General features: G+C 39.1%; 1 protein-coding gene across 1 annotated transcript; it reads right to left on the minus strand.

Moving 5' to 3' along the window:
- Positions 1 to 37,175: 37,175 nt before the first annotated feature.
- Positions 37,176 to 52,268, minus strand: LOC109079410 (NACHT, LRR and PYD domains-containing protein 12-like). Its single transcript, XM_042721016.1, has 5 exons — positions 50,483 to 52,268; positions 49,748 to 49,921; positions 49,484 to 49,657; positions 38,028 to 38,074; positions 37,176 to 37,946 (listed from the first exon to the last, which is right to left on the minus strand). Exons 1-5 carry the CDS (start codon positions 52,216 to 52,218, stop codon positions 37,390 to 37,392), a joined length of 2,688 nt encoding a protein of 895 aa, XP_042576950.1. The 5' UTR covers positions 52,219 to 52,268; the 3' UTR covers positions 37,176 to 37,389.
- Between the last annotated feature and the right edge of the window lie 19,821 nt (positions 52,269 to 72,089).

The following is a 72,089-nucleotide window of genomic DNA, read 5'->3' on the forward strand; positions in this document are numbered from 1 at the left end:
ATGAACTGCTTCCAGAAATCACTATAACAGAGATGTTTTGGAGATAATAAATACAATAGCAAAGATCTGTGTTTTCAAGCTGGGGATTTTCATAATAATAGATGATATTTATAATGCAATGCTAATCAACATTACAAACACTTTACTTGCACTATAAAGTGAGTTTGGAGCAAAATATGGTTTTAATTTGAGAAAATGTGATGGTGTGCTAAGCTAACATGCTAGCTAGCCCCAAATAGGGGCAAATATGTAACACTTTATTAGTAACTCATTGGACTGTTTCAATTGAGACAGTTTCAAAGAAGGTGAAGGGAGTAGTTTGATCAAAGAAATTAGGGATTAAAACAGTGTGAATAGAAAGTCCTCAGTAACAATAGAAACAATACACAGAATGAATGCTTAGAAGATGGCAATAAAACATCAGTTAGCCCCCTGTTTCTTAACACGAGCAATTTGTAGCATTTAAGAGCCTTCCCAAAATAAAATGACTCATATTGCATAGGCATCAAAATATAAAATACATTTAGATCACGAAAATATGAACTGATAGATACCAAACATCATATAGATGAGGTTATATTATCTAGTGATCCATCATAAGCATGTATAGATTTGAAATATAACATGGTTAAACCTTTGGCTTTAGCTGCAGTGCTTTTCTAGATTAAAACAAGGCCAACGTCAACTTTGTCATACAGATTTTTAATTTAAAAAAATGTAATTACTTTACAAAAAATGCAGTTATCTATAGCATTTTTGTTTCATTATTAATTAACTCTGACTTTACAAAAAACTGCCAAGTGTCTGTTCCAAGCTCTGTCCTGGAGGGCTGCTGTCCTGCAGATTTTAGCTCAAACCAGCTCCAAAACACCTGCATGGAAGCTTTTAGCATGTCTAGTTATGCTGCATTCATGTCACCTCTTAATTCCTGAAATCTTGTAATGACAACACGTGACATTATACTGGGAGCTGTTTACGTCCTCAACTGGGAATTAACCATTTCAACTGCGTGCTGCATGTCTTTCGTTTATGTTCACATTACTTTTGTATTAAGAAATTAGTTTACATTGGCAAAAGTCAAGTAAACGTTTTTTAAAACATAAATATGAAATAACTGCTCATTACATTTACTACTGGAAGCACTGGCATTTCTGTCTGGTTTTGCATGAGGTGCAGCGGTCACATGTTACAAGCCATAACGCTCAGAGAACTCCCAGCCTACAAGCTGTAATAAGGAGCTGTAGGAGGACGTGAATGCTTTTTACAAGTTGGGATCTTGAAATTTTGCGAATTACGAGGTGACGTGAACGCACCTTTCGACCTCGATTAGCTAGTTCAGGTGTGATTAACTGGGATTGGAGCTAAACTCTGCAGGACCAAGGCTCCCATGGAATAAAAGAAGATTATAAGGCACTGTTTCCACCTAGAATTAAGATGCATTTTGTTCAATTGGATTGTAGCATTTGGACCAATCAGACACACAACTATTTGTTATATTTAACAAATAATATCTAATGCCTCCTCATCTAACCAAAGGGTCTATGGAACCTTCTCCCAAAATGTTACTATCACCCCAAAAAGGGCAGAACAGGCCTCTGGTTCCATAGCAACCAGAGGCACACTATCTGATAACACTAGGTTTACGACGCCCATGAATGTGACTAAGCCACACTTAACTTGAGTCTCTCTAAAACAGACACATAATGCATTTGAATTTGAATTAATTCACATATACTTTAGGGCATTGTGTATGCTGTTACTATTCTTGAATATTGTCTTTTGTGTATTGTATATGTTTTATACATGCTTATGATGGATCACTAGTTAATATAACCTCATCTATATGATGTTTGGTATCTATGAGTTCGTATTTTTGTGATCTAAATGAGAGTGTGTTTTATATTTTGATGCCTATGTGCAACACATAACTTTTATAAAAATCTTAAAGATTCTTCTCTTGAACCCCCAATCTAATTTCATATGCAAGACACCATACTAGAGTTGTAAAACTTCCCTCCAAAAGGTACCATTCCTCATTGGCTCACTCAAATCCTGAGGGTGTGACATCGTCCCCCTAATAGATCACTGATCACCAGATCAGGGCGGTTCTTTTAGATTCAGGAATTCCAGGAGAAGATGCTGAGCTAAGAGCCTTAAAACCACGCTAAGCTTGTGCCAGGCTTCGGCCTTGACTTTCCATTCATCAAGATCCTCTGATTCGAACTGGTCTGTTCATCAACTCACTTCAGCAGAGACCAGCTGGAGCCTCAAAGTGCATCAGGACTCTTTTTCAAATAGTCGAGTCGTGCAAGTATAAAACTTAGTCTTATTAACTGATACATTAAGTATCATATGCACCATTTACAAAGGTGTGTTTGAACTAAGAAACTGATGTTTCCTTCAGGCTGTAGATCTGCTGAATATCATATTGTACCATAGCTTCATGTCTTTATTTCTCATCTCTTTACTGCTTAAGCTTTAACCCTTTTCCCTATGCCCACTGTATGCGTGTGTGTGTGTATATGTATGTTAGACTAAGTGTTTATGTAGTTAATAAAGTCTTACTTGTATAACACTTGAGGTTGTTCATTGTTTGCTCATAACTGAAGTCCCTAATTATGCAGATTTTTGCTACATGCTCTGAGTAGTGTTGTACAGTAAGAAAGTTATTTTCCTTAAACAGGAAAGTAACGTTCTTAGAATTGACAGACAGTTGACACTGAGAGGTCAAGTAAATACTTACAGCTGATCTAAATATAATTTATCATAACTAGTTATGATTGATTATTCATATTTCCCCCTTTGAGCTGATTCGCTACAGATCACAAGTAGACGAGGGAGACCCATTCCCGTTTTCACCTGGTGTTTTAATCCATCTGTTTTGTCCACTTCAGACCACTTCTGTCCTGATTTTTTTTGAAGGGGGGGTCTCTGGACAGTCAAATTTATGGCCTTTCAACCTAATGGTATGTGAACATGACCAGAGAAATTCAGCCAAAAAAGTTTAAATCCCATCTGGTTAGCACGCTTCACATAATGTTCACTCGTTTGGTCAGTAGGCAAGAGAGTTGGCGGTCTTTTGTGGTCATTCGAATGCATTTGATCACATGAGTGGAAAGCAATACGGTTGACACTGTTTTCCACAACCTCTGGAGGTGGTTGAAAGTGTACAAGCTCTAAACTTTTTATACCAGTATTTAGCAACTTCCACTTGTGATCGGATTGATGAAAATGCTTCTTAAAGGGTTAGTTCAGCCAAAAATGAAAATTATGTCATTAATGACTCACCCTCATGTCGTTCGAAACCTGTAAGACCTCCGTCCTCCGATGAACGGCGGTCTTACGGGTTTGGAACAACATGAGGGTGAGTCATTAATGACATAATTTTCATTTTTGGCTGAACTAATCCTTTAATGCCAGCTGTAGACAGGGTCTAACTGTTTCTATGGCTCTTCTTTTTTTGGCTCTTTATCTGAGTTCTGCCTTCTTGGACAACTGTGTTAAAGGCCATTGAACAGACTCAAGTGCTCAAGGGCATCTTTCTTTCTCTCTATGCCTTCATGAACTTGCACACACTCTCTCTCTCTCAGGTAACATTCTACAAGTGTTTGGTAAAATTAACTGTAAATGTTAATCATCTTTTACAAGTAATTTGTTCCCATGTCAAGTGTAACTATAATTAAATTCTGTTCCTAAACTCTTAAGTTTTGATTTAGTATAAACATTGAAGTGCTACCTCTAGGAACACAATATAGTCAAAAACTAGCAATGCTCAGCCACATTTTGTTAATTGCTTTATTTCTGTCATTGGTAGCAGTGGGTGGTAATAGACAAAAATGCACCGTTTTATACCTGCATCCAGATAATGTTGCTTTAAGGATAAAGCACTACCTGAGGCAAAACATTTTGCAAGCAAATGAAGTCTCTAAGGAGAAACTGAAATATTATTTTTCCTTCCATCATAGTGCCTTTATTATGGGCTCTAAAGGTTTTGATCAAATTATTTTTGATTTGAAATAATGGATCAAAAATGATTATAATCTTGTATAACAGTTGTTTGAACACAACTCAATACTTCCTGCTATTACATCAGGATTTTATATATTATTTTATCACATATTTTTTCCTTTGATTGATTTGCTGAGCACTTTTTAAACTTTAATTTCAGACCTGATGGATGAGAATGAGGAGATGGAAGAAGTGAATGAAATGGAGAAAGAAAGAACATCTCAAAAATGTTTCAGTTGCTATCAGTGTGGAAAGAGTTTCACACACAAACAGAGTCTTGAGATTCACATGAGGATCCACACTGGAGAGAAACCGTTCACATGTGATCAGTGTGGGAAGAGTTTTAAACAAAAAGAACACCTTAAGAAACACATGAACGTCCACACTGGAGAGAAACCGTTCACATGTGATCAGTGTGGGAAGAGTTTCACACAACAAAGAACCTTGAAGAGACACACGATCATCCACACTGGAGAGAAACTGCATGAATGTGATCAATGTGGCAAAACATTTTGGGATAAACCACATTCATGTTCTTCATGTGGAAAGAGGTTTCCACTGCTGCAATATTTAAAAGTACATCAGAAAATACATACTGGTGTAAGAAATCATGTCTGCTTTGAGTATGGCAAGACATCAGGGGGCCCTCATGCTCTAAAAAAGATAACTGAATTTTAGTTGAATTTTTTAATTTGGCCAGTGGTTATGAAAACATGAATGATCATTTCTTTTAATGGGGTGCGCTGTCGCTCTTTCTGCATAAAAATCAGTTAAAGCATGTAATGTGAATGCCGTACAGTCTTGCTCGAGACAAAAAAAAAAACAAGTTAAAGCGTATCGAGTCGCGGAAGAGACACTGTTTCTCAAGCACTTTCCGCTAGTGCGATTTGAGATATAGTGAAACATACAAATGCGTTTCATTCATTTGTTCATAACCAATCATACCCATTTTCAATTTTGTGTAATTTTTTATGAAGGAAAGTAACACTTTTACAAACTGTTTTTGCTCAAGTAGCTGAAGAGGCTGATTTATTTTGAAGTTAATCTTCATTGTTGTTTTCAAATCAAATAGTTATTCTTCCACTTATGGTGCATTTCGAAAAAGCAGATGGAAGATTTAAAGTCATGTAGCTTTGCAACTGGCCTTCGCTTTTATTCTCTTGAGTTTCTTAGCTATCTTGTTAGTCAATAAAGACAGATCTGTCTCATTTTCTACTTTTACTTTTTGTTTTTGCTGCACCAAATATTAAACTTTTTTTGTCTGTTCCTTTGTGCATAAATTATAAATAATTACATTTAATTACATCTAAAAGTCATAAAATATTATTATTGCTTTTGGGGCTTTCAATGTGAGAAGACACCTAATTTATAAAAAATGCATACACAGAGATTTGATCTTAGAGCTTGCATATGCTTAAATCCACACCGGAGCTTATTTTTTTATAAGAATGGTCTTTGACATGAAAAGTGTCTAACGCAGAGTTCACACTGCATGATTTTAGCCCTGATTTTCACTCCACAACAGGTTTTGTGAAATTGCAGACAAATGCCTGAAATAGAAGTCAAATCTGTGCTCGTTCACACGAGTGACAATCACGTAGTGTGAATTATCAAAGACACAATCTGAGAGAATCACCGACACCCATAAAAAATATTTGTCATGTTAAAATATCTGGACCTGTCGGCGATTCAAACTCCTGCTGTGTGAAATGATTTGAGCTCTGAAAACTACATGATGTTTTATTAACAAATTTCGGGAGGAATTCACTATCAGTAATCACATCTATCCAACCACGAGAGAGAACCACTATAAATAATTATAGCAGCCTTACCTTCATTCTCTCTAGTCTTTAAGCATTCAGTTCGCTCCTTTTGCCATTTTACCACAGACCCAAATTCCCGTCCAATGAATATACCTATACTGGGTATTTTTTGCATCCTCAGCCTCAGTTTGCCGGCCCTAGGATCACTCCTTCTCTGCCACACACTGCCACCAAGCACCAGGCTTCATTGCAGCCGCCGCTCTGCTTGACCAGCCACACGCTCTCCACAACGCCGAAACTTAACCTCGCCTCCACTGGCGAGACTTCCAACTTCTCCAACATCCTCGTATTATTTGGCCGTGCCAACAATTCCTCCTATTGGAAAGTGGACAGTTTTTAAGCCTGAGGCAAACGCTGATTAATTTCGATACACCGTTCTCATGGAGGCTAAAGAAAGTGAATCTGTATGATCTATTTGTCAACCTGAAATCAGCCCCTTTCCCACGAAATCCGCTCCAGCAAGGTGGCCAATATTTCTAGCAAAGCTTGCAAGGAACAACACCACCACCACCCCACACAAGACCCGGCTCTCCTTAAGTGCTGGGTCACAGTGGCAGGCCTTCAAAGAGCCTGGGCTGCACCCCAGATCTCACCGCAGTAAAGCCTCTAGGGGTGGGCGATATCTCGATATTTAAAATATATTGAGATATTTTTTAAACACGATATGGATTTTGACATATCGTATATATAGATATATTGTTTATTTAATTCTGATTCCGCCACTTTGCTCGCCCCCACTCGCTCGTCCCCCGCCTCCTTGCTTTTGTTCCCCCTCCCCTCGTGTGTTGTCTCATTGAACATGGCGGCATCCGCAACCAGCCCGGAGGCTACAGAACTCGTCTCACAAAAAAGGACAACTGGCTCCATTATATGGAGATGCGTCGGACGAACAGCAGACAGATGTCTACTGCCGTGAATGCCGAAAGTTGATGCCAACCAAAGCTTCTAGCACCACGAACCTTTTCCACCATTTACAGACAAGGCACAAGCTCGCATACGAGGAGTGCACCAGACTAAGGATCCCGGCCACTAAACCCACTAGCTCTGGCAACACTCCACACACTACAAACACCACACAGATAACACTCCACAAATCTTTAACGCGGAGTGTAGAATATGAAAGAAAGAGCGCAAGGTGGTGTAGCATCACCGAGTCTGTGGCATTTCATATAGCGGTGGACATGGCACCCATCTCCGTCGTTGAACAACGTGGCTTTATACGCATGCTAAAAACACTTGATCCAAGATACAGTTTACCTAGTCGGCATTACTTTGCAAGACAAGAACTCCCGCGACTGTACACTACGGAGAGAGAGCGGCTTGCTGCTGAATTGGAGAAGGTTACTTACTATGCCCTGACTACATACATGTGGAGCAGCAGAACATGCAAGCCTTATATGTGCGTCACTATACATTATATTTTGGACTGGAAGATTAAAAGTGCATGCCTTCAAACTACTTATTTCCCACAAGATCACACTGGTGAAAATATCGCAGAGGCCCTCAGAGACGTAACAACAACCTGGATGTTAAATCCAAATGGACCCGTGGCCATTACCACTGACAATGGAGCGAATATCATCTGCGCAGTCCAAAACAACAACTGGCAGAGGATGCAATGTTTTGGTCACAGACTACATTGTGTGTGTGTGTGTGTTATGTATCCAACTATAACATGACCGTCTGTATGTATGTCTGTCTGTGTGCACATGTAGGGAAATGTTAGGCTGGGTGGAAGGGGGTGTGGCAAATAATCCGTTTTTTTTTTTAAAAACAGTGTATTGCAGAATAATTAAAAAGTACAATGTCAAAATAATCACTTTATTACAAATTAAAAATAAACTATACATATATACTTAAACAGTCACAAAATTAAGAGATAATTCACGGCTTGAGCTATTAAACTACATTTAAAAACAATTTATTTCATTTTTGCTCTTACTGTGTTACAGGTCATGGAATGCAAGACCCTCGTATCACACGGGCCATTTCTCTTTGCAAGAAAACTGTGAGCGCATTCTCCTACAGCTGGAAAAAGCGGAGGGAACTGGCCGAAGTTCAAGCACAGATGAATTTATCAGCTCAGTACGGAGTCGACCACACGGTGGGGATCACGTCTACAAATGGTAGAATGCGTCCTTGAGCAGGAAAGGGCTCTTGCCAAAGTCCTGTCTGCTGACAAGAAAACAAGACCTCTGGTTCTTACCTGGCAAGACATAGAGATGCTAGAGGCCATCCAAAGAGCACTGAAGCCCCTGCAGGACTTGACGCTTTGTCATGCGAGGAGTATGTGACACTCATACATAAGACCTGTGCTCCACCTACATAACACCACCCTCTCCTTACTAATGAGGAAGGTGAAAGTGAGCTAACAAAGTCCATCAAAAAAAACAACATCCTGACTTACTTAAATGAAAAGTATTCAGAGCCCTCTACCAGTGACTTGCTGGACATTGCTTCCTTTATAGACCCACGGTTTCAGGGGAAACATGTCAGTAGTGGGAAACTGATTGCATTGAAAGAGAGGGTCATCTGCGAAGGCTTTGCTAGGTGACAGGGGAGCTCTGCAGTGTTGACAAAGCTGTGCCTCAGTCCGCACAAGGAGAGTGCCATAGCAGATCCTGTGCCCCCCATTGCTAAGAAAAAAAACACTAGGCTTCTTTGTCCAAGATGCAACCCCCCGTACTTGCTTCTTCATTCACACCTCGTCTGTATTTGCTGGAGAGTGAGGCTGTAAATGGTGGCAGGAACATTGAGTTGCCTCTGGTTCTGCAGTAAATATAGTTACTTGTCAAAGGTGCACTTAAGCCTGACACAGTAGACAGATTGGTATTCCTTGCTCAAAATATTAAAATGTAAAAGAGTTACAAAAACTTGTTTTTTGGCTATTGTTGTTGATGGTTACAACAGAGTTAATGCAAAGATGAGCTTGAGTTGAGTTGTTTTATTTTGGAATGAAAAGAAGGCAATATGTATTATTGCGTTTATTTTACAGTTAAATTATTATTATTTATGTAATCAGGGATTTTTTTTTTTATCTTAAATGTTGCAGAAGCACTTTGTTCCTATATGCACTGCCTACCTTGAGTTGAGTTGTTTTATTTTTTAATGAAAAGAAGGTAAAATATGTATTATTTCTTCCTTTATTTTACAGTTAAATTATTATTTTTGTATACAGGGTTTTTTTTTTTAAATGTTGCAGAAGCATTTTGTTCCTACATGAACTGCCTACCTCTTTACACTTCAATAAAAAAAAGACTTTGTGGTATTTGGCATATTTGTTTTTGCAGTAGTTTTTGGGGAGTTATTTTTCCTGTAAAGATATCGAGATATATATCGTATATATCGAGATATAGCAAAATATATCGAGATATATTTTTTGCTCCATATCGCCCAGCCCTAAAAGCCTCACTAGCTTCCCACTTCTGATTATATTTTTTTTACCAATTCCAAACCACATCAATCTTAATAACTACTATTATGTTTGTATTTAATCATTTAGAAGTGATATGTAATTGTCCATGAAGGTTGGAAATGAAAAGCTCTTCATTAAGGTGTGCAGAATTATTAGGCAGGTTTTCTTTTATGGATGAAATGAGCCAAAAAAGAGATTTAACTCAGACTGAAAAGTCAAAAATTATTAAATCCCCATGAGAAATATTTAAAACTAATGCAATACAGAAATTTCAAAGTTAAGACATGACCATTGGTCAGCAAAATGCTCAATGGGTTAGCGGCGTCAGAAAAAAACAGGTGGAGAAGAAAAGACGCATGTTAACAGCAAAATAATTAAGATTTAAGGGCTGCCTCTGCAACTTTTGTAAAAACACAGAGAGACAGGGACAGCCCGAAGGGAAGGACTTTGTAATGATACATTTTTATCATGACAGTTTGATTACTGAAAAATCATCTCAAAATTATTTGTTTTCAGTTCTTATTTTTATTAAGCTTTATTATACATTCTAGATCATCTAATAACAAAATGTAAAACATGGCTTAGTGTGCTAAAACTATGGCTAGAAAACCTGCATATTTTACCACACTTCCCTTGTCTAATGCACATTTTATTACAAAAACAATGACTTAAGTTTAATAATCTTAAACTTTTTGTAATCAACAGAATAATAAACATTTACAAACTAGAGAGCCCACAAAAGCAATGAAATTAAATATACATTCAATTTAGTTTTAAAATAAACTTAAGTGTGAATATCCTGTGTTGCTGGCAGAGGCCATTTACACTAATAGAACAAAGAGTGCTGTAGCTGAACCGTGAAGCCTGTGTTATACTTTCCATGTCTGCGAGACCGCTAGTGTCAACTATGGTATGCATGACGTAAAAATCATCATTGGAGAGTGTGCGCGGAGGCTCTGAGCAGACATTCGGGTGCCTCCCATTTTTTGTGACCGTGCGGACAAGTATGTGCAGTCAGTCGGCTTCAAAAGCACCAATTGCACATGCGAAGGCTGTGTACAGAAGCCCGTTGCTACCCTAACCTGTACAATCCGTCGATAAAACAATATATAAAGACAGCCAGATGTGCAATAATTCTGGGCAATTTCTTGTTCAGATGTTTGTTGCGGAGCTAACCATCAGCGTACGCTTTTGGTAGTATAAATACAAGGAGAACGCGGCCGCACAGTCCGAGTACATGGCCGGATTGCTCATGCTGAAAGTATAACACAGGCTTGAGAGTGGCACAGTGATTAAGTACAGGTTATCGTAATGCTGAGCCTTGCGCCACTGATGTTAGGTCAAATCTGATTGATGAACAGAATGTGCTTTTGCTACAGGATGTGACCTAAATGATCTTTAAAAAAATGATGAAGCTGAAGATGGAGAAACAGAGGAAAACAGTTTGCATTTACAATGAGAAACAGAAACACTGTTTGAACAATAAATGTTTCATGTTTTGAAAGTAGGCTTGTTCCACTAAAAATTGCTGGATATTTATTATTAGGGGCCAAGCACTGAAGGTGCGATTGCACCTATTGTATCCATGGGCTCGGGTGCACAAGATGGCGCCGGTGAGCTTTAGCGACGTGAGTGTGTGCATACCTATTCCTGGTCTTGCGACATTCTCAATTACTGTCAGGGGAAACCTCATATGAAACTTGGCTAGATTTAAACAATTAATATTTTTCGGATTAAAAAGCGGATGGTGGTATATCAAAGAAAAGAGAAAACATCTTCCCTACATTAGTGTGTACCTCTTTGTGGAAATTAATTAAGACAAAACATTGAGATTGCTTCATTCTTTCTTCTGTTGATTGTGCGGTTCAGCGTTGGTGGTTATACAGTCCACGGGGATCTCTTCATTCAAACACAAACCAATCAAATCTGCAATACTGTACATTTTGGGAGTTGATTTTGTTCTTACTGCTATTTATAGGTTCATAAGGTTTGCGATTGTCAAATGAGACGCTCAGAGATTTCTGCATGTATGTTTTATTATTTGATAACTGTAACTACAATTTAACAGTGTAATTATGGTAGGTTATTGGCATTAATTGAAAGATCAGTGTTTGCATGACCTGTGTGTTTTTATTAATATTTATCTGTTTTGTGAAAGATCTGTTGCATAAATAATTATCTGTCTATAAGCAGCGCAATATTTGTATGATTTCTTCTGCATTAAAAAAGAATGCCAATACCATTCGTTTGGCTAAAAATCACAAAACTGGTCTCTTTAGATAAGGTGCATCATGCCGAGTCGAATGATACCCAATTTATACCCAATTTATGTTGCGCAGAACAGAACCATACCCCCAACCTAAAATGTATGCTAATTGTAAGTTACCTTTGACGATAGTGGTCCTGACAGAAATAGGCTGAAATGAGATACACAATATTTGCGGTAGTTTCACAAAGGAGAATTAAATTTGCAATCTAAAAAAATAAATTTGCATCGGCCTAATAATGTTTTTTATGTTACAAACACAACTCTGGCTGGTGTTCATTTGTGAATCACTTCTTGCACGTTTACCATTACCATAGTGGTCGGGTCTTAATATTTTCCTTAAAACAATAATGTAATGTTCTAAATGTGATATGGCTTTGTTTGGTATAAATAAAAAAGTTAGTTGTAAAAAATCACCAGTGTAGAAACTGATACAGAGAAAGAGAACAAAAAGGTTATTATTATTATTGTTATTATTATTATTCAATAAAGAAAAAAAAAAGTTTATTTTGTGGTGAAAGTGCATGTTATTCTAGGCTGCCCATGAAAGCTTTTGTTTTCCAGTGTACATATAACAGCCTATAGTTAATGTAGTTAATATAGCAATATCTACAGTATAATTTTTTCACCCCTGCAATACACCAAGCCCACAACAGGAAAAAATGCCCACCCAGGATATCTGCCAACCCACCCTTCTATAGCTGTCAAGAACCGGCCCTGCTGCCTGGTATTTTCAGCTGGCTACAAATGCTTTGGTGTACACGTGGCCTTAAAGTTTTCTGAAGATTCCAAAGGAAATCCACATTTTCTCCTCCAGTTCTTTTCTTAGTAATAATTAGTTTAATAATAATCACAATGTAACAAAGAACAAAGATGCAAATAAACAGTGGTTTAACTCCACTGGCACTGTTCTGGACATTTGCTGAATTAAAAAAAAATGTTCTCTCAATCTAAATGGCACGAAACCTTATAAAGCTGTGAACACTTTCTAGTTCTACAATTAAAAAAAATAAATAAAAATGTGAATAATATCTAGTTTTATGTTGGTGTGAAAAAAAAAGTCACACTTAAGCTGTTCGGGGTCTCTGGAGAACCCACTGAGAACAAAAACAACCAAAACACATATAGACAGAAATTCAATTCAATTCAATTCAAGTTTATTTGTATAGCGCTTTTTACGATACAAATCATTACAAAGCAACTTTACAGAAAATTAAGTTTCTACAATATTTAGTAGCAGCTTATCAGTGGTGACTGTCAGTTCATGTGCATATGTCAGAAATGTTCAGAAAAATCAATAAAAGACGTAAACAAACAGAAGATTAACACTATTAACAGCAATTATGCAATCAAACTTGTAGCAAAATGTGGTAGTTCTGTATGTTGTCTCTGGGTTAGCATCACCTGAGGTCCTCTGAGGGGTTGGCATCATCTCTTCTCAGGTGTTCTGGATCCAGACTGGAGCTTGTGTAGATCCTAGTTACCACGGGATGTAAATCCCGTGGCAAAGCAGAGAAACAAATAGAGACATAATTAGAGTAGCTGCTGTTCCAGCCAAGTAAAATTAATTAGTTTAACCCAAGCTAAAGAATAATAATGCACATTTGATCAGATATAACTGCAGTCCAGAATTATAAGATGCATTATTTGAATGCTTGGCCAAAAGAGGTGTGTTTTTAATCTAGATTTAAACAGAGGAAGTGAGTCTGAACCCCGAACATTATCAGGAAGGCTATTCCAGAGTTTGGGAGCCAAATGCAAAAAAGCTCTACTTCCTTTAGTGGACTTTGCTATCCTAGGTACTATCAAAAGTCCAGCGTTTGTGTGACCTTAGGTAGCGTGATGGGTTGTAGCGTGGTAGAAGACTAGTTAGATACGCAGGAGCTAAGCCATTAAGGGCCTTATAAGTAAGTAATAATATTTTGTAACTGATACGGAACTTAATAGGTAGCCAGTGCAGAGACTGTAAAATTGGGGTAATATGATCATATTTTCTTGACCTGGTAAGGACTCTAGCCGCTGCATTTTGGACTACCTGTAGCTTGTTTATTGAGGATGCAGGACAACCACCTAGCAATGCATTACAATAGTCCAGTCTAGAGGTCATGAATGCATGAACTAGCTTTTCTGCATCAGGAACAGGTAACATGTTTCGTAGCTTGGCAATGTTTCTAAGATGGAAGAATGCTGTTTTTGTAACATGGGAAATATGATTTTCAAAAGACAAGTTACTGTCTAATATAACACCCAGATTTTTTGACAGTAGAGGAAGTAACAGTACATCCGTCTAATTGCAAATTGTAATCTACGAGATTCTGTGTAATGTTTTTCTGGTCCAATAATTAATATCTCTGTCTTATCTGAATTTAATAGGAGAAAATTATTGGTAATCCAATCTTTTACATTTTTAACACACTCTGTTAGCTTAGATAATTTTGAAGTTTCACCTGGTCTTTGTTGAGATATATAGTTGAGTATCATCAGCATAACAGTGGAAAACTAATCCCGTATTTTCTAATGATATTACCAAGGGGCAACATGTATATTGAAAATAGCAGAGGACCTAGGACAGATCCTTGTGGCACTCCATATTTTACCGGTGCTATATGAGATGACTCCCCATTTAAATAAACAAAGTGGTAGCGATCGGACAGGTAGGATCTCAACCATCTTAAAGCCTGCCCTTGGATACCTGTATAGTTTTGTAATCTATCTATGAGTATGTCGTGATCTATGGTGTCGAACGCAACACTAAGATCAAGTAAAACTAGCAATGAGATGCAGCCCTTGGTCTGACACAAGAAGCAAGTCATTTGTAATTTTAACAAGTGCAGTTTCTGTGCTATGATGGGGCCTGAAACCCGATTGAAATTCTTCATAGAGATCATTTTTTTTGCAGATAGGAGCACAATTGAGCAGACACAACTTTTTCTAAAATTTTAGACATAAATGGAAGATTTGAAATGGGTCTGTAATTTGCCAGTTTCACTAGGATCTAGTTGTGGTTTCTTAATAAGAGGCTTAATAACCGCCAGCTTGAATGGTTTTGGGACGTGACCTAAAGATAACAACGAGTTAATAATATTGAGAAGCGGTTTTTCTGCTACAGATAACAACTCTTTCAGTAATTTAGTGGGTACAGGATCTAATAAACATGTTGTTGGTTTAGATGCAGTGATAAGTTTATTTAGCTCTTCCTGTCCTATAGTTGTAAAGCACTGCAGTTTATCTTTGGGTGCGATGGATAAAACTAAAGTATTAGACGCTGTAGAATCTACATTTGTTATTGTATTTCTGATGTTATCTATTTTATCAGTGAAGAAATTCATAAAGTCATTACTATTTAACTGTGAGGTAATATTTAGATCGGGTGGCGTCTGGTTATTTGTTAATCTAGCCACTGTGCTAAATAAAAACCTTGGATTGTTTTGGTTGTTTTCTATGAGTTTGTGGATATGCTCGGCCCTGGCAGTTTTTAGAGCCTGTCTATAGTTAGACATACTGTTTTTCCATGCAATTCTAAAAACTTCCAAGTTCGTTTTTCTCCATTTGCGCTCAAGACTACGAGTTTATTTCTTGAGAGCGTGGGTATTACTGTTATACCATGGCACAGTACGTTTTTCTCTAACCTTTTTCAATTTGATGGGGGCAACAGCTTCTAATGTATTAGAGAAGCTTCTAATGTATTAGTGCCCATGTTGCCAGTCATGTTGTCTAGTTCATGTGTATTTTTGGGTACACAGAGCAGTTGAGATAAATCAGGCAGGTTATTTGCGAATCTGTCTTTGGTGGCTGTAACAATAGTCTTGCCCGGACGATAACGCGAAGCTATATAGTTATCATCATCAATACGCAAAATGCACGATACAAGGAAATGGTCAGTAACATCATCACTTTGAGGTACGATATCTATGTCAGTAAAATCGATTCCATGCGATATAATTAAATCTAGCGTATGATTAAAACGATGAGTGGGCCCGCTGACATTAAAATTAACTCCAAAACAGCTTAAAAAAACAGTAAACACAAGAAATCTCCAAATTCTTTGTATTATCAATATGAATGTTAAAATCTCCGAAAATTAGCGCTTTATCAGCGGTAACCAACAGGGTCTGAGAGGAAATCTCCAAATTCTTTTAGGAATTCTGTATATGGCCCTGGTGGTCTATACACAGTAGCCAGAGAAAGAGATACAATAGATTTCTTTTGCATATCTGACAGTGTAACATTAAGCATAAGTATTTCAAATGATTTAAACCTTTATCCTGTTTTCTGGGTAACACTGAGAATATCACTATATATTGTTGCAACACCTCCCCCACGACCAGTCTGACGGGGGCTCATGTTTATAACAGTAGTTTGGTGGAGTAGACTCATTTAGACCAATATAATCATTTGGTTTTAGCCAGGTTTCAGTCAAGCAGAGTACATCAAAACTATTATCTGTGATCATTTCATTTACAATAACTGCTTTGGGTGTCAGTGATCTAATGTTTATGAGCCCAAACTTTAAAAATTGCTTTTGTTCATTTATTTTACGTTTTTCTGGTTTAATCACGATAAGATTTTTGCTAGATCCTACATTAAATTTATATTTTGACCTCACTATTCGGGGAACAGACACAGTCTTAATAGATTGGACAGCGCAAGTACTTCTAACATTTAAGCTGGTAGAACAAAAGCCATCATAGCAGTTATTTGAGAATTGGCTTACTAGTCAAATGGAGCGTAGAGTCCTGGAGATGTTGTCCGACAGGAGTTCAGCTCCGACTCTGCTGGGGTGCCGGCCATCAGCGTGAAAAAGCCTAGGATGCTCCCAGAAAAGATTCCAATTATTAACAAAGAGCAGTTTCTGTTCTTTACACCATGACAATAACCATTCATTTAGAGCAAAAAGTCTACTGAAGCTTTCGTGTCCTCGTCGATACGTGGGCAGTGGTCCTGACACGATGATCGTCGCCGCGGGCGTCGTGCTGCAAACCGTCTCGATCAGGATCCTGAAGTCCCACTTCAGCGTCTCCGTCTGCCGCTGCGTGGTGTCGTTAACCCCCGGCGTGAAGCACGGCCGCTCTGGGGCTCTCGTCGGCCTTCAGGATCGCGGGTATCTGCGCAGAAACATAGAGAACACGAGCACCTGGGAAACAGTGAGTGTGCACTTTACCTTCGGCTAACTTAGCACGGACGTGTCGGACGATGGAGTCTCCGACGATCACAGCATTGCGTTCCGTCTCGCGGAGGGGAGAGAAGCGGTTCTGTGTGGAGATCTCGAAGACCGGAGGGGGAGAAGTCGTCGCCCGGGGCCTGGCTCGCTTCCTCCGCTGTGGATGCACCCAGGGTCCGTGGTGTCCCGGCGCCGGCGTGAAGGACATCTGGGCAGATCGCGTCCTGGGTGCACCGGGCCTGTGCAGAGAAACATACGGGGTGGAGGTGGTGGGACTGTTAGTAGCACACTGCATACTTACCCTGGACTTGTGAGCGTCAGGCCGGGAGGTTTCCAGCGCGGCTCTCCGCTCTCTCAGCTCGGCCTGCCTCTGCTCCAGGACCCGAATCTGCACCGAATGCAGCTCGAACGTGTCGTCACCTGCACTCAAAGGTAGACAAACATCCACCATTAAAGCAAGTAATAGTGAGTAAAGCAATTGTAATGTGTGTGAATAGAGTATTAGCGATGCACGCGGGTTTAGCGAAACCCACGCTGGTGATGCTAATGGGCTATAAGCTACTAGCGGACTCGGGAAATCAAAATAAAACTAGTGATAACAAGGCGCGCTGATTGTTTTTGTTGTAGAAAACGATAGAGGATATATTCACACATTATAGAAACGAAAATGATGGTGCATAAAATAGATTTCAACAATAAAAAATAGACGATAGAGAAATAACGTGATGGAGCTCAAACTAGAGGCATACGACAGCAACAAACAGGAAGTCTGACGGCAGCACTTTAAAACATCCACAATGCAAAATGATCATGCTCACACATACACACACACCCACTCACTCACACACAGACACATACACAAATACAGAGGAATAAGTGAGACCAAAGATTGCTGTTATAATTTGCCAAATAAAATCAGCCCAAATGCAAAACCACCACAAAAATAAAGTAGTGACTTCAGGAATTAGGTTTTGCTGTAAACAAACTGACAAAATCTCTTCTTGGTCTTCTCGTAAATGAGGCCTTGAATCTCATTCACAGAATTAAAACAGTTACACAACATGTCAGTAACTACATTACAGCATTTCCATCATTAATCTAGGATTGCTGAAAGACCCAAATCAAATCGAGCTGCAGACAGAAGTGACACCGTATACATTGTCAATCCTCCTAGTCCCTGTATATAATCCCTATACCCCTCAGAATGAATGTGAAAGAACTTGATAGAATGGAGTCAACTGGAGTTATTTCAAAGGTGAGCAGTCCCACAGAATGGTGTGCTGTAATGGTAGCCATCACTACGTGAGGATGCCAAGGAATAATTCTGAATGTAAAAGTAAAGTCAAATAATTATTACAATAAGTTAGGCTCCATTGTATAACAAGCAAATTAAAATGATACACATTTATTATTCACAATATGGAAAGAGGAAATAAAACATAGTTTGTGCAGAGCATGACTCAAACATGCCATTAATGGGCTCATTTAACTCCTCTTTTATTTTTGAGTTATTTTTATCCATTCCACATCTCCCACATATGTGTGTTTTAGCAAGGTGGTCTGTGTTGCAAGTTGGTGAATGAAGATACTTGCCAGGTTGCGTGTCACTGCCCTGCTTTATTAATTTATCCAGTCTAAAACCCAGACACCGCCACACAAATGTGGCTTTTTGTTAACAGCTGTCCTACTACAGGATTTATCACTCACTACCAGTTACAAAAGACACTGTAACATTCTGTCACAGGCAATTCTAGTTGCATTTTTCTTTAATTTCTTAAATTATCCTTTGGCTATATCCTAGCCCACCATCTAGTGGCAAATAAATTTTTGGCCCAATGCCACACTTACTTGCCAAGCCCTGCTTTACACTAAGTGAAAATAGTGATATATTCTATTGCAATTAATTGGCGCAGCCATTTTGCATATGATAACCGGTAAATTATATTTAATTATACGGAGGGAAAAACATGCTCACTACTCGGTATTCTGATGACCGGAACTGCCTTTATTTGCATATGTCCCTTTTTGGAAGACCAAAAAGGGAACACCCATTACAAACGTTAACACCCTCACTTGCTCTCATACTGTATATCATTATAACATCATAACATATGAATACAGACTTGCATCTCCCTTGTGTTGGATTTACATACCAAACATAAAACTTTTGAATTTTTCTAGTTTAAACTTTGTCACTGGTTTAGTCAGGACATCAGCCACCATTTCTTCTGTGGGACAATACTCAACTGTCACTTTGCCATCACTGAGTGCTGATCGAATGAAATGATACCGTACATCGACATGCTTGCATCTTTGACGACCCACTGGGTTCTTTGAAGATAACCAAGGCGTCATTGCTCTATCAATGATTTGTACAGGCATATAGAGACAGTAATTTTCCATACTGTTCATCAACTGTACAAGATACATGCTTTCTTATGCAGTTACAGCTAGTGCCATATACTCTGCTTCACATGTGGATAAAGCAACTGTGGACTGTTTCTTTGACTTCCAAGAGATCAGAGGACCATCTCGAGTAAGACTAAAACAGTACCCTGTTGTACTCCTTTTCTCTTCTAGATCTGACGCCCAGTCAGCATCACTGTACACCACAAGTTTAAGTTTTTCGTCACTTTTCTTGTAACAGTTCATGATCAGTTGTACCTTTCAAGTACCTCATTAGATGTTTAACTGTAGACCAGTGTTGTTCGTTTGGGTTAGACAAATATTGAGACAGTTTACTAACAACTCAACTCAGATCAGGTTTAGTACATGTCATCAGATAGATCAAACTACCTACTGCCTCACGGTACTTCTTAGGATCAACAGGATCACTATCACTGTTGTAATCCAGCTTTTGCTCACAAGGTGTTGACCTTGGTTTACAATCTGACATACTGTACCCTTTCTGGTTCATTTTTACGACTCCTTCACTTTGAAGGAAATCAATTCCCAGGAAATGTTTGTGTTTTCCCAGATCTTTCATTTCGAATCTTGACGTCTTTTTCACATTATTCAGTAAAATCATTGTCACTGGCAGCAATAATCAGATCATCTACCCAGATTATTACTGTCACTCACACAGTGATCAGCTGAACTCTGAACAAAATCATTCTCACTGAGGTAATCATGTAACATTTTGTTCCAATTTCTCCCTGACTGCTTTAAACTATGGTCTTCCGGGACAGGTCAGACCAGTTGTCCTTTGCAGACGAATATCTGACTGAGAGGTACAGATTCTCAGGTGATGGCATCCAATATCTGTGTAGGGTGCTGGGTCCAATGATACAACACAGAACAGTGTGGAGCCATGCTCTCACTGTCCCACAGATGGTCTGTGTAGCGCTGCGATTCTTCGCAAGTGGTATGTTCCTTTATTCTGTTGGAGATGCTGAAAACCTCAATAAAAGGCATTATTTACCAGACGATAAGATATTCAGTCATTGTTTACTCACCACATCATCAGTGAGCCCAGAGCCAGCGAGAACATCTAGAGAAAGACCAAAATACATTGAGGATGTGATTTTGGTCAGGTTTGTCCTGCTGGTTTCTGTTCATACAACATCAGTCAATAGAGCCTGACTTTCAGAAGCTTCATGACATTATTTGATGCTTTTGAAACTTGGGCACTATTTACTGATGTTGTATGAACAAACCAGCAGGAAAAACCTGACCAAAAATCACATCCTCAGTGTCTTTTGGTCTTTCCCTAGATGCTCTCACTGGCTCTGGGCTCACTGAGGATGAAGAGACCACAGCAACATCCGGCTCTGATGAGGCAATAAGAGGTGGAGTTATGAGCGACTCATCCATGAAACTGGATCTTTTCCAGGAGGCTGCTGTGGACTTCTCCATCCTCACACTAGTCTGCAGACATTTTAGATCCTACAAAACATAATCAGTCATTTCAACAGCACAATGTCATTTGATTTCTGTATTAGAAGTAATAAAATGATCATACTTTATATTTTCGTTTCAGGGTTTCCCTTTTTTTCACAAATGCTGCTGTAACTTTGCATTGCAGGTCCTGCTCCATCACATACATGAAGATCAGAAAACACTTCAGTTACTTAACGTAAACTCAGTTCCCTGAGATAAGGGAATGAGCGTTATGCATGTGTGGCGAGGGAGCAGTCAGGAGTTTGAGAAAGTTATCAATAAGAGAAGAGAAATCCTATAGTCGACTACGCCACCCGGAATACACCGGGACATAACAGCCCTAAGCAAAGGACACAGGTTTGTTGCCAAAGGCAGGGTGAGCATAAAGATGGACAGATAGAAAACAAATCACTTTATTAATATACAATTAATAAAACACAAGGTCTCAAACATCACAAGTCTGTACCAGTAACATACAAAACAATAAGTACACTACAAAGGATAACAAATAAAGAGGGAGGTGACCAGCAAAGACCCCCAGATTTCTACCCCATACTCAATACCCATGACACACACTCTTGTGAAAAACCAAACATGTTAAACACAGCACTCCATGTGGACACGCAGTACAGAGTATTATGGCCAACCCCTCCCACCTAAATCCACACAAAACAGACAGACCCAGATGAGTTCAGGACAAAACAAGACAAGAGCAGAGCAGAGGTGCAGTCAATTACTTGATGTTCATTAGGCTTCAATTGAGATCATTGGAAACCCCTGGACGTGCAATCAAACCTGTTGAACAGTGAACAACAGTTACACAAAAACCTTGTTAAAAACCAAACTGAAAACTCCCCATACCTACCAAGGAACCAGAATTACAACTACTTGCAGGCCCATATCTAAAAACAAACAAGTTAATAAGTCTCTATTTAACAGGCAAAAGGTGACTTAAAACAGGGACCAACCTGAAAACTGGCCAACAGCCAGTGCACAACAAACAGGAGGATAACCCAACTGCTAGCACTCATTCAAAACGCCACATATCACAAAAGGGCGGTACCAAGGATGATGTATCCCAAGCAACCACTTCCCCCTTTTATATGCACACAAGCACTAATTGGCTCATGAATCTTACCCAAATGATCAATCATGATCAAGCACGAACACTGATAGGTTCACCTGTTTGGGTAATTTCGGCCAATCATACTGGGTCTATATCTCACTCTGCTACACGTGGGAAAAACTCCTTTTTTCCTTTCTGCTGAAGCCTGATTTGTTCACGTTTGTGTAGCTGCACAAACCAATGGTGCTTCAGCCTGGCAAAAGGGGCGGGGCCGACCACTATATAAGTTGGTCCGTAGCGCCATTCATCAGATTATTCGACTGAAGTAATGATCATTGATTCATGCAGCTTGTAGTGGGGCAAGCGACATAACACTTGTTCCCTTATCTCAGACTGGGGCTGGACCACGCCCATGAGGAGACCATTCCCCTTGTGGAGTGGGCTCTCACACCAATAGGGCATTCCAGTCCTTCTGATGCGTAAGCCAGAGCTATTGCATCAACAATCCAGCAAGACAGTCTTTGCTTGGCATTCTCCAAAGCAAACAAACAGTTGTTCAGACTGCCTAACAGTTTAGAACGTTCCACATAGACTCTCAGAGCCCTAACAGGGCAGACAGCGTTCGGTCCCTGCTCGCCGTCTGCACCAGGGAGCGCCAATAGGTATATTACTTGCGCTCTAAAGGGAGTAGAGAGCACTAAAAACATAGCCGTGTCTCGGTTTCAAAATGACCTTGCAGTCATTGAGCCCAAACTCAAGACACGAGGCGCTGACCGACAGCGCTTGTAAGTCACCCACACGCTTAACCGATGCCAAAGCAAAGAGAAGGGCCATTTTAAGCGATAAGGGCCGCAAGTCAGCCGAATTGAGCAACTCAAATGGGGGCCTTTTTAGGACCCCTAGGACCATGGATAAGTCCCAACACGGCACAGTCCGAGGGTGAGGAGGATTCATTCTCCTCAGCCCTTCAGAAATTTCTGCTTATTGAATGGCGGCCTCGAGAGAATGATTCACTGCGATGGCCGCCAAATATACTTTGAGTGTGGATGGGGGCGCGCCCCTTATCCAGCAGCTCTTGCAGAAAAGTCAGCACGCAGGACACGTCACATGAACCTAACAGACTCCCGTCGAGGCACCAGACATGTTGGCTCCACAACTCTGGGTGGGGATGCCAAATCATGCCTTTCGCCTGTGAAAGAAGGTCCCTCCACAACGGGATGGGCCACGGGGCCATCGTCACCAGCTGTATCAGCTCTGGAAACCAACCCTGGTTCTTCCAGAGCGGCGCTACTAGGAGGAGGGAGCATTTAGTTTCCTTGACTCGCCTGATGATCTGGGGAATCAGGGCGATAGGAGGAAATGCATACAGGCGAGCCCAGGGCCAGTTGTGGGCCAGGGCGTCTCACCGTATCAAGAAAAATATTGGGCAATGAGAGTTGTCTTCCGAGGCGAAGAGGTGACCTCTGCCTTCCCAAAGACAGCCCAAATTTGCTGTACCGTCTGAGGATGCAGCGCCAATTAGCCTGGGGCTACCTTGCCTCTAGACAGCATGTCCTCTCCCAGGTTCATCTTGCCCGGCACATGAACCGGCCTTAGCAAGAGGAGTTCTTTCTGTGCCCAGAGAAGGAGGCGACGAACCAATCTGTATAAGGCGTGAGACCTGCAACCGTCTTGGTGATTGATATAAGACACTAATGTCATGCTGTCTGAACGGACCAGGATGTGGTGACCTTTGATGGCCGGAAGTAAGGAATACAGGGCTAAGGAGACTGGCAACATTTCCAGGCAGTTGAAATGTAGGCATCGCTGCTGAGCTGTCCAGGAGGCGAATGCCAGATTGCCCTCCAACAGCGCGCCCCACCTGAAGTTCGATGCGTCTGTCGTGATCACTCTCCTTCTGGAGGCCACGCCCATCCTCACTCCTGTCTGAAACAGGCGAGTGGTCCTCCAGGGGGCCACAGCTTCGATACGGTGGCGGTTGACCCTGACCGGAAATCTCTTCAACCGCCAAGCGTGGGGCGGGACTCTGGCTTTTAGCCAAAATTGGAGGGGGCGCATGTGGAGCAGGCCCAGCGGAGTTACAGAGGCAGCAGCGGCCATGAGGCCAAGTAGCTTCTAAAAAACCCTCAGGGGGCGTGTCATCCCCAGTTTGAGGGAAGCCATCAATCACTGAATTGTCAGGGACCGATCCGGGGAGATCCACGCCTGCATTAGGGCGGATTCTAGAACCGTTCCCAGAAAGAGAGTTCGTCATCTGCGCAACAACTGGCTCTTGCGTGGGTTGATGACCAACCCGAGGCGCTCTGAGCAGCAGCTCTTTGTGAGCGTTTAGTTCCCATTCTGATCTGGCTAAAACCAGCCAATCGTCGAGGTAGTTCAATACACGGATACCCATCTGCCTGAGAGGAAACAGGGCCACGTCTATGCACTTCGTAAAAGTGAGTGGGGCCAGGGACAGTCCAATGGAAGGACTGCATACTGATAGGCCACTCCCTCAAACGCGAATCTCAAGAACGGTCTGTGACAGGGGGCTATGTGGACCACCTCTGAAGCGGGGCAGTCTGCGAGCGAACTGCAGCGAGTAGCCTCATCGAATTGTTTCTAAAACCCATCTCGAGATTCCTGGAATGGCTGCCCAAGCCATGTAATGGGAGGCGAGAGGTTTTATTTTCTCGAACGAGAGCTCACCTTGAGAAAGCGGGAAGTCTACATTTGTATAAGTGATTGAGAGAGGATGAGGAATTTTGCTCTTTAAAGCATGTGTGTCCGCTATCACAGTGGTAAAATATTCGGGCACGTGCTACACCTGCAGGACATGATCCACTGAAAATGAAACTCCGTCTCTCAAGTGTTCAAAGAGATGAGGAGTGAAGGTGAGTTGTTTTGGAGGGGCATTCCTGCAGGGCTTAGATGGATGCACTGCATGGCCCTTTAAGTTGAGGGCAGATGGTGGGCACAGATGTGCGGCAATCGCTTCCTCCAGGGGGGGAAGTTTGGTGTATCCCCTCTCGTCAGCGCCATCAATGGTGGTGAGAGCTGCTGCAGTAGAGGGGTTCACCTGTGACGAGTAGGGTGCTCGCCATGTCTTGGTGAGCTCGTCATGGACGGCTGGCAAGAACTGGGCTGAGCGCTGGTGGGGGGATTGCTGGCGGGTCAATTCATCCAATAAGCCATGCGCGGGCTCATCCGGATCCGACCACTTGATACCCAGATCCTCCACGGCTTTTGCGAGGACGCGGATTAGCTCGCCGTCTGGCTTTGGCCTCGGCACTTGAGGGGGAGGGGCTCCTCGCTGGAATCACCCCATTCCTCCGTTTCTGACACCGTCACCGTATGATGTCCTCCTCAGACACGCTGAATGAGACCAGCCCGCTCGCAGCTGAAGAGGGGCGCTGGTCCTCATGTGCGAAGCACACCGGCTTGAGAGGACGCAGGGAGGGTGGGGCACGAAGGCACTGAGCCTACGTGACACTGCCCGGGCCCGCTGGAAAAGATCCACTGCCCCGCTGTTTTTTCCTCTTAGGGGAGGAAAAAGACGGCAGGGCCTGGTGGGGGGGATCGCCTTGATGGAACAAGGCAACCCGCGAGCGTAGATGGGAAAGGCTCATGCTCTCGCAAAAAGAGCACGAGCCATCAGTGAGCGCAGCCGAGGCAGGTGGTGCACTCACTTTGCCTGTCTTCATCGTGCAATAGTTCCTTAGGTCGCTGCCTTCCATTTCTTCCACAGCAGTGAGCAGAGCTGGAGCTTCTTCTATGGCTTCTTTCTTGCAGAAGAGTTAGTGAAGAGATGATCCTCATTGCTGAAAGAGAATAATCTGATGAATGGTGCTACGGACTTATATAGCGGTCGGCCCCGCCCCTTTTGGCAGGCTGAAGCGCCATTGGTTTGTGCAGCTACACAAACGTGAACAAATCTGGCTTCAGCAGAAAGGAAAAAAGCAGTTTTTTCCAACCTGTATTATGGCCAAGGATATTATATTACTCTTGGACTGCTTTAATCTCTCTCAGTTTGTAAATGTTCCCACTCACTGTAAAGGCCATACATTGGATTTAGTCATTGCAAATGATTCTTTTCTCTCTAACTTTTCTGTTGTGGATGTTGGTCTTTCTGACCATTTAGCTATCTTCTTTAATATTGTGATATCACATTCTAGTAGAGAGATTTCACCGACTATTTAATTCCGTAAATGGCAATCAATTGATCACGCTGTTTTTGCAAATTTGATTGTTTCTTCCATAGATGTTATGTCCTCTGCTTCTCTTGAGGATAAAATGTTATTATTTAACAATGCCCTCACAGCCAACTTTGATATCTTTGCTCCTATAAAAACTCGTAATCTCTCATTTGTACAATCGGCCCCTTGGTATAATGATGATTTGCATTCACAGAAGGCTGCATGTCGGAAATTGGAGCGAAAGAGGCGTTGCTCTGGTTTAACTGGTTTTTCACCAAGCTTGGAAAAACAGCTTGACTCATTACAGAATAGATATTGAAACATCTACATACTTTTCTTGTATTATTGAAAATAATCAAAACAATCCTAGACAGCTTTTTCACACAATTAACAGACTACTTAATGTAGATGGTGCCAGTTCTTTAATATCATCTGATTGGTTATGCAATTTGTTTCTGAAATTTTTCAGTAAAAAAAAATTGACAATGTTCGCACAAATATCTTTAGTTCCTCTGGGTCTGCTGTTTTAACAGTCAAAAGTTTTTCTGCCACTTCATTTTACAAATTTACTCCATTACAATCTGAGTTACTCTGCAAGCAGGTTTCTCATATGAAAGCTTCCACTTGAATACTTAATCCTTTGCCATGTAGCCTATTAAAGTGATGTTTTATAAACAAATTTCGGGATGAGCACGCACGGATAAATTAATTCACCTATTAATTAATTCTACTATTAATTCACCATGGTTCTTCCGTGTGTTGCAAATTAATAAAGTTGCTAAATGCAGGTTTTTGTGGCTAAAGTTTGTTAAATGACGTTATGACCTAATTATGTCGGATGTTTACTTCATGGTTAAAAAAAATGGCCTCAACAAGGCATTTATCCAAAGTTTATCATCCACACTGAAATGTCTGAAAGCATTACATTTGCCTTAATGTGCATGTACAAACCTCACTGAGATGATGCAGACATACGTTTGATGCAATTCTTCTGGCAGGATCAATTCATTTATGGAAATATGTCACCATTCACTGGCCTGCTCACTCAGAATTGATCTAAAATGCAACTGCCTTTGTGTTTTGCTGCAGGCCAGCAATCGTGAGTAAATCGTGAGTTCTTTTTTAGGACTGTAATATGAAGAACGTGCAAGGTAAATAAAATAAACATGTCTATTGGTACAATTCGTTACAAGACTAAATATGCTTCATTGTTTTCAAAAGCCTCCATTTCCACAGTCCATACTACAACGTGAAAACAGCATTTTCAAATTTATCTACTCTGGAGAGCGTCTAAAAACGGCTGGAAGGCAAAGATGCATTTTCAAAGGAAACGTATTAATGTGGATAAGACTTGAGGAATTTCCAAATCTAGCAACAAATTGCTAAGTTGGCAACAACGTAGGGTACCCAGGCATTTTTTACCTTGTCCCGTTAATTGTCACTAACACTTCCACTTTCTCACGGCCTACAGCTACAGCAGCCGAAGCAAGCATGAAGCTGCTTCTACTTGCAACACAGTCCCGCACATCTCCGTATTTCCATCCTGTTACTTCTAACCCCCTTTTTTCCTTTCAGTGGCCTCCAGCTCCCGTAGCAAACGTTAGCATGAGGCTCCCTCTGCTAGCAGTGTAGGCTACACAAGCTCTTCAGGACATCACACACCCCACCCCCTTCCCGAAGCCCTATAGCAGCTGAAGCAAATGTGAGGCTGCCTACATTTGTAACACATGCCCACATCTCTTCCGTTCTCTCATGCTACTATTAACCATTTTTTTGTTCTGTGAACTCCAGCTCCCATAGCAAAAGCTAGCGTGAGGCTGCCTCCGTTAGCAGTGCAGGCTGCACACAGGCTCTTCAGGACTCCCTTCACATGCCCTATGGCATGTGAAGCAAACGCGAAGTTGCTTCCGCTTGCAACACAGGTCATCACACCTCAGACTTTCCTCCTGCTACTTCTTACCCCTTTTTCCTTTTCAGTGGCCTCCAGCTCCCGTAGCAGACGCTAGCGTGAGCATGCCTCCGGTAGTGGCGCAGACCCTTCCACGCCCCTTTTCTTACAACCCTCTCCCCTATTCATGGCCTGCAGCCCCACAGTGTGAGGCTGCCTCCGCTAATGGCACAAGCCCCGATGCCTGCCATTCCCCCTCTCTTTTCCCCTCTTTCTTTCACTCCCGGAGCTGTCCCAAGCGTGAGCACGCCTCCACAAGTGGTTCCGGCAGCTATCTTTCCTCTTTCTCTCATGCTCCCCCTTCCTTCTCTATCTTCCACAACACACCTACCCATCCCTCCCGCTCTCGCCTTGGAACCACCCCCCGTAGCCAGCAACATCAGGACACAGATTTTGTCAGAAGACAGAGGGCTCCAAGACCTATGGGTGGTCAGACCGATTCCATATCAAAGAAGCTTACCAAACCCTCATCAGCCAACCCCTTTAATGCCAGTCCATCCCTGTTCACTCGAACTCCTGACCCACCATAGCTATCCCCCTTTAAACATCCCCTAATCCATCTATAATGGCCCATCCTTACTCCAGCTGTCCCAGCAACATCCCGCTCCCACAGGAGCCTTATCTAATTCCCACACTGCTGCAACAACATGATCCCTTTCCTATTTCTCTACTACCTCACCACTGCATCAACACCCACAGCACCCACAATATCCTTTTCCCACATCCCCATAATACCCCACCACTGGCCTTTTCTGTATTTCTTTACTGGCGCAGCAGTGTCTGCTCCCGCAGGAGCCTTTTTCTATATTTCTCTACTGCCACAGCAGTGTCCGTGAAGGAGATGTCCGCTCCCGCAGGAGCTTTTCCATACTTCCCCAAAGCCCTAGCAGCTCCCCACTACCCCAGCAGCCACCGCTCCCCCAGGAGCCTTTCTGTATTTCCCTACTGCCGCAGCAGTAGCTGCTCCCGCAGGAACCTTTTCTATCTTCTCTACTGCGTGTCTCCAGCAGGAGCCGTTATCTCTCTCTTTCAAGTGGATGCTTCCACGGAAGTCAAATTCTCTTCCTAGATACTGCATCAACAATTGTATACCAAAGGATGTCCAGCACCCCTCTAACATTAAGGGGGGGCCAGGCTCGGGCTCGGGAGTCTTGCCGGGCTCGGAGCTCTCTCCCTGGACAGCATGCCAAATACGCATAATCTTTATTTAATTATAAGTAAGTGTGAACTCGTGAAAGGGGTCATATGACGCTGTTAAAAAGAACATTATTGTGTATTTGGTGTAATGCAATGTGTTTATGTGGTTTTGAGGTTAAAAAAACACATTATTTTCCATATAATGTACATTATAGTTTCTTCTCTATGCCCCGCCTTCTGAAACGCGTCGATTTTTACAAAGCTCAATGGTCTGAAAAGCGAAGTGTGCTCTGATTGGGCAGTTATTCAGTGCATTGTGATTGGCCGAATGCCTCAAGCATGTGACGGAAATGTTACGTCCCTTAACATACTATGCCGTCTCCCAGGCCAGCAGCAGCACAAGACTCAGTCCAGCTGCTCTGCTCGTGCATCCCATCATCATTCTCTTTTAGTAATTCAGTCAATGTACTGTTAGGAGTAACTGAATAACTCAGGATATTGGTTTATTTCGCGTCAGAGTGAGTGTAAGGCATGTTTATAAACTGAATAACTTAAGTTATTTGTGGATTAGTGTGTACTGGAGACGCAAACTGTTTCAAACGATTCAGATAGATTTGGTGAACTGATTCGACCGGTTCACCAAGAAGATCCAGTTAAAAAGAAAGATTTGTTTGCGAACCGGACATCACTTGACAAGACAAAACAAATAAAACCCCATTGCAAAAGAGAGATTTGTTGCATCCAGTTGGAACATAATTACTGATTATAATGACTTATACTGTCTTTTTACACGTTGTATCGCGCTGCGTAAACATAAAACCATGTCTGCATTTGTGATTTGAGAAACAACAAGCCTACTCTACTGCTCAAAACTTGCGTTTGAATCATCACTGGCAAATTATTACAATATCAAAAAGTACCTTTGAACTGCCCAACTTTATAGAAACAGCCTTTGTGCCACAGACGCATTGCAGGCTACTGGTTCAGGAAACAGTCCTCATTTTCCATAAAATGCGCCGCACACATCTGAACATTTGGGTTGAACTGTTCTGGAACAGTGTTGAAATACAACGTAACCACTGATTTCTAGTCATGTCCTCTTTTGGAAGGCCAAACAAAGTTTCACTTCAACGAAACACACAGCGACTCCACAACATGTTATGCAAATCTTCCCACATAGTGACGTAGAGATGTGGAGGTGTGGTAGAACAAGCCGTTTTAGGGGGGTGTGGTTGACCCTTAACCTTTTATAAAGAATATCTCTTTGGATTTGAGACTTTAGTCTTTGCAACTTTACAGATTTTCTTTATGCAACAATACACAATAACAAACCAAACACAAAAAAAAAAAACAAAAAGCATCATTTGACCCCTTTAAATCTTGCTTTGGTCCTTTATGTCCCTCAGTTCTTGCTATAATAAATGATTCTTTGTCATCTGGTGTGGTGCCAGCAGCACTTAAAACTGCTGCTGTCACTCCCATTTAAAAAAAGCAAAACTCTGATGTGAACGTTCTTTCAAATTTTCACCTGATCTCAAATCTTCCATTACTGGCTAAAATGTTAGAGGGTGTGGTTGCAGCCCAACTGAATAAACACTTAATTGAAAATAACTTATTTGAGCCCTATCAATCTGGGTTTCGGAAATTGCACAGCACTGAGACTGCGTTGGTTAAAGTCACTAATGACTTTGGCTCTCTATCTCGTCTCATTCTCTTGGATCTCAGTTCAGCCTTTGATACTATTGACCATGTGTTATCACTTAATCGTCTTGGAACTGTATTTGGTTTGTCAGAAACAGTTCTTGGCTGGTTTAGGTCCTATCTTACTGACCGCAGTCAATTTTTTTTTCTATAGGTGGCCATAGATCCAAGGTTGGTCCGGTTCATGCTGGTGTCCCACAGGGGTCAGTATTGGGTCCCTTACTTTTTAATATGTATATGCCGATGATACGCAAATTAATATTAATTCAAAACCAGGTCAACATGTGGACATTGTGCATCTTTCTAACTGTATCACCAAGATCAACATTTGGATGTCTAATAATTTTCTGGTTTTAAATAGCTCTAAAACGGACGTTATGCTTCTCGGCTCTTCCCATCCACTGCGAAATGCTGGGTCTCCTACTTTGACTGTTGATGGTGTTGCTTTGGAGTTTCAAAAATCTTGGTGTCATCTTTGATGCCACGCTGTCATTTCAGCCTTTTGTGCAGAATATGGTAAAGACCTCCTATTTTCACCTCAGAAATATAGCACGTTTACGTCTTATGTTGTCCTTCTCAGTTGCTGAGAGGTTGATAAACTCATTTGTCTTTTCACGTATTGACTATTGTAATGGTCTTCTAGCTGGAGTTTCTAAATCCCCCATTAACAAACTTCAATATTTGCAAAATTCAGCTGCTAGAATTCTGTCTGTGGTCAGGGCTGGTTATCATATTACCCATTTTGGAGTCTTTGCACTGGCTCCCTGTCAGGTACCATATTGATTTTAAAATCCTTATGTTAACATACAAGGCTTTGCATGATCTGGCTCCTCAGTACTTGACTGACCTTTTAATCCCTTGTATACCATGTCGTAATCTGCGTTCCTCTCAGAGTGGTCTTTTAGTTATTCCAAAGACACGGTTTCGTTTCTAGGGGTGATAGAGCATTTTCTACTTATGCTCCTAAACTTTGGAATTCTCTCCTGGCAGACATCAGGGAAGCAAATTCACTAGTGACTTTTAAATCTCTTCTAAAAACATTCTATTTTACGATTGCTTTTGCTTGATTATTCATTTTATGTTTGCACTGGTTTCAAGGTTTTTTTTTCTTTTTTTCCCTTGTCAATGTTTGCCTGTAAAGCACTCTGAGAAAGCAACTTTTAAAAACACTATATAAAATAAATGTATTATTATTATTATTATCATCACAAAAGACCTGCAGCAAAGGCACAGGAATCAAGACTCAAAAAAGTGCTGTAATAACTCTTTGAAAATACAATAATTAAAATAAACTACAACTTAACATTTTTAAAAAGATGTTTAATTCATTTCTGTTGTATACTCACTGAGAGCCTTTGATGGCAGCATTCCTTCATCAGTCACTCTGCAGCAGATAAACACACGTGTGTCTAATCTGTCCCTGTAACATCCAGACAAGATACAAGTCTCCTCTGTGATTTATCTGCTCAATACTGGATTTACATGATGTGTTAACTCACTTTTTATCAATCACAAGTGGTCAACAATTTATCAAAAATACTAATGGACAAATAAAATAGATAACTTGCATTTAGTTACTTTATGTAGATTTGTTTATTAACAATACTTACATTCATCTAAAGCATTGTTGACAACAGTGAATTCTACATAATAGCACACATACATCACTCACTCAGATGTCTGATTCATGTTATGATGTGCTCATCTGTAATACTATCAAAGATTTTCCTGTCACATATTAAATAGACATTTAGTAATCATACATTTACCTCAATTAACAGATTCCATGAGAGCTGAATTAGATAAACCTATCACAGAAGAAGAGATTTGGGAAGCAATTTCAAAACTTAAAAATAACAAAAGCCCAGAGCCGGGTGGCAATTCAAATGAATTTTACAAAACATTTAGAGAAATTATTTCCCCATTATTATTAAATGCAGTTCATACATTCCTGGAAACAGGTACTTTGGCTCCCTTGTGGAATGATGCAGCTATATCATTAGATGCGTACAAAGCTTTTGATCGAGTATCGTGGCAGTTTTTATTTCATACCATGGAGCATTTTAATTTTGGTTCTAATTTTCTTAAAAGGGTACTAACCTTATACTCCAACCCACAAGCCTCTACTAGATTTAATGGCTATAAATCAGCATCTTTCAAATTAGAGTGTGGTTGTAGACAGGGCTGTGCACTGTCCCCATTATTGTTTGCTATAAGCATAGAGCCTTTTGCTCAGCTCATGAGACAAAGTGCTGCCATAAATGGTATTGTTATAGGAAGAGAGGAATATAAAATCTTACTATACACAGCTGATGTTGTGCTCTATCAAACAAACCCTCAATCGACAATACCCCAACTCAAAAAATTAATTGTTGAGTTTTCTGAGAGGGTGATTACCTTGACTTCTTTACCCCTTTCAAATGTTGCCTGTTGAAATCCCTAAAGTTAAAACCAACATAGATAAAAATATACCAAAACTTAATTACTCATAACATACACCAAGATTTGACTCTACCAAATCTTAAGTACTCTTATTGTGCAGTGCAGCTAAAACCAGGTGAGACATGGCTGAAGGAAAACTCTGACACATGCTGGCTAAACATAGAGAAAAGCCTTTGTCAACAGCCCCTGACCTCACTTCTCTTTGTAAATATCAATAATGATAATATTGTAGTAGGCAAATAGACAAGAATTTCTTTAAAATATGGAAAAAGGTACAATCTTTACTAAATTTCATCATTCCATTTTCCCTTTATCTAGTATAAGTACTATAAACAAATTCTTACCATTGGAATTAGATATGGGATTCAAAAAAATGGCATATCATGGACTTATTAGTAAAGATCATTTTAAAGCATTTGAACAACTGCAAAGTGAATTTAAGCTCTCGAAAACAGACTTTTTCAGGGATTTACAGATAAGAGATTTTCTTAAAAAACAAAGTTTGGGAAGAGATTGTTAATCCAGACAAAGTAGAGAAATTAATTATTAATATACATATGGGAAATATAGTTAAAATGTTTCTCTCTAAAAACTATACCAGAGGCTGTTGTTACGTCATTCAAGTTACTCTTCTGCATATAAAGAACGATGGGTGGTAGAAATGCAGGAGGAGATTTCTCGAGAGGACTGGGCAGAAATTTGTTGTGAGGCTCATCAGATATGTGGAGACAATTTAAATGGAAAATTATCTTAAGATATTTCCAGACAACTTCGTAGACCAGCCTACATCTGTGGTGGTGATAGCCATAAAATGATACACCAATGGGTTTTCTGTATTACACTAGTTTGAAAATGGCACGCAATGAACTAAAGTAACAAGCCTAATTTGAAAATGTTTGTGTAAAAAATGTAAGGAGTGTGTAAGGTCCACACAATTGGCCCAAGGAAGGTATGCAATTGTGGCTGAAGGTTTCTTGCATGTTTGGTCTTTTCAGCGTGCAAAGTTATTTAATTTAAATTAAACTCTAATCTGACTCTATTTTATTATGAACTCAAAATTAAGGCTGAAATGCGAATCGGTTGTTTGTTCATCAATTATTATTATTATTCAGTCATTTGATTATTCTGTTTCTCTCTTTAATGTGTAAACACTTAATTAAAGTAAGACTATATCTAACCAGAGATCATGGCCATTACTATAGAACCAAGTTGACCAACTTAATTTGTTCTAAGTAACTTTATATAATCATGCCGTGATTTCTCATGTACACTTATTTAGAATAATGTTACAATAATCAGAGGTTGAGGCTGACCCGAATTTAGGTTAGTCAACAACACTGTTGTTCTAAATGGAAAAATAGCCTCTACAGTCTAAGGGTGTATTCACACCAGGAAAGTCCGCTAGTTCACTTGCTTTGGTCTGGACCAAATACAATGTTGATTTTTTTTTGTTTGGTGCGGTTCGCTTTCACACTGCCCTTTTTGCAAGTGAACCAAAAATTGTAAACAAAACCACACATGTGCTAAGGTCATCCATTCATTGGACAGAAATACTCAAGCAGGGAAAATCAGGAATTTCGAAAACAGGCTAATCATGGAGATTTTTCTTAGTGCAATTGTTATTATTTTACTGATTTTCTGTTATTAGCTACAAACGCAATATGAAGACACTTATGAACATCAGATGAGACAATGTCATCTATACGATGTTGTAACAATGATTTTCTGAAGACGAAGAAGTGATGCAAGACGGTTCCGGCGGAGAGAGCATGGCATACTGACCATGGCACTGCACAGAAGACCGATTAGGTATATATAAAATAAAAAAACAGCGCACATAGGAAAGCGATGGCAGGCTTTGGCAAGTGGGTACATTCTAAAACGCTTAACGTGGATTAACATACCTAAACACAGACCAGGGAAAACCAAATTTCTGTCAAACCTTACTTGTAATAAACACTAACTACCATCAAAAGAACGAGCCCTTATTCCACAGATAAAGTGAATAATATCACGTTAAGCGTTTTCTCCCCCATAGAAGTCCATTATAAGGAAACAGCTTAATGTGGTTTGACATAGCCTACCTTAACAACGAGCGTGGAAAACCAATCATCTGTCAAATTTTACTTTTAATAATCACTTGCTACTGTCATAAGAACAAGCTCTCAATCAGCGTATGAAGTGAATAATATCTCATTAAGTTAATATTAAGTTAATATAACTTTCTCCCCCACAAGTGTCCATTATATGGAAACAGCTTAATGTGGATGCAAAATGGTGTTTATTATAAGTAAAATCTGACAGAAGTTTGGTTTTCCCCGGTCATTGTTAAGGTACATTAAACCACGGGGAAGAAACCGCTCAATGTGATTTGTGGGATACCGCTCAAATCCCCTCTCCTTCATCCTTTCGCTGAACTTGCTGAACACATGCACATTTTTAATGCGTCTTCTCCAGACTGTTAACTCAAAAGGCGCAGTGCTTTCTGCAGTTGGGTCGGATCGAGGTCGGATCATATTCACACCTTAAACAAACCGTACCAGACTTCGTTTGGAACCAAACCGAGACCACCTCTTCAGCTGGGTCTTGGTTCGGTTGTTTGGTGCACACTAGAGTGCGATTGCTGTATTCACACCTGCCAAAAATATCCGCACCAAAGGGGGAAACAAACCAGAGTTCGTTTCAATCGAACCAAACAAGACAGGTGTGAATACACCCTAAGTATACATAACTAATGCTAATGCATTAGCTGGAGCTCTAAAAAAAATATTTTAGTCCGTTGCTAACCTGAGTGCAGATTTGCGGTGTTATAGACTTAACAATTAATTAGAGTCAATAATCTCAGAGCAAGTCAGAATAAATTAAAATGTGACAATTTGTTATTAGTTAGGTAAATATGTATTATGCCAATTTCAAAGATATCAAATCAATAAAACACACCTAATTCTCAAAGATGAATCTAAGAGTAAGATGCATACCTGACTTTAGAAAGATACATAACATAGTGTGTGAACACTCTATGCTATGGGCTTCTGACTACAGAATTGCCCCGATCCTCCTGCCACATTTCCTTAAGTAACCTCAGACCAAGACACACATCCTTCAAAATGGAGACCAGAACTAACAATTTAAAATTGTATTGATCAAGGCGAATTTACACCTTTTGGGACAGAAGGTGATTTGCATGAAAGGCACTGGGAAATGACACACCCTCTACAGTAATCAACTTATCTCTCAACTCTTAGGATCTGTATTACTTTGTATGGCTGTCTGTCCTATTGTTAAGAGAATGAGACCTTTTACCAGACACACAGAGACCATTCAAACAACATCAACCATGAACCGTTGCATTGTTATAAACTCTAACAATAGGAATAGTGGTTTCGGTGATCTCTGTAGTGTCCGGTGTTTAGATGGAAATGAGGGGAGATAGGGGGAGAGTGAGTGAAGGAAGTGGATGGGTGAGAAGGAAATTCACTCACATCTTCTCTCATTGAGATGTGAAAACAGATGTCTGTATTTGAATACACTGTGTGTGTATTGTTCATCTCAGAGGATAAAAGTGTCTGAGGTTCTGTAAATCTTACAAGTGAAAGTTAAACGTTGTCAGAAAAATAAATAGTGAATTAAAGCACTGATACCAGAAAAAAAATGAAAATTCTGTCATTAATTACTCACAAAGACCTTCATTCATCTTTGGAACAAAAATAAGATATTACTTTATGAAATTCGAGAGCTTCCTGACAGCAAGGGTCCTACCACGTTCAAGGTCCAGAAAGGTACCAAGAACATCAAAAAAATAGTCCATGTGACATCAGTGGTTCAACTGTAATTCTAAAAAGCTACAAGAATACTTTTTGTGCACAAAAAAACTAACATTTTACTCAACAATTCTTCTCCTTCCATTTTGGAGAGTATCACAACGCATGTGCATGCTTTGATCTGCACATAAACAACGCATGTGCTGCGCCTTGTTTAAGTCCAGATTAAAGCACGAATTTGATACTCTCCAAAATGGTGCTAGGGTGATACGGAGGAGAATAATTGTTGAGTAAAGTCGTTGTTTTAATTTTTTGCTCTCAGAAAGTATTCTTGTAGCTTCATAAAATTATGGTTGAACCCCTGATGTCACATGGACTATTTTGTCGATGTTCTTGGTACCTTTCTGGACCTTGAACGTTGTAGGCTCGCTGTCTATGGAGAGTCAGAAAGCTATTAGATTTAATCAAAAAGACCTTAATTTGTGTTCCAAAGACGAACGAAGGTCCTAGGGGGTTTGGAACAACATGAGGGTGAGTAATTAATGACAGAATTTTAATTTTTGGGTGAATTATCCCCTTAAGTATAAATTATCCCCCATATTTATACTTATCTGTGATTGTGTGTATGTTTTTGTTGCTTAATCTGACAAAGAGACACAGATGAGCAGTAAACCCCAAACCCAGCATAGAGGGGTTCAGTGAATGTGGTGTTGAATGTGTGTATGCGTGTGAGTGTGTGTGTGTCAGAGACACTGTAGAAGAACAGAGTGTTGGCCGACACATCCACATACACTCCTACTCTATTAGATGGTGAAGGCCCAGATATGTCAGTTCGCTTATTATTGTGCCAGACAGTGAATCCGTCATCAGAACAGTACAGACTCCAGGATTTATTATTGTATCCAAACCGACAGTCTTTCCCACCTTTCCTGCTGATTCCTTTATATGTCATGGCTATAACTGCCCCCATCCCAGTCCATTCAGCCTCCCAGTAACAGCGTCCAGTCAGACTCTCTCCACACAGAACCTGAGAAACCTCATCAAATCTCTCAGGATGATCAAGACACGACTGCTTTTCTTCCCCATATGTCACCCTCCTGTTTTCCTCAGACAGGACGAGTTGAGTATGTGCTGTGTTTGGATCCAGTGTGAGATCACAGGCATCTGAACACAAGAAGAAGGATTAGAAATGTGTTAATAGTTCACAACACCCTTACCCATAAGTGTGTGAGGAAAAGGACCTACATTTTCTCAGTCCTGGTGCAATCCTAAAATGGTCTCCATAATCCAGGCTACAGAGAGAAAAGTATATATATACACATAATTATTCAAAAAGTGCACAAGCAATGCCTAGAATATGACTAACAACCACTGATTTATAATAAAGAACTGGATTGTTCATGAAGTCATGAAGCCACCATAATGGGATTCACACACATTGCAAATGTCCTAATCATGTACATTTAATTTTTCTTTTTGGAAGTTGGAAATTTTCCATGTTTTCAAGTGTTAGTGAGTTGCGTTCATCTTCATTACAATAGTAAACATACACCTCAATATAAATATAAATACAAATAATACTTGCCTATGGCATTGCATATGATCATTGAATATCCACATTTATATAGAAACAATATAGACAATTTTAAGGTGATTTCATTGACCTATAAATATTTACAGTTTGTCATCAAACTTTCAAAACAATAGCAAAAGGTGCTTCGAATATTAACACAACTGTCACAACGTTTTTTTTTTTTTTTATCAACCTGGGGACCTTTTTGGATTCCCAGAATTGATGGAAATTAAAAGAGTAAAACAGGAAATGCGTTGTAAAACACTTGTATTAGATTGTTATCATTTACATCCTTCAAAATGGTCTAAAGATAAAGTACATTAGGTGGCCAACCAGAACATGCTTTTTACCGCCGTGAGTGCCACCACCGCCGCCGTGTCTGCAAAATGCATTTGCAGCATTTGACCGCTTTAACTACAAGTTATCAAATGAACGCTTCGAAGTGCATTTTCGCAAATAGCTATCAGCTTTGCCTCGCCAATGTTACATTTGATGTCTACAGTCAGGGTAAATTAAAAAATTCATTTATTTATATAATATAGATCATGTGTTATATTACTTTAAAGAAATGGTGGTTTACATTGCATCGGAACATTAAAAGCGGTAGCCTATTTCAGGCTACATACATGGATTCTAAATGTCAGTATTCTTACATAATATTTGTCACAAATACATTTTTAATTTATATATTAAAATTCCTTTAATAAAATAGCATGCATTTTTTCGTACATACTTTGATATTCGTTACCTGTCCCTTTATTTTGACAAAGAACTACCTGGGCAAAAGATATTTGTTCACTAATTAAGAAATTGTTGCGTATTGAATTGTTTTCATAATTTTAGTACAACGTGAGGCACTGTATAATTCACTCCCATTATTTAGCCCTAACTAAAACAAGAAACGGATCATTTAAACTTGGCACGATTTAGCTAAATCATTGAAAAGAAGGGACGGGATTAATAAAATGTTCTCTGTTTAAACTCAAGATATCTCATTATAATCATACTGATGACTGATAGCCTACTGTGTAGGTCTATATACTATTGTGATCTGTTTCAGGCTTTCCGTATCATAACATTTTAGAAATTAATTTATTCTAATAGCATTTTAGAAATTGCATTCTCAATGAGAACATCACGGAGAAAAAATAATAATTCACTTTGTTATGCATATGCAAAATGTGAAACGGCAATCTTCTTCGCAGTCTATAGCATTTTATAATTATTTTTACAATTTAACTCAACCTGCTTTGTATCTTTATTATGTAATGCATAATCTATTTTAAAAAAAAAATAATATTAGAGTAATTAAAACATGTTTATGACTGCAACAAGAACACTAAATGATTAACAAATAGGAGAAGCAGATCATTTTAAAATGTCTATATAACCTTCAATTTACAGGTTATAACTGCACCTGTCTCAGATTTAGACTGAAGATTTATTTTAATGCAGATCCCATACTGTAGCATTAACCTAAAATAAATGTGCTATATTACTGTTCATATTTAAGTGTTTGTGCAGAAAAGTATTAATGTGCATGCATGATAGTGAGGCATTCGCATGATCACTTGAATTTTTTCCTGATGGACGAAAAACTGGGGTACCTCACATACATAAAAAAAGTTTACTTATAAAGGAACCAATTCAAAACGAAAGCAAATACTTCCTGATTATATAATTTGAATGAATGTTGCATTTCTCTCTGAAGTCAAATCCAATAGGCTACTAGACATCTGTTAGTTTTTAAAGGATTTATATGCATTTGCATAAATTCTGCTTTCAGAACGGTCCATAACAGAGAGATGTCACATCCTTAACATTGATTTTTACTTTGAAACACAGAAATTTAAATTGAAATAAAATTGATATTTTATGTTTTGTGAATGGTCAACCCTTCTCTATTCTGCAGATATTGTTGCTTTTGGTTTGTCCACTGTAAATCACAGAAAGTCTACAAAATACATTGTCTCCCAAAAATGCTGGCCTTTTTTTTTTTTTTTTTGTCACGTTTGTAAAGCATGTGTATTTCCCAAATCCAAAATAGCCTATAAAACACGTTCATAGACGGATACTTTTCTGATGTCTGGACTAAGTTTGGGATTTAGAAAAACATAAAGTGATGGTTCAATATATTGGTAATGAATACGTTCTGTGAGAATTTATATTTCAGGTTTTGACTGTTAATACTGTTAATGTCCTTAATGCTGAAATTGCCCAATAATGAAACAAAGAATGATTAGGCCCACATGAAGTCTTGGGACAGTTTCTTATTACTGCACTATATTTTTACATTTGTACTGCCAAAACGAATGCAGCATTGCCGCATAAAAAAATTAGCAAAAATTGCAAAAGCCAAACCAAATGAGGCATTTGTCCTAAAACAGACACTTTGCCTAAACGTGGTCAGCAACTTTGAAACACTCATCAGAAACTCTCCATATGAAAGAGCAAGAGATTCACACCTTTATGTCAACCCCCCACGATGAAGCTAACTACCCCCAAACCCCAACCTCCTCCAGCTGGACTGAATTCATTCACACTACTGGTTGCTTAGTGTAAAATGGACATGATCTAAAATAAAAAATATGGTGTAACAAACTAGCGACCTGCAGAATACACACGTCTGTATTAAATTATTTTATATATTATTTTATTATTAAAAAAACTAAACGAAATCCTGAACCTGTGTAGTTGAAATCACTGACTAGCTTCTACCACTGGACGGATTAACTTGATAAACATTGCGCGTTTGCACACGCAAGACAGACGGACTCTTTATTCATCTCACTTCGCAATAATAAAAATAACAGTGTCACCATGCAGATAATTTTTGTGTTTATTATAGTGTTCAAATGCTGATCTTATATAGGCTTAATAACTATATATTAAGTTAAGTTTATTTATTCTATATATATATATATATATATATATATATATATATATATATATATTATATATATATATATATATATATATATATATACAAATTTTTGCTGTAGTAATACAAAATACAAACCTTGATCAACTCAGCTGTCTGCTGCTATTCTTAAAACAACAACAACTTGAATTTAACAAACAAAAATGTTCCAAATATTTTTCTCAAGCCAAATATATTTCTAAATTAATTAATTATGAAACAATAAGAAATATAACTTTGCAATTAAAAAAAGGACCTATTTTAATAGCTGCTGTAACAGCAGCTGTGTAATTAGGAGGCAAAAAAGTGAGAGAAAAAGGCACTGGCTCCAGTCGGATTCGGGTCGAGGATACTGATAAGCGGTCGGCCAAGGGCTGTTTTATGGCCTAGGTAAGAGGCCCGTGCAGGTCTGTACCAGATTTATGCATTTGAAAATTAATGTTGTAAAATCAGGGGTTATTTTCTAATTAAATGAGAAAATCCTTATAATGTATTTTGTTGTCTAATTCATTTTTTATTTATTTATTTATTTGTCACATTTTACAAATTCCCCTAATCTCTCGCACACCCAAACTCTGTAAGCTAAACCGTATTATTATCAGTATTATTATTACTATTTAAAAAATTTTTTAATTATTATTTAAACACATTTTAATTAATACAAAGGAACGATAAAAAGTGATAAATTTCTTAATTCAGGGACATATTTTTCAGCATGTCTTGGACTCTGTATACGGGAATAAATGTGTTAAAAAAAAGGCCAGATAACAAATAAGTATGTGTGACCTGCTGAAATACATCAGCGAATTATTAAATGTAAGTTTCAAGCCTTTTATAATTTGTGGCATTTAAGGGGTCATATGATGTGATTTAAATTTTTCCTTTCTCTTTGGAGTGTGGGAAGTCGTGGCCTAATGGTTAGAGAGTCGGACTCCCAATCGAAGGGTTGTGAGTTTGAGTCTCGGGCCGGCAGGAATTGTGGGTGTGGGGAGTGCATGTACAGTTCTCTCTCCACCTTCAATACCATGACTTAGGTGCCCTTGAGCAAGGCATCGAACCCCCAACTGCCCCCCCGGGCGCCGCAGCATAAAATGGCTGACCACTGCTCCGGGTGTGTGTTCACAGTGTGTGTGTGTGTGTTCACTGCTCTGTGTGTGTGCACTTCGGATGGGTTAAATGCAGAGCACGAATTCTGAGTATGGGTCACCATACTTAGCTGAATGTCACGTCACTTTCACTTTTTTTTTTTTACTAGCTCTTGGTGCATAAAGAAGATGCAAAGTAAAGTTGCAAAGACTAAAGTCTCAAATCCAAAGAGATATTCTTTATAAAAGTTAAGGATCAACCACACCCCCTAAAATGGCTCGTTTTACCACGCCCCCACATCTCTACGTCACTATGTGGGAAGATTTGCATAACGCTGCCCAAATGTTCACACAAAGAAAGGTGTAACGTTTATTCTCTCTGTTGCCGCTGCTGCCATGTTGTGGAGTCGCTGTGTGTTTCATTGAAGTGAAACTTTGGTCTTCCAAAAGAGGACATGATTAGAAATCAGTGGTTAAGTTGTATTTCAAGACTGTTCCAGAACAGTCCAACCCAAATGTTCAGATGTGTGCTGCACATTTTAAGGAGGATGAGGACTGTTTCCTGAACCAGTAGCCTGCAATGCGTCTGTGGCACAACGGCTGTTTCTATAATGTGGGGCAGTTCAAACTTTGCAAGGACAGTCTGGCGCTGTAGGTACGTTTTTTATATTTAAATAATTTGCCAATGATGATTCAAACGCGAGTTTTGAGCAGTAGAGTAGGCTTGTTTGTTGTTTCTCAGATCACAAATGCAGACATGGTTTTATGTTTACGCAGTGCGATACGCAATGCAATGCATAACAAGACTGTATAAGTCATTATAATCAGCAATAAGCCACATTTTCAGTCATTTTATTTTTTATGCACACCTCCTTATGTGTAATCTAATCATTCCAAGTTAATATTCTACTTTTTGTATGATTTCTAGGTGTTTTTATGTAGCAGTTTTAGCCTATTAATCTTGATTTTTTCACAACTTACTTTTTTATTGTATTTATTATTTTATTTTTATGGTGTGAGTCAGAGTAAATTGCGACATGAATAGAGTGTCATGAACGTGCAGCCTTGAACAGAGAGGACCAATGACCAAGGTCAGGATTTTTCATTCAAAAACTTAGATGGGGGATATAAGGGAATTGTGTAGTTTTTAATCATTTTCATAATGACTGTTTAATAACCATAACATGTATTAAGAGCCTTTATGTAAATTTAGTTTTTTTATTTTAAAATTTTTGAGTTAGGCTGCAGCCTACCACTAGCACATGTTTTGAAATTAACTTTCTAAAAAATTATTTTAAATAAATGTTCTGATTTTTAAGGATGTTATAATAATGTTAAAACTGACCTTTTGCTTCCTTTGGTACACGTGGTGTTAATAGGCATTTTGGTTGGTCACCTATTCTACATTAAATATTTAATATATAAATGATTTCTTTAATGGCATATTTTTTACTAAGTATTATGAATGAAGACCAGTATTACTGACACTAATTCTATTTCATCATTTTTAACATTGAATAGGCTTTAATTGGAAACACTCAGGGGTGCATTTCCCGTACAACGGCATAACTCGCTGATTAACCACCATGTAAAAGATTGGATGACCAATAATTTTCTCCTATTAAATTCAGATAAGACAGAGATATTACTTATTGGACCAGAAAACATCACACAGAATCTCATAGACTACAATTTGCAATTAGACGGATGTACTGTTACTTCCTCTACTGTCAAAAATCTGGGTGATATATTAGACAGTAACTTGTCTTTTGAAAATCATATTTCCCATGTTACAAAAACAGCATTCTTCCATCTTAGAAAACATTGCCAAGCTACGAAACATGTTACCTGTTCCTGATGCAGAAAAGCTAGTTCATGCGTTCATGACCTCTAGACTGGACTATTGTAATGCACTGCTAGGTGGTTGTCCTGCATCCTCAATAAAACAAACTACAGGTAGTCCAAAATGCAGCGGCTAGAGTCCTTACCAGGTCAAGAAAATATGATCATATTACCCCAATTTTACAGTCTCTGCACTGGCTACCTATTAATTTCCGTATCAGTTACAAAATATTATTACTTACTTATAAGGCCCTTAATGGCTTAGCTCCTGCGTACCTAACTAGTCTTCTACCACGCTACAACCCATCACGCTCCCTAAGGTCACAAAACGCTGGACTTTTGATAGTACCTAGGATAGCAAAGTCCACTAAAGGAGGTAGAGCTTTTTTCGCATTTGGCTCCCAAACTCTGGAATAGCCTTCCTGATAATGTTCGGGGTTCAGACACACTTCCTCTGTTTAAATCTAGATTAAAAAACACACCTCTTTGGCCAAGCATTCAAATAATGCATCTCATAATTTTGGACTGCAGTTATATCTGATAAAATGCGCATTATTATTCTTTAACTTGGGTTAAACTAATTAATTTTACTTGGCTGGAACAGCAGCTACGCTAATTATGTCTCTATTTGTTTCTCTGTTTTGCCAGGCGATTTACATCCCGTGGTAACTAGGATTTACACAAGCTCCAGTCTGGATCCAGAACACCTGAGAAGAGATGATGCCAACCCTTCAGAGGACCTCAGATGATGCTAACCCAGAGACAACATACAGAACTACCACATTTTGCTATAAGTTTGATTGCATAATTGCTGTTAATAGTGTTAATCGTCTGTTTGTTTACGTCTTTTATTGATTTTTCTGAACATTTCTGCCGTATACACATGAACTGACAGTCACCACTGATAAGCTACTACTAAATATTGTAGAAACTTAATTTTCTGTAAAGTTGCTTTGCAATGATCTGTATCGTAAAAAGCGCTATACAAATAAACTTGAATTGAATTGAATAGTACGATGCATCATTGTGGAAACGAACCAGCTAGTCACGACTGTTTCCCGAAACCATGGTACCTGTGTCGCAGATCCATCATTTAAACCACGTTGGTCTGAGCTGTCGTTATTCTTCCTCTTCGATCTAATTGCTGACTCGTGCCATGAGCACATACTGCCACCTACAGTAATTTGGTTTTATTTTCTCTTTTCTTCGACTCAAGCTTTTGAAATGACGTTACGTAGGAGTGAAATAATAATGCAACAATTTGTTCTGCAATAAATTATATAGCTGCATATACACACAGAGAGTTAAAAATGTGCTCTTTTCTGATCCCAATGTCTATAATTTCACAATTTCATATAAATAGGCCTACCATTTCTTATTTAACCCTCTGGAGTCTAAGGGTATTTTTAGGGCCTGGAGAAGTTTTGTCATGCCCTGACATTTGTGCTTTTTTCAGTTTCTTATGAATATCTAAATGGCTAAAGTCTAATCTCACTGTAATCAGCACAAACTAGGCTATAATAATATGTGAGCAGCATGTATGTACATGATTGTGTTTTTGAGAAAAAAAAATGTTATGCGTGGTTAGTGAAAAACTAAAAATGTTAAATCACTTGAATAAGGCAATAAAACACATACAGAACATTGGTTCCCGGGACTTTTGAGAACTGGAGCTTGTAGCCTAGAATTTTTTTTCTAAATGATGTGAAAATCATCTTGTTTACTCACTTACAGAAAACAATATATTGATTTAAATTTTCTAAGACACTTTTTGTTGGTAAAAGTCATATGCGAGTAGGCGTCAACTATCATGAATTCACACGTTAGAAGACAAAGGCCTGCATAATGAGCTGCATAATGAGCCATTCAGTCAGCTGTATCACTGAGAGGGATGAGTTAGAAGAAAGAATGTGAGGACAAAATAAATGTATATAATTTTATGTTTGTAGTTTATTTAGAATACATTTAATTATCCCACAACATAATTTAATATTCACTTGTGAGTGCAGTTAAACAGTTTATTAGGAACAATCAAAGCTGACTTTCAAACTGAATTTTTTGTATCATTACTCCAGTCAAACAATCCTTCAGAAATCCTTTTAACAATCTTATTTTCTACAAAAAAAAAAACATTTATTGTTATTATTATCATTATTATAATTATTATTATTATTAATGTTGAAAAGGGCTGAGAATATTTTTTTTTTTCAGTTTTTTTAGGGGGGATAACTCGAAAGAACAGCATTGTTTGTTACATTTGTTACAGTTACATTTATTGGTACATTTATATTATTTACATCAAGCTTTTGAATGGTATAGTAGTGTATATTGTTATTGAAACTTCATAATATTTCACTTGATTATACATTTAGTCAGGAATTATAGTTTGGAAAAAGTCTTTGGAAAAAGTCTAACTAGTAAAATGTTACACGTTATGTGAAAACTAATACAAGTATATAAATAAATAAAAAGAAACTTACTCATGTTTATGATCTCTGCTGAATAAAGTGCTTCATTCTTTTTTTCTGAGGAAATCCAAATCTCAAATCCTCAACCACATCACATCTTTTTGGGGTGAATTATGTCTTATTCCTCTCATCACGAAGCAAACAGTAAAATAAAAAAAACTTGAACAATCTCGCTGCGTTGTCTTCTGTTGTGTGGGCGTATTCAAAAGCCGCGCGCTTCAGTGAAACATTTGAATCTCAATAGCGCGTTCAGCGCGGGGGCGTTGTTTTCATATGGATTACTTTATCACAGAATATTTGTTTTCCGCAGCACTTGTTTAGTTTAAAAGTAGACATGTCAGGCTTTCTATAGATATCTCTCTCATGTCTCTGTGTTGAGTATTCACTGAGTTACAGTTCATTTTAATTACGCGTTTGTAACTGAAGATCAGCGCAGACAAAGGCTGCAGACAGCACTCCTTGTTTGTTATCTTTATTTTATAAGTGCACAAAGTTTTGTTGTTATTATGTCTGTATACAAAAACCAAGTAGACCCTTTACAGATTCGATTGATGTATTGCTCTTATCTGTACGATCAAAACTGAAAGTGTAATTTAAGTTCTTTTCGGGGTTATCAGGAGAAAATACCCCAAAACGCGTATACGTGTTAATCGACTCCAGAGGGTTAATATTGATACATAAGCACAGTCGAAAAAAGATTGCACTTCTTTTGGAGGAGGTGGAAAATAATAAAATCCAGCTATTTGCAAAGCTGAAAAACAGCATTACAAATGCTGACAAAAAAAATAAATAATCAGAAATCACTCAAAAAATAAATACTGCTGGCTATGAGTATGAACGAAGTCCAGAAGTCATCAGGATTAAGTGGAGGGACTTGGCAAGTGTGACAAAACAGAGGGCTGCGGCACGTAAGAGGGAAGCAAACAAGGCTAGTGGGGGTATCAGTTCAGTTTCTCCTCTCACTACAGAGGAAGAGAAAGTTTTGGCCATCCTGGGGCCTGAGGCATTGGAAGGATCCTTGGAGGTATAGATGAATGTGCATCAACCAGGCCTTTGCCTTCAAATTTCAGGCCTCCAACATCAGGCCTTCTCCAGTCTGGCCCTTCAACATCATGCCTTCTCTAGCCTGGGCCTTCAAAATCACCAAAGGGTCCTGGTCTATTGCTCTCTTCCCAATTCACCTCTGTCTAAGGCCTCCTCATGTGCTGAGTAACGTCCTCTGACACAGAAGGCGACACAAAAATCAGGCAGTGTATATAAATGCCTGCATAGGGACACATTTTACCCCCCTTGACTCCCTATCTGATGATTCCATAGAAAATTACTGCTTCCAAGGGCCAAGATCATTGAACTACTACAGGTTGTGAAACCTCATCTTCAGAGGGCAACAATAAGAAACTACGCCTTAAGTCCAGCGGTGCAGTTGTTAGCTACACTACATTATTATACTGTTGGAAGTTTTATGGAGGTGGTGGGTGATGGCCTGGGGCTCAGCAAATATTCAGTTAGCAAAACTGTGACAGCAGTAACACCTTTGCTGTTACAGATTATGAAGAACATCCTGATATTCCCTCAAACTTCTCAAGAAATCCAGCTGGCCAATCAACAGTTCTACAGTATTGACAACATCCCCAGAGTGATTGGCATCATCGATGGCACTCTTATCCCAGTGTCAATCCCTGTGGTAAGTGAGCCCTTGTACATTTGCAGGAAGGGCTATCCAGCCATTTATGTTCAAACAGTGTGTGATCACTAGGGTATGTTCAATGACATTGTGGCAAAATGGCCTGGAAGCACACATGATTCTTTTGTGTGGGCCAATTCTGCAGTTTGCCAGGTGGCTGAAGAAGGTGGCTTTGGTGATAGCTGGCTGCTGGGAGACAGTGGATTTTCTCTTCACCCATATGCCTACTGACACCTGTGTAGCTTCCAGCCACCATTGCCGTGTAAACCATTTGTTTAATCTGACATAACTTCTGTTAAATATTTGGTTTATTTGCTGATATGCCCCGTGTGTGTGTGTGTGTGTATGTGTATATATATATATATATATATATATATACACACTGTACATACACACACACACACACACATATATATATATATATATATATATATATATATATATATATATATATATATATATAATATTCTAATTCGTTAAAAACAACAAAATCACTCCCTTATTTATACATTTTTGTTACTTTTTTGGGTACATTACTATAAAAATACTGTGATTTGAGTGACAATATTGGTGAAACATACTGTTTTACTAATATTGTTATAAGAGAAAAATGTCTTTAGGAATGTTTTAACAAAGATACTCACTTGACAAACTCACCTTTTCTTCGCACAAACGAAAAGGCGGCTGCGTTCCAATCGCCATGATTAATGCTTTTGGGAAACACTGAATTGTTGAACTATGTTGGTAACGACGGAACTTCCGACCATAGTTGGCTAACGATGCTTTTGGGAAACGCACCCCAAGTTTGTTTGTACTTATAATTTATTAACAATTACAAAAAAAAAAATTTGTTAAGTGAACTCAAAACGATCTTTAAATAAACAATAATAAATTTCACATGTAGTTGTGCCTTTCATATAAAATAAAAACAAATTCTGTCTATTTTAATGAGAGCTATCATCTCAAAAGTATTATTATTAAATTATTAAAGAATTTGGTATTAATATTTTTCACACGAGGATCAATCCTCTTGATACAATGTCAGGTTTAGAAGTATTAACGCTTATTTCTGCACTTGCAGAATTTCACAGCAAAGACATATCAAGGTATCATCAATTGCTCCACATACTTGAGTATCTGCAGTGAGCAGTCTGGATCCTTCAGTTTGTGGTTTAGCAGCTGGACTTCTGATTGTCCTGGGTAATTGTAGCTCAGATCCAGCTCTCTCAGGTGTGAGGGGTTTAGTCTCAGAGCTAAAGACAAATATCCACAGCCTTCCTCTGTAACCATACAGCCGGACAACCTACAGACACAAATACAAACACAGTCAGATCATCTACAGACACACATCAACAAGCTGACTGCACATTATGACTTATATATTCTTACACACCTCAGTATCTCCAGCTGACAGTTTGGACTCTTCAGTCCATCAGAGAGTAGTTTCACTCCTGAATCCTGCAGGTCACTGTTACTCAGATCCAGCTCTCTCAGGGCAGAGTTTGAGGATTGTAGAGCTGATGACACAATTTGACAGCACTGACCAGTGAGATTACAGCCAGCAAAACTGAAAGAGAGAAAAAAAAAGTTTAATGGGCATCTGTATCAGACTACTAATAGTTTATTAAAAAATCTCTATAGTCCAGTACAAAGTCTTACAAACATTTGTCCTCAGTTGTTAACAACATTCAATAAAAGGTGACTCACAAATTCTACTAAAGCACTACAGGAAAGCCTTAGCAGAAGTTTTTATTTCTGAATGAACATCATTAAAGGTCTATCACCAGAAGTATGTGGTACTTAATGTATTTGTTACTAATTTGCCATTTGCTATGGAATTCACATTTACATTTATTATTTTAAGTCAGGTATATGACTGCTCATATATTATGCCATATTTAATTTGATTGAGCACACTATTTGGTTACTTAAAACAAAAAGTTTGTCAAATTTCAGAACCTTTGTATAAAATTATATTCAGACCTGAGCAAATGTATCAAGAAGATAAGGTTTTCTGTAACATGCCAAAAAAATTAAAACAGGACTGAGTTCATTTGGAGTATACCTAAATATATGCCTACATTCTTTCGAACTACACCCTCAGTCACTCAATTGTGTACACACTCACAGAGCTTTTGTGCAGTTGATCACAGCTGGCATCAGTCTTCTTCTCCCCTCATCTGATGTGTTGTATTTCTTGAGGTCCAGCTCATCCAGCACCTCCTCTGATATCTGAAGCATGTAGGCAATTGTTGAGCAGTGAGCAGGAGAGAGTTTCTTCTCTGAGTGTTTGTCTGATTTCACAAACTCCTGAATCTCTCTGGACAGAGTGTGATCTTTCACTTCTAGCAGACAGAGGAACAGATTGATAGATCTTTCAGTGGAGAGTCCATGTCCATCTTTGATCTTCTCTTTAATGTACTGTGTGGTTCTCCTGATGCTCTCTGAGCTGTTCTCTGCGTGTGTCAGTAGATCCTGTAAGAGTCTCTGATTGAACTCCAGTGAGATGCCCAACAAGAACCGCAGGAACAGATCCAGCTGTCCATTCTCACTCCCAAGGGCTTTATCTACTGCTTCTTTATGCAGATTATGAACTACATCCAAAAACTGCACCGTGTCAACATGTTTCATTACATAATGGTAAAACACATAGAAAGCAGCAAAAAACTCCTGAACACTCAGATGAATGAAGCTGAACACTTTTTTCTGATGAATCACAGATTCCTCCTTAAAGATCTCAGTACAAATCCCAGAATACACTGAAGCATCAGTGATGTCTATGCTGCTCTCTCTCAGGTCCTCCTCATAGAACATCACATTGCCCTTCATCAGCTGTTTGAAAGCCACTTCAGCAAGTTTCACTATCACTTCTCTGTTGGACTCCAGTAGTTTATCTGGATCTCTTTCTTCATACTTCTGATTCCTCATGTTGATCTGAATCAGCAGGAAGTGGATGTACATTTCAGTCAGAGTTTGAGGGACTTCTGCTCTTAGATCTTCTTTCAGGAGCTTCTGAAGCACAGTGGATGAGATCCAGCAGAAGATGGGGATGTGGCACATGATGTGGAGACTTCTTGCTCTTCTGATGTGTGAGATGATTCTGCTGATTTGATGCTCATCACTGATTCTCTTCCTGAAATATTCCTCCTTCTGAGACTCACTGAATCCCTGAATTTCTGTCAGACGGTGGATGTATTTGGAGGGGATTTGATTTGCTGCTGCTGGTCTGGAGGTGATCCAGATGAGAGCAGAGGGAAGCAGCTCTCCTTTGAAGAGGTTTGACATCAACACACCCACTGATGAAGTCTCAGTCACATTACAAACTTTCTGATCATCGGAAAACATCAGTGTGATTCTGCTTTCATCCAGACCATCAAAGATGAACACAACTTTACACTCCTCATAAACCTTTGAGTCCAGATCTTGAAGTTCAGGATGAAAGTCCAGCAGAAGTCTGTGAAGACTGTACTGATGATCTCGGATCAAGTTCAGCTCCCGAAATGGAAGAACAAACATGAAATCAACATCCTGATTGCCGTTTCCCTCGGCCCAGTCCAGAATGAACTTCTGCACAGAGACGGTTTTTCCAATTCCAGCAATGCCTTTAGTAAGAACAGTCTTGATCTGCTCTTTCTCCTCACATCCAGGTTCAGGTGAGGCTTTAAAGATTTCATTGCAGTACATTGGAGTGTCTTGTGAGAGTTTTGTTATGGCTGTTTTCTCCATCTGTAAAACCTCATGTTCTTCATTCACTCCTTCATTCTCTCCCTCAATGATGTAGAGCTGAGTGTAGATCATTTTCAGGAAGGGTTGGTTCTCTTTTAGTCTGATTCCCTCAAATAATCTTTCATACTTGACCTTCATGGTGGTTTTGTGCTGGTCTTTGACTCTCTGCACATCTCCAGTCTCCAGTTTGTGTGACTATAGGACTGTTTCAGTTCTTTCCTGTCTGATGTGGGTCTGATAGTGGGATGAAGAGAACATCACAGGTCTGACCAGTGCATGTTTTTTCCCCACTGCAATAAATAAACAAAAACAATAAATTAAAAGAGCAGACATTACAATGACCTTTGGAGCCATTAGAAATATGTTTCTGCACAGGGATTTGACAGTGCAGTATGAGTACTGCTAGATGACAGTGTTCAAAAAATGATTTGTGTGCATAATGTTAATTATTTGAATAATGTTTATATATAATCAAAGTATTGTTTATGATTATGCAGTGCATATTTCGAACACCCTGTTTTTGGAGTGCATTTAATGTTATTTATTTAATTATTTACATTAATCTGAGATGCACTATAGTAAATTAATGTACATTATTATACTAACCGAAGGTCAGTGGTCACTGCATTTTTAAATACAGGGGGTTGCATCCTGGATGTGTCACTCTTCAGAGACACACCACTGGGTTCTGGAGACTCTGATCTCAGTCTACTGCTGATACTGTCAAAAGACAAACAATATGGAATTTTACACATTCAGTGTATAGTTTTAATGCACCTTACTGTTATATTTGTACCTTTTTTAAGCAGAGGAAGCACAAAGACCGCATGATTTTCTACTTCTCACCTGTATTTTTCCTCCTATCTTTTTATTACCGTATAGTTCTGCCTACTGGACACAATCAGTATATCCAAAACAATTGATCTAAACACAGCATATTTCTCCTTTTCTGAAAATCATTTACCCATTAAATTAGATTCAAATCAGGACCCCAGCAATTCCAGTAATTCAGTTAATAAGAAAACACCGTTACAAATAACAAATTAACAATATCAGACTAAAAAACCCTAAGCCTCTTTATAAGTCATGGTATAATAGTGAAAACACATGTTCTTAGATAGGCTTTTAGAATAGCAGAACGCAAATGGAGGAGAGACTAATTACAAATTTCCTATTAAATGTTAAAGGAAACTCTCAATAAATACCAGCATGCAGTTAAAGCTGCTCGAACAAAATATATATATTTTTTTCCTATTTAATAAGTAGAACTGCTCATTGGCCATTTTTGTTTAGCACAATAAACACTGCTAAAACCAGTTATAGCACCTCCTTTTGACTCACATACCTGTGAGCAGGGCTTAACATTAACACCCACCAACCCGCCAAATGCGGGTGGATTTCAGCAGTAGCGGGTAACACTGTCACTCCCACTAGCCACTTCGGCGGGCTGAATTTTGTATAAAGTAACAGAGTTTAACATTAATGCTTGTCTGGGACAAGTGGATTTTTTGAAGGAGCAAGTGAAAGAGAATTTTACTTGCCCAACTGGACAACTAATAAAACATCTAATTAGGAAAACACCAAAATTTCGGTGAGAATGATTCTGATTTTATTACTTTTGGTGTAAAAGGCGATTGATAATGGATGTATTGAGAGGAACAAGGTTGCGCCAGTTGAGGCTCTCGCAGCCCGTCTGTGTGTGAGAGAATCTCATGGAGAAATCAAAGCACATGAACACAACTGCACACAAGAGGAACATACTGCAGTAAAAAGGTAGTTCCCTTCTGAGGGAACTTCAAACTGCATCCTCTAGGGGTTGCATTGGGAAATTGCCTTCAGCGTGAAGCATACATCTAAACACGATAATAACATCAGCCGGCAACAGCCTGTGACGTCATTACCCGGCATGACCACAGTATAAAAAGGCGCCAAGAGAACACATCATCCTCTTTTTCGTCTTCAAGGACTGTTTTGTTTGAAGTGTGCATTTCCGGTAAGAACAATTATTTTTCTTTACCATGGTGAGTACTAGTAAGGCATTTAAGATCTGCGTCCTTATTATTTGACACCTGATGACACACAAGATATTTGCATCTTTTTTTTGGGTGAAGAGTATGTGCGCAATGTCTTTCTATGAAAAAGCTCTGCTCTCGTTTGTCTCTCTTTTCGAGTAAAGAAGGACAGTCTCTGCTGCTGAGGCACAGAGGAAAATAAGCTTGTGGGGATCGCAAACGGACCTGGCTGATGAGTTGAAAAGGGGTCTTTCCCTTTCGTGCTCATCAGTCATGGACGAGAGTGAGCTGTTGGACGACGATGCTATCTCTGTCACATCGTCTGATCCAGCGGCTCGTACTCTGCTGGCTCAAAGCCAGGATGGGCAGGAGATGTCAGATGAGGACGAAGACATCAAGATGGAGTCCTCCCAATCCGCCTGTATGATGAGCTGCTTGAGGTTATGGATCATGCCACACAAGGCTTGAAAGTGTCACCTCGAGGCCGCCTCGATGAGAATTTTCTTCTTTTTCTTTTTTTTCTTTCTTTCTAGCCAACTCCAGCTCAGGTTACCCTTCCATTCCTCCCCGATAACCATGTGGAGATCAAGAAGGCTTAGAAAATTGCATTCTCGTCCCGCATCCACAGTTTCCAGCATACTAGTCATCCCAACATCGAGGGGATGCGTGAGAATGGTTATGAAAAGATGCCCCCTGTTGAAGAGGCGCTGGCCTGCTATCTCTCTATGGGGGAGACATCTTCTCTTAACCCTCTGGGGTCTGTGGGATTACAAATTTATAAAATGTTAAATCTAGGTTCCAATGTAATAGTATGTACATTGTGTTTTTACATTTTAAGGTTAAGATGATGACATTCTGAGATGATCAAGTCAAACAGCACAGGTTTCTGAGACACTGACCTTTTGTTTTTATGCTCTTCCTGACCATCTGGCTTTTTAAGCTCAAGGCACAGCTGTGCCTTTGTCTCTATGATAATGTGAAGGTATGAGCGATACTGTCAGGCACCTCTGTATTTGAATGACACTGTTATGCTGATGAGATCAAGGCTTATTCCTGTACTTCATTTGCATGCTATGGGTTAGATTGTCTCCACCTCTACTGTATGTATCCCCCCTACTTGAATGTATAAAAACTCCAAAGTATCACTGCTTTGGTGAGACTTTTGATGACTGCAGCGCCATCCAGCGCGTTCTCAATAAAGAATTCTGCTGAAGATTACAGCATGTATGTACATGATTGTGTTTTTAAGAAAACAACATTTTTGCGTGGTTAGTGGAAAACTACAGTTTTGAAGTCACTGAAATAAGGTCATAAAACACATACACAACATTTGTTCACAAGACTGTCAAACCTGGATCTTGTAGCCTAGAATTTTTGCTTCAAAATGTGAAAATTATCTTGTTTACTTGCTCACAGAAAACAATAGATTGATTTAAATTTTCTAGTACACTTTTTGTTTCGAAAAGGCATATGCGAGAAGGCGTGATTGACCATGAATATTAGTAGGGCTGTAAGAAAATATCGATACACTTGAGTATCGCAAAATTTTGTTTGATACTGTATCAATTCTCAAAAACAGAATATCGATATAAAAAAAAAAAAAAAAATCATACAAGAGTCATGGCAGTTGTTTCATTATATATATCCCGACCGCTAGATGGCAGTCTTCATCTCTGAACAAATCCTTAGTGACAGGAAATACTAGCATTAGGGCACGCAACTAATGTTAGCATTAATAAAGTTCGCTGCTAGTAATGGCAGATGAAAGAATTGTCCCAATTCCTGTTTCAGTGTATAAAGCTGAAGTGTGCCGTTATTTGGGCTTTTGTGGTTATGTCCACGCGGGAATGTGGCACGGGTCGCCGCCTCGGTTCAACCGCTTGCAGCGTCCCATTTGAAAAGGCTCGCACGGGGGGAGGCGGGGCTCATTAGGGTGTCAGGCAAGATTTGAGGGAGGTGATCCAGACTAGGCGTTCTCAGCGTTCTCGTCTGGACCAGATTAAAACCTAAGCCACCTACTCACCTCTCTCTGAGAGTATTACATCTGCTCTCATCTTTCTCACCTTAATTCCCCTGAAAAGCTTTCCTCCTGACTGAGGTTAGGTAGGAACCTCCTGCGCTTGCATTTCAGTCTCTTATGCAGGGCCTATGATGTTGTGGCTAGTTTCTATGTCTCATAGAACTACCTACTGATGGTCCTGACCCCAGTGCTTATCAAACTTAGCCTCCAGCCTATATCCATGAGTCTGAGTCATATGCGGGAGCCACGATTGACGAGTATGTTCCATATTTTATCTACTGTACTCCTAGTTCTTGTGTATTCGATGTTAGCCTTTCTCTGCAACGCTACTCTGACCTGTTCTGTTTTCTGACTTTTAGGTTTGACCCACCTCCAAGTCAGGACCTCCGGCTGTTGACCGATTACAGTGATGGTTTCACTCATCGATTCTGGATCCAGGCTGGTGATAACCCTCATCTTCGGCTTGGACACGCAGCCTGAGTTTCTGAGGAAGCCTCCCAGCATCACGTCTCCAGTATAACGGTGAAGCCTCAGGACGTATGGGTCCTTCTCGCAGGGCAATACTCTTCTGAGTGCTTGTTTCATGGCGCTACTCATTTCACACACTGAGGGGTCTCCCGAGATTTGAGTCGTTCCTTAACCATCATGCACGTTCTCTGAGCTAGAGCTCCTCTCGCAGAGGAGTTGAGGAGCTCAACACTCAATAGACGGTTGGGCCTGCGAGTACTCCCTGTCACATTGCCCTTATGGTTGAACCAGTAATTGCCCCTCTGCGGAGTGGGCTTGAGTACACTGTGTTCCCTGAGGTAAGAGGGATTTGTTTCTGCAGAAACCCCTCTTGTATTCTTCTGCTCGTGGGTCCCATTTTTTTCAGATTCTATCGGGTCTGGTTATATGGGAGCCACACTCTCTATCAAGAGAGCAAGAGACTGTGTCCAGCTGCACCAATGGACTGTCTCTTATTGGGCCCAGCTGGGTTACCTCACCTAAACTAGTGCCCCCTTCTGGTTGAGCTGAGAAGTGCTTCCCTCACTGTGAGGATTAGCTATGAGTAGCTCCCAGTATGTGCTGTAGGGCCCACCTCAGCTTGAGAGCCAAGAGTGATGCTCCCAAAGAGTCCCATTTTCAATGAACTAAGTATTTGGCCTGTCTCTGTCGCCTCCTTTGTTCAGTTGCCTTTATGTTGAGACCCTGTGGTTGCCTTAGAAATATGTTTTGCCCTTATAGCAGGATCCCATTTCTGATGTTTGATTTGCGATCTATCTGTTCCCCGTACATGGCTGTGCTCCCCTCACTGCGGTAGGGTCCCTTTGAGCTCGCCGATCCTGGGCAGACTGGGTGAGTCCTCCTCTCGACTCGAGAGAGTAGAGAGGGGGGGGGGTTGTTTCATATGAGCATGCCCCTCTCGATCTGAGCATTCGAGTCCCCCTTCTATTTTTGAAGCTGGGCCTCTGCTCTTTTGAGCTCTGTATAGCAATCATGCCAGGTGGCTGGGCCATCTCCTGTCTCCCTGGCAGGTTGCTTGCTAAGTGAGCTAGCTGTGCTCCCCTCACCATGAAGGGCCTCTTGCAAACATGCCGCTCCCTTCTGGGCATCTGAGCAGATGCTTTGGAATCTGTTCTGTGAGTGTGCCACAGTCACATAGGGCCCCTAGGCTGGTTTACTACAGCCTTGGTTACCCCTTAAGCAACGCTGTTTCTAAATCCATGCTATGATTCTAAAATCTGGCTTAGGCCCCGGTTCTCACCTTGGGCTCCACTCAACTTATCTCTGTTGATACATTTCTGAGCAAGGTGTAGCTACCAAAGATCTGTCGAGTCAGTTCTTTGAGCAAGTTTATTCAGAACCTATGGTAGCCCCCCTGGGTGGCAGGTCAAGGTCTGGTGTGGTTTTTTTAGACACCTGGCCGTATCCCTTTAAAGGAATCCCTTTCTTCTGATTCCAATCCTTGAGCTCTGCCCTTGCCTTGGGCTTCCTAGACCAGCATTTAACAGGTAAGTTCTTTTAGGGTATGCAAATCAGGCCCTTGGCCAAATGAGATAATGTCATTGACAGCCATCAAGACATCCTTTGTGGTATGGTAAGAGTTGGTACTTAGTGCTCGCCGTGGTTTCTGGCATGCACTCCCCTCAGCATGGCGGCATGGGTATACTGTTCCCCAATGTAACCCCTAGAGGATGCAGTTTGAAGTTCCCTCAGAAGGGAAAGTCTCAGGTTACGTATGTAACCATGGTTCCCTGAGAAGGGAACGAGACACTGCGTCCTCTAGTTCCCTTGCCATGCTTTGGATGTAAGCTTCAGATGAAGAGCGGATGACGTGTTCTCCTAGTGCCCTGTTATACTGTGGTCGCGCCGGGTGATGACGTCACAGGGTGTCACCGGCCAATGTTATTGCCGTGTTTAGATGTATGCTTCAGACATCGGTCACGCTGAAGGCATTCCCCAGTGCGACCTCTAAAGGATGCAGTTTCTTGTTCCCTTCTCAGGGAGCCATGGTTACATACCTGACCTGAGACATTTTTATATTTAAAACATAGCCTTAAGCAACATGCCACGACCAAGTGAGTGCAGTTTTCCCTGAAAACCACTATTGCAAATTTGACATTTTGATTTTATACAAGAGTTCAAACAAGTAGTTAATATACATTTTAGTACGATAATGTCAATGTTGACTATGTTTGCTCGATTTGGTTAATGAAAATAGTTCCAAAACAAAGATCACAGCAAAATAGTCACGCATCTGAGCAACACACAGCATTGTTTCGTTACTGAATGATTCAGCTTTTTTGAACTAATCATTTGAGTCAAATATTCATAAAGACATACATTCATAAAGACACACACTTGCTTCATTCTTGAATGAATCAGCCGTCTGAAAGAATAGTTTGAATTATTCATATTTGTTTAATTAAAAAAACTGATTTAAAACACCAAGCTCATAACCTTATGTTGTTTTAATTTTGCAGTGTAAAGGCATCTAAATGCCACTTCAGCTGCTTCTGTTTCTTCTGCAGTGGAAAGATTGTTTTTGTTAAAAAATTTTGTTAAACCATTTTTTTTAATTATACAAATATGAAATGTTGGAAAAATGCAAAGATAAGATACTTTTAAATATAAAAATAAACCACCAGTAGGTGGCAGTAAGTGACTGTCTCAATGAGTGGGTTTCCAAAATTACTAGCCACTCAGCATTTTCACTGGCCACAATTTTGTTGTTGGGAAATTATGTTTTACATTACTAAAGTTACTGCATACTAAAATTTATTTAAATTGATTTCCAGGTAATTTTTTTGCCTATTTAAAGGGCATTTTTCCCTAACCACATTAAATGCATGAATAATCTTTCATATCAAATTCTTACATTTTATTAATAATTTCACTTAGTAATAAGACACTATAGGGATGTTACCAAAGTGAAAATGCTGAGTGGCTAGTAATTTTGGAAAACCACAAACCACAGTGGCTGGTGAGCAGAAAAGTTAATGTCAAGCTCTGCCTGTGAGTATTTCTTGAACTTTTTTGTAAGAAAGATTGAGTGAATCAGTGAAGATACTGTGCCTTTCAATATTGTTCTAGCAGATTCCATGCCAAGTTCTTGTATATTTGACTGTTTCAACCTTGTCTCTCATCCTAGCAGGCATTGTTAAGCATATGGAATTTTCATATACTCCTTTAGATCCTATTCCTCCTAGATTTTTAAAGGATTTGTTTGAAATCATGGGCCCTAGTATATTATGTATTGTGAATAGGTCTTTAACATCGGTGTTGTTTCACACTGTCTTAAGCAGGCAGTGGTCTCTCTTCTAATTAATCAAATCAGGCCTCGACTTTACAGAGCTGAATAATTTTCGTCCAATTTCTAAAGACCATTTCTGTCTAAAGTTTTAGAAAAATTGTTCTTTCTCAAAAAAAAAACAAAAAACCTTTTTACCTGAGAATGATATTCTGAATAAATTCCAATCTGGATTTAGGGCTGGTAACAGACCACTTTGGTAAAAGTTGTGAATGATTTACCGATGGCGGTTGATTCTGGGATGGGGGTTGTCTTAATTATGTTTAATCTCAGTGCCACATTTGACACTTGATTCTCTTAGGTCATTTGTAGTGTGAGGTAGGCATTCATGGGACAACTCTAAAATGGTTTTATTCATATCTACTTAGATATCTACTTCATATCTAGGATAGAACTTGCTCTGTTAATTTTGCACAACACTTCATCCTCTGTGTCTCTTTTAAAATATGATCTTCCTCAAGGTTCAATTCTGGATCCCAAGTTGTTTTCATTGTACATGTGCTAGTCTGGCGTAGCCAGATCTTCAGACTGAAGGTCTGGAATTCATGGCAGCTTTCATTGGCTAAGGCTCGCCCATGAGGCCGTTTGACCGACATGCCAAACAACCAATCACAGTTCATTTTGTTCATGGTCACGTTTCGAGGCGTGGAAATGTTGCCACAATAACAGACCAGTGTGTAAAACTCACTGACATATTTTAAAGATTCTGTGCCACAAACTTTAAATATTTTACAAACTTGCTTTTATTTATTTTTCCTTTTTTATTCAAAATATCCACAAACTTGTTAATTATATCATAAACCATATGATACAGCCAATTCTGGTTGTCAATTATGTGTAAATTAATTTGTTTTGTGGTTTAAACAACCGTAATGACCATGTTAGTTGATCTATAATGCACGCTGGACACTGTTGTGTGGATCTGTCAGATTAACATCACATAAATTCACCCATTTCTCCCAAAATAAATGAAAGCTTGGTTTGAGCTTTGATTTTGATTTTTGTATTATTGGTTGGATCCTGGACTTTCTAACTGATCGAATTCAGAGTAAAGGTAAATGGGTGTTTGTCAGAGGTACTGTCTTCATCCACAGGGTCCCCTCAGGGATGTGTGCTTTCTCCACTTCTGTATATTTTATACACTGACAATTGCAGGAGTAGGCATGAGAATAGATTTATTGTAAAATATGCAGATGATTCAGCTATTGTCAGCCTCCTCCATGTGGATGAAAATGACCATGGCCTCTTGATAGATGATTTTGTTCAGTGGTGTGATATTGCATTCCTGCAAATAAATGTGTTAAAAACTAAAGACATGCATATTGATTTTAAGCGTAATCAAAGTGATATAAAGAGAACAACTATTAAGGTTCAGGAGGTTGAGGTTGTGGAATCATATAAGTATTTGGAATGTGTGATTGATAACAAGCTGAATTTTAATGTACAGGTGCTGGTCATATAATTAGAATATCATCAAAAAGTTGATTTATTTCACTAATTCCATTCAAAAAGTGAAACTTGTATATTATATTTATTCATTACAGACAGACTGATATATTTCAAATGTTTATTTCTTTTAATTTTGATGTTTATAACTGACAACTAAGGAAAATCCCAAATTCAGTATCTTAGAAAATTAGAATATTGTGAAAAGGTTCAATATTGAAGACACCTGGTGCCACACTCTAGTCAGCTAATTAACTCAAAACACCTGCAAAGCCTTTAAATGGTCTCTCAGTCTAGTTCTGTAGGCTACAGAATCATGGGGAAGACTGCTGAATTGACAGTTGTCCAAAAGACGACAATTGACACCTTGCACAAGGAGGGCAAGACACAAAAGGTCATTGCAAAAGAGGTTGGCTGTTCACAGAGCTCTGTGTCCAAGCACATTAATAGAGAGGCAAGGGAAGGAAAAGATGTCGTAGAAAAATGTGTACAAGCAATAGGGATAACCGCACCCTGAAGAGGAGTGTGAAACAAAACCCATTCAAAAATGTGGGGGAGATTCACAAAGAGTGGACTGCAGCTGGAGTAAGTGCTTCAAGAACCACTACACACAGACGTATGCAAGATTTCAGCTGTCGGATTCCTTATGTCAAGCCACTCTTGAACAACAGACAGCGTCAGAAGCGTCTCGCTTCAAAAAGGACTGGACTGCTGCTGAGTAGTCCAAAGTTATGTGCTCTGATGGAAGTAAATTTTGCATTTCCTTTGGATATCAGGGTCCCAGAGTCTGCAGGAAGAGAGGAGAGGCACACAATCCACGTTGCTTGAGGTCCAGTGTAAAGTTTCCACAGTCAGTGATGGTTTGCGGAGCCATGTCATCTGCTGGTGTTGGTCCACTGTGTTTTCTGAGGTCCAAGGTCAACGCAGCCGTATACCAGGAAGTTTTTAGAGCACTTCATCCTTCCTGCTGCTGACCAACTTTATGGACATGCAGATTTCATTTTCCAACAGGACCTTGGCCCCAGCACACAGTGCCAAAGCTTCCAGTACCTGGTTTAAGGACCATGGTATCCCTGTTCTTAATTGACCAGCAAACTTGCCTGACCTTAACCCCATAGAAAATCTATGGGGTATTGGGAAGAGGAAGATGCGATATGCCAGACCCAACAATGCAGAAGAGATGAAGGCCACTATCAGAGCAACCTGGGCTCTCATAACACCTGAGCAGTGCCACAGACTGATCGACTCCATGCCACGCCGCATTGCTGCAGTAATTCAGGCAAAAGGAGCCCCAACTAAGTACTGAGTGCTGTACATGCTCATACTTTTCATTTTTATACTTTTTATTTGGCCAAGATTTCTAAAAATCCTTTCTTTGTATTGGTCTTAAGTAATATTCTAATTTTCTGAGATACTGAATTTGGGATTTTCCTTAGTTGTCAGTTATAATCATCAAAATTAAAAGAAATAAACATTTGAAATATATCAGTCTGTGTGTAATGAATGAATATAATATACAAGTTTCACTTTTTGAATGGAATTAATAAAATAAATCAACTTTTTGATGATATTCTAATTATATGACCAGCCCCTGTAAATGTGGAGAAGATTTGTAAAAGGGGCCAGCAACGTCTGTACTGTCTATGGAGACTGTCCAAATTTAACATTGATAGATCCTTGATGACTCTGTTTTACAAATCTTATATTGAGTCTGTTTTAACATTTGCTATGTTATGCTGGTATGGCAGTCTTGGTGTGATGGTAAAGGCTGCATTGGTGAAAATAGTTAACACTAGTAGTAGGATTTTAGGAGTTCAGCAGAGTCATCCTACCAACCTATATAATCGACAGGTAGTTTTGAATATCTGATTTGTCCGCTAACACGGCAGGCGCAAATGCACCGATTCATATCAGATTTATTTTCACATATGCAAGAGGCCTTACACCGACCAGAGAATATAGGAATCCATGTGCTTTTTCCTGCTTACACGTTCATTGGCCATATCCAATCTGTGTCACATGGGAGGAATTGGGTCACTTGAAGCATGCAGTGTAAATGCAGCCTATGGTTTTACTACAACCCTTACAGAACAAATAACATATACATAATAATATATTACATAATACATTTCCATGTATTGGAAACTAGTGCTTATATTTTTCAATATACAGCTATTTATGCACTGACAATATGGCTTTACATTGATACATACAAATATATTTAGAAATGAAGACAAAATAAATCTAATATTCATTACATTTGATACTTTGAGTATATATTGCACATAAATGTTCCCATAAATGTGAATGTATGTCTACATATATACACACATTCATGGAATGAGTTACAGCAGATTTCTAGTTCCCAGAATGCTTTGCTTCCGATTGTTAAAGTAGAGTAAAATCTTTACAATTAAATGTTATTTCATGTGTTTTTGCTCAATATTAATATGGGAGGAGATCGGTTAGTGTTTAATGTTGCATTATTTTTTAATTTGAAAGGGTTTCTGGTATGTTTAAGTTTGTGGGGTTACCACTGTGCTGAAGAGTATGGTCTGTGGTTAGGATGAGGATTGGCCAAACACCATTAAGATTATATATTACTTTATTTAAAAAGTAAAGGCTGTGCATTGTTCAGCACAGTGATAATCCGTTCACTGTAGTGCTTTAGTATATTCACATGTGTTTATGCTATTGTAAACTAACTATATTTTAAAATATGAAATGTAATGTATATTGTAGGTGGTTGTTAAACAAGAAATATATTTCCATATAAATTTGTATATATTGCATGAGTAAATATATTACGTTATATATTTTTTATATAATATAAAAATATATTTTTACACATGCAGTACCATATCTTATCACAAAGACATCTATATAATATAAAGTGTATTACTAAATATAAAATTACATATATTGTGATATATAAGTAGTTTGTCACATATTTTTCAATATATGAAAGCAGCAATTCCTTATGTATTATTCAATATATTGTAATATATTTACACAATATATTATTCTGTATCATTTCTTATAAACCGTTATGTCCTTTAATATTGATTATTTATGTATTTTCTATAAACATTTTCTTTGCATAACGGAAAACCCATAGTTTTACTATGGATACTATGGTTTTACTACAAAAAACATAGTTAAACCTTGGTTACTGCAGTAAAACAATGGTTAATTTTCGTAAAGGAAAACTCGCTGCACTGCTGCATACACACCGCTCCTGGAAGGCAATGCTGGACCACATCTTTGTGCAGTGTGAATGCACGAACCTGTTAAGATGGGCACGGGAAAAAAATACGCAGTATGTTTGAGAAACGGGTGTGACGCGCTGACAAACGCAGACAGAAATGGGCAATGAATACATGCGTTTTGAGTCGGACAAAACGCACGTTATGAATGTGTAAACAGGTAAACCAAACAGGCAGTGCAAACATCTGTTTGAAGTGTCCAAACAGGTGAAAAGACTGGAATCAAAGCAGGAGATGAAGACAAACGTTTCGGCTGTCTGCCTTCATCAGTGTGACAATTCTTTGTTTCTTAATGATTATATAGGCTAACAAATGACATACACCAGGTGATTATAGTTAATCAATCAATCCACAGACACTTTTGCCGCGTTTCCACTGAAATTACCCGGAACAATTGTACCAGGAACTTTTTTCCCCAGGAACTATTTTCCCCCCAGACCTGTTGCTTTCTGTGTTTCCACCACAGACTAAAATACCGTGAAGATTAGGCAAATAGCCTGGTGACGTAGGTCTGCGCGCATTTCTCAATACAAAGTACGCAAATTTCGGTCTTGCGGGACAACGAAAGTCCAGTAATTCTGCAATTCAGTAATTCTTTGGGGGGAGTCGTGGCCTAATACTCCCAACGAAGGGTAGTTTCGAGTCTCGGGCAGGAATTGTCATGTACAGTTTCCTCTTCGTCCACCTTCAATACCACGACTTAGGGACAATGAAAGGCGCCGCAGCATAAAATGGCTGCCCACTGCTACAGTTGTGTGTGGTGTTCACTGCTCTGTGTGTGTGCAATGGGTTAAATGCAGAGCACTAATTCTGAGTATGGGTCGTACTTGAAATTGTCACGTCACTTTCACTTTCAGATGAAATATATCAAACACCATTGATAACATCAGTCAGCTCGCCTTGGCTACTGCAATTTTCCTCACTGTATATTAACAATAAGATGAAATATATCAAACACCACTGCCTCCTTTCGATTTCATTTAAACATAACAATAGCCGCAGAAATGTACTTAGTCAGGAAAATGTGTATATATACAGCCTAAATTACAATGAAACAAAATATTATATCAATTGCCTTTTTACTTTCATTTTAACATATAAATAAATTGAATAAAGACCAAAGACTACCTGTTAGATTTACCAAAAACGAATTATATTTTATGTTTAACCACTAAAGAGACATCAGAGCCAGTGGCAAATGTCAGAAGGACTAGCCGAGTTGAGACTGCTCTAGGCGGATACATGAGCAATGAGCTCCCGCTGATCACGTGGAGCTGACCGTCTCCGAAATCTGCGAAACACATTTTTAAAAAGGTGCTGTCTTTATAAATAAACCACAGATTTGAGTTTTAAACAACTACATTCTCGCCTGAAACTACATTTCATGACACAATAACAATTTATTTTGTAAATGATCAGAATAAATGGTGGTTGAAATCACAATGCTGCGTGATGTCAACCAATCAGCATGTTTAGCATCCAAGTCCCACCCCGAAAGTTCTGGACCTTTGAAAAAGTACTACCTCGCGAGCAGGGACTTTCTGAGGGGCATTTTTTACTAGGAAGTTTATTTAGATCCTGGCTCCTGCGGTGGAAACACACCGAGTACCAGCCTCATGTCCCTAGTTCCTGGTTAAAGTTTCAGTGGTTTCAGAGCATGACTTGACACGTGACATTGCAGAAAATGTGCCTTCACAAATGTAACCTATGTTGATCCAAATATGGAAAGCACTTTCGAATTTAATAATATGAGGTTCTCTCCAGAGATGTTTTGCCACATTTCAATTAAGGATGATTGCTGCGTAGTATGGGTGTTTCCAGCACCTTTCTCAGCACCTAGAAAGGACCTCTACAGCCCTGAAAGAAAGTGGAGACCAGGACAACTAGAGCCCCAGAGACAGATCCCCTGTAAAGACCTTGTCTCAGACGACCACCGGGACAAGACCACAGGAAACAGATGATTCTTCTGCACAACCTGACTTTGCTGCAGCCTGGAATTGAACTGCTGGTTTCGTCTGGTCAGAGGAGAACTGGCCCCCCAACTGAGCCTGGTTTCTCCCAAGGTTTTTTCTCCATTCTGTCACCGATGAAGTTTTGGTTCCTTGCCGCTGTCGCCTCTGGCTTGCTTAGTTGTGGACACTTCATTTACAGCGATATCGTTGACTTGATTGCAAATGATTGCACAGATACTATTTAAACTGAACTGAGATGAATGATGACATCACTGAATTCAATGATGAACTGCCTTTAACTGTAATTTTGCATTATTGACACACTGTTTTCCTAATTAATGTTGTTCAGTTGCTTTGACGCAATCTTTTTTGTTTAAAGCGCTATATAAATAAAGATGACTTGACTTGACTTGACCTTCTTCAAGTGAGTTGCGGGGCAAACCAAAAATCCAGCACTCTCCTTCATTGCTGATACTGTGACTATTATTGTTTGTATGTGTTCATTCGCTGACATTTTCCACATTTCTTTTTCTCCCTTAAAAACAAATTTGTCCATTTTAATGCTCAATTTTACCGAACTAATGGCTGTTGATGACTAATTGAATTGAATTCTGCCAAAGTGCGTGCTTGTATGTGTTCGTTAAATGCGGAATGTTATGTGAGCACATTAGGTCTGCTCATGTCTGAAAATTATATATGAAAAACAAAATAACTTTACATAAAAACATTAGCCTATAGCGTACATTTTTTAAATTAATGTAAAAACTAAAATGAATTGTAAAACTGAAAGTGATTTTAAATTGTGTTCAGCATGGTGGGCCGCATTTGAATTCGTGACGGGCCACGGGCTGAGAACCACTGGTCTAGAGTGTTTACGCTGCAGAAAACTGACGAGCAACACTACAGTCCAACAACAAACAGATGAAGAAGAGGAGGATGATGACAGTCCAGCATTTACAAAGAGAAAGGTTTGTTTGTATTTTTAGCTTCTACATTCTTATTTTTGTAAATGCAGTTGCAACAAGCAAACGTTGTTTTTGCTCCATATTTTTTAAAGTATGTACGAGCGAAGATTTGTTTAGTGCGTATATGGTCGTTGTTTTCAAATAACCTCAACTAAATACATAGGCTAATAAGCTAGTTTCAGTTATTTTTATGAAAAGAATGTACTGCAGTCATATATGCATCAGTATGTCTGAGATCATCTGCAATAGCTCAGTTCTGCTATTACAGATGCTAAATGTAAGCAGACTGTACATGTACAGATGCTCATCTCTGCCAAAACACATGTGACTACAACACAAGAAAGTAAATTCAAGTAAAATGTCTGTATTGACCATTTCACCATGTTATCTTCTGCAGTAAATGCGGGGAATATTAACTGAAGAGACATAATCAACAGCAAGCTTTGGATCTACTGAATGTGTATTTTGATGAATGCATTTTTAATTACAATGAAAGTTAACATTTCGGCTGCATATCAATTTTAAATGAAAGATTAGTGAACAGTAAGTAGGCATTAAAAATGAATCCTGGCCACGTCCTGCGCGCTGTGCACTTTAGTGTCGGGCCGATTCCGGTGAGTCCACAGGCATCCGGCCCGAGCGCGGCAGACGGAGTTGGGCTGAGTGGTAAGTCTCCGGCAGGCGAGAATCTAACCGGAACTGGCCAGAGTGTATTTTGCTATCTGGGTATTGTATCGTATTGTAGTCTGCTATCAGTGCAGTGTAAATTGGGCTTTAAGATATAAAACAATTATATACGACGGGTTACAGTCTAATGTTTTTTATTTTTTATTTAACAAAGATCTGAGAAAATCTGAGTATATATCCAAAGTAATTTGCATAAGCACTTAACATTGACGTTTCTGCCTTTATACTCAAAGCCCTTAAGCTGTAAGTTCCAGGTTTCAAATCTCATGTAGGCTACTAAAGAAGAGCTCATTTTAATTACTAAATCGTTACATTAAGAATAAGTTCTGAACTTACCATAAAATATTAGATCCATTTGAATATTTAGTGTTAACAGGAATGGCTTCAGTTTTTCCCTTTCACTTTCGTTTTTTTGTCGAATCACAAACAGGGTTGCACCCTAAGGACATTGCGGAAGTGTTCCAAATAAAGATAAAATGATGTTTTTCATCAGTCAGTCACCAGTATCTGGCATACTGTACCTGCTCAGGATGACCTTCCTTTAAAATAACAACTTTAAAATTACAACATGAGTAGCACTGCGTGAAGGCAGAGAGAGAAAAAAAGGACAATTTACGCATGGCCAGAGTCTGCCACCCACCTCTATGATCCAGGAGTGTTGTGATTTTCCCTGATTGAGTCCGAGAGAAATTCACGGGTAGTATGAGAGCGGTAAAGTTGGTTTTATGTTGGACGTTCATTAGACATCTGCCAAACGAATTAAGGGACCGTCTCAAAAGTGTATAAAAATAGTAAAAAAAAAAAAAAAAAAAGATAGGCATCGAAAACATGCAAAGCATCATACAAATGTTATGGCACCTGTACTACATTCAGTATCACTTTTAACACATCATATTTGGATTTTGGGGATATGAATTTGTGTATTTCTAGTCAATTTTGGAAATATTTAAATCTATATAACTTCCTGGTCATGTGACCCGATGATGGCACACCAGTTGTAATATCTTCACACAATCCTGTCACACATCATACATGACTTGGATTTTGAAAATTCGATTTTGTGTGTTTTTGGTGAATTTTGAAATATTCCAGTCTAAATAACTTCCTGGTCATGTGACCTGATGATGTCACACCAGTTGTAATATCATCACATACACCTGACACACTTTATACATGACTTGGATTTTGGAAATATGATTTTGTGCATTTCTGGTGAATTTTTGAAATATTCAAATCTATATTACTTCCCCCTCATGTGACCCAATGATGTCACACCAGTTGTAATATCTACACACAATCTTGTCACACATCATACATGACTTTGATTTTGTGTATTTTTGGTGAATTTTTGAAAAATACAAATCTATATAACTTACTGGTCATGTGAGGTGATGATGTCACACTAGTTGTAATAGGTGTGTTCGACTTGAAGTGGCGCTGCACAGACCAAACAGTGTTGACATCAAAGTATCACGAGAGCTCTGGAGAGCAGATGGTTCCGTATGCTTACGAATTGCTCTCGCAGTATTTTGATGTCAAACACTGATCGGTCTGTGCAGCGCCACTTAAAGTGAAACACACCTAAGATCTTCACACAATCCTGACACACATCATACATGACTTGGATTTTGGAAGTATGATTTTGTGTATTTTTAGTGATTTTTTGGAATATTAAAATATATAACTTTCTTATCATGTGACTTCTTATTGCCACACCCACTGTATTATATTCATAAACATTTGTAAAACACTTCTCACGCAGTTGTTTGTTGAAATATGTCTTTGGTTGTTTTAAAATAGTTTTTTTTCATATATATATATATGTGTGCGTGTGTGTGTGTGTGTGTGTGTGTGCAGTATTTTTTTACATTTTTAAATTAAATTATATATATATATATATATATATATATATATATATATATATATATATATATATATATATATATATATAGTATCATATAGCCTATATATGTGACCCTGGACCACAAAACCAGTCTAAAGTCACTGGGGTATATTTGTAGCATTAGCCAAAAATACATTGTATGGGTCAAAATTAGGTTTGGGAATCGTTAGAAATTTTCCGGTTCTAATTCCGCCTAACAGTTCCAGTTTGATTCCGGTTCCATTAAAATCATTAAACAACTATTAAAAAAATTATGGTAAGGAAAAATGCACAATACACAACTACTCAATGCTCAATACTGTTTATTACTTACTGTCAGCTTAGTGTAAAGGTTGGCAGTGTCAAAATTCAGTATATATATTACAGTATACAAATTTTCCGGTTCCGATTCCATTTAAATGAACTATTATTATAGTTATACTTATAACCATGTATACAAACTCTCCACAAAGCCCTTATTTTACAAATAATAATGCGGTCAGGAGATGGTGTGATGCAATGAGCGGTTTCCACATTTTTAAACATTTAAAATGCATGAAAATAAATATTTTCTATCACTTTGTTTATCACTCTTGAAATGATCTGTACACTAAATAATCTATCTCTCATTCTTACATACCAGTAGCAGTCTATTTATTTAGTGGTCCAATTGAAGTCAGTATGTATATTAATGACAATATGTGACAAATATAATGTAATTTAGTGGCGGCAGGTGCTGCGCGCGGCTGGTACATGTACAATCCGACAAAACAACGTGCACAGTTATTAAAGGCGCGAGTGCGCACAGTCGTGGGAAACGTGTTTGGCAGTTAAAGACACAGTGTAGTGCGTGCGTTTGTGGAGTGCACGTTATTAGAATTTTTTTTTTTGATTAGTAACATGCATTCTAAGAACTTCGTTTGGACAACTTCAGAGATTTAAGATATTTTGGATAACAACTGGGAGGCTTTTGACTGTCCCATAGACTGCCAAGTAAGTAACACTGTCAAGGTCCAGAAAAGTATGAAAAACATCGTCAGAGTAGTCCATCTGCCATCAGTGATTCAACCGTAACGTTATGAAGCAACAAGAATACATTTTGTAAGCGAAAAAAAAACAAAAATAACGACTTTATTCAACAATTCCTTTGTCAACAGTCTCCTCTGTGTCTCTCTATATCACCGTATGCTGTTCTGTATCACCCGTGCCACAAGTATGCGCATGTTTCTTTCAAATCAAAGCTAAATACACGTAGAAACAGTGCATCCTTGTGGTGCGGATGATAAAGAAGACCATACAGCAGGGATAGGCAACTCCGGTCCTGGAGGGCCACTATCCTGCAGAGTTTAGCTTCAGCCCTCATAAAAACCCTGCCTGTATCTATCTAGTAATCCCGAAAACACTGATTGCCTTGTTCAGGTGTGTTTAATTAGGGTTGGAGCTAAACTCTGCAGGACAGTGGCCCTCCAGGACCGAAGTTGCCTATCCCTGGCATACAGTGATATGGAGATGGAGGAGACTGTTGACAAAGGAATTGTTGAATAAAGTCGTTATTTTTTTTTTCTTCGCTTACAAAAACTGTTCCCATCGCTTCATATAACCCAGATTGCACGTCTGATGACAGATGGAGTATTCTGATGACGACTTTCATACCTTTTTTGGACCTTGACACTGTTATTTACTTGGCAGTCTATGGGACAGTCACAAGCCTCCCGGTTTTCATACAAATTATCTTAAATTGTGTTCTGAAGACGAACAAAGCTTTTACTGGTGTTGAACAACATGGGGGTAAGTGATTAATGACAAAATTTTCATTTTGGGGTGGAGTATCCCTTTAAAAAATATTGACTAGAGCTAAACGTCTCTGGTTATGCATGTAACCATGGTTCCCCAAGAGGGAACGAGACTGCATTTCTTAGGGGACACATTGGGGAATGCTGCCAGCATGACTGGTGTTTGAAGCATCTGTGAAACTTAGCCAATCCT

Source organism: Cyprinus carpio, chromosome B3 (assembly GCF_018340385.1).
Source record: "Cyprinus carpio isolate SPL01 chromosome B3, ASM1834038v1, whole genome shotgun sequence".
Taxonomy (NCBI): Eukaryota; Metazoa; Chordata; class Actinopteri; order Cypriniformes; family Cyprinidae; genus Cyprinus; species Cyprinus carpio.

What these genes read in the sequence shown, in the direction of transcription:
- LOC109079410 (XM_042721016.1), bottom strand. Translation starts at nt 52,218, where the DNA reads ATGAAGGTCAAGTATGAAAGATTATTTGAGGGAATCAGACTAAAAGAG. An exon ending in ATCAACTGCACAAAAGCTCT is followed by an intron (nt 49,922 to 50,482) that starts GTGAGTGTGTAC and finishes TCTCTCTTTCAG; the next exon opens with TTTTGCTGGCTGTAATCTCA. An exon ending in TGTCAGCTGGAGATACTGAG is followed by an intron (nt 49,658 to 49,747) that starts GTGTGTAAGAAT and finishes TTGTGTCTGTAG; the next exon opens with GTTGTCCGGCTGTATGGTTA.